At 40.0% G+C, this 71,558-nt stretch overlaps 4 protein-coding genes across 16 annotated transcripts; 2 read left to right on the top strand and 2 right to left on the bottom strand.

The window, feature by feature from the left end:
• Nucleotides 1-12,538: 12,538 nt before the first annotated feature.
• verm (LDLa and CE4_CDA_like_1 domain-containing protein vermiform) lies at nt 12,539-19,946 on the top strand. 2 transcript variants are annotated; one of them, XM_089594225.1, is made up of 7 exons: nt 12,539-12,590; nt 14,395-14,518; nt 15,751-15,881; nt 18,300-18,449; nt 18,528-19,149; nt 19,319-19,619; nt 19,713-19,946. In XM_089594225.1, the coding sequence occupies exons 1-7, from the start codon at nt 12,539-12,541 to the stop codon at nt 19,944-19,946; spliced, it is 1,614 nt and encodes a 537-aa protein (XP_089450351.1). The 2 variants fall into 2 exon arrangements, with proteins under 2 accessions (XP_089450351.1, XP_014212846.2); XM_014357360.2 differs by having other exon boundaries at nt 14,392-14,518.
• Nucleotides 19,947-24,290: 4,344 nt separating this feature from the next.
• east (enhanced adult sensory threshold) lies at nt 24,291-63,127 on the bottom strand. Of its 10 annotated transcripts, XM_089594533.1 has the most exons (16): nt 63,024-63,127; nt 62,865-62,946; nt 62,610-62,741; nt 36,362-36,521; nt 34,183-34,723; nt 33,546-33,989; nt 32,693-33,415; nt 31,112-31,629; nt 30,272-31,020; nt 29,429-30,179; nt 29,275-29,350; nt 28,750-29,018; nt 28,447-28,665; nt 27,296-28,362; nt 26,661-27,211; nt 24,291-26,585 (listed from the first exon to the last, which is right to left on the bottom strand). In XM_089594533.1, the coding sequence occupies exons 4-16, from the start codon at nt 36,383-36,385 to the stop codon at nt 26,206-26,208; spliced, it is 6,312 nt and encodes a 2,103-aa protein (XP_089450659.1). In that variant the 5' UTR covers nt 36,386-36,521; nt 62,610-62,741; nt 62,865-62,946; nt 63,024-63,127; the 3' UTR covers nt 24,291-26,205. The 10 variants fall into 10 exon arrangements, with proteins under 10 accessions (XP_089450659.1, XP_089450664.1, XP_089450658.1 ...); XM_089594538.1 differs by having other exon boundaries at nt 36,355-36,521; nt 62,865-63,127; XM_089594532.1 differs by having other exon boundaries at nt 62,865-63,127.
• A 3,833-nt stretch (nt 63,128-66,960) lies between these two features.
• Nucleotides 66,961-68,173, top strand: mRpL49 (mitochondrial ribosomal protein L49). Its single transcript, XM_014357401.2, has 3 exons — nt 66,961-67,174; nt 67,398-67,593; nt 67,667-68,173. Exons 1-3 carry the CDS (start codon nt 67,079-67,081, stop codon nt 67,951-67,953), a joined length of 579 nt encoding a protein of 192 aa, XP_014212887.2. The 5' UTR covers nt 66,961-67,078; the 3' UTR covers nt 67,954-68,173.
• Nucleotides 68,174-68,214: 41 nt separating this feature from the next.
• eEF1gamma (elongation factor 1-gamma) lies at nt 68,215-71,247 on the bottom strand. 3 transcript variants are annotated; one of them, XM_089594163.1, is made up of 8 exons: nt 71,027-71,247; nt 70,715-70,864; nt 69,933-69,996; nt 69,717-69,859; nt 69,145-69,458; nt 68,778-69,078; nt 68,509-68,661; nt 68,215-68,428 (listed from the first exon to the last, which is right to left on the bottom strand). In XM_089594163.1, the coding sequence occupies exons 1-8, from the start codon at nt 71,036-71,038 to the stop codon at nt 68,273-68,275; spliced, it is 1,293 nt and encodes a 430-aa protein (XP_089450289.1). In that variant the 5' UTR covers nt 71,039-71,247; the 3' UTR covers nt 68,215-68,272. The 3 variants fall into 3 exon arrangements, with proteins under 3 accessions (XP_089450289.1, XP_089450290.1, XP_014212858.2); XM_089594164.1 differs by having other exon boundaries at nt 68,778-69,071; nt 69,156-69,458; XM_014357372.2 differs by having other exon boundaries at nt 68,778-69,080; nt 69,156-69,458; nt 71,027-71,242.
• Between the last annotated feature and the right edge of the window lie 311 nt (nt 71,248-71,558).

Raw genomic sequence — 71,558 nt, 5'->3', positions numbered from 1 at the left:
TCTTTCTTTCTTTCTCGGGTGTAATAAAATCAACACCTGCGTTAAATGTATGCATGGGTATCATATGTGTTTTCAGGAATGGCGCTCTCGTTATCCTTTCAGCAGTGAAACAGAGTAAAAGTAAATCCATTCCGCTAAGATAACAGATAACAGCTCGTATATTAGTACTATTTATGACTAACTTTTACGATGTTAATTAAAAATGATACTTATTGTTACTTAAGATCTCGTATGAATAACGTAAAAGTGCTACTTAATATTGAATAATATTCAATAAGACGAGCGAATGAAAACAATGGTTGAACCTCATGTAGCTCAAGTTACTGCAGCATAATAATAACCTGCGCGGTGCATATTACATGTGGATCAATAATAATGCCTATATAGGCGTGGCCTTGTAATATTACAATTGGAGCATGTCGTCCGATTTCACCGTTATAAGTATGGGCATATAACAAAAAAATGCAAATTTTCAATAAAAGTATCAGTGATTTTGCTTACTGATAAAAATTTCTTTACTTACATTACATTTGTACATTTTACTTCCAAAATATCATTTGGAACTGTCAGTTTAGATTTTCATTAAGTTTCCGGGCCAGAAATCTCTCAATTTGAGGGTATGTTTTTTTTATTTTTAAAGAAAAGGAAAAAATTGTTAAGTTCTTCATTAAAATTTGAGAGGGACTCACTCGATAAACGTGCAATCCCCTTGTTGGCGAAAATTCGTTTGCAAACGATCTTTTCCAACAATAAAGGTGACCATGCTGACAAATGGTGGACCTTACATCACGCCACTCGATCATCCTTCTTTGCGCGCACAATACAGCGTGGAGGTGCGGGTACAAGCATTCCACCAACGTCACGTGCGCACACGTGCCGTGAAAAGACGTCGGCGATAGCTCTTGCGTAATAAAAGCCCAGGGTGTAACGGGATAGCCCCGGGATCTAGCGAGTAGGTGTACACCAATCCATCTCAACAGGTCAATGAAAAATCCAACTCAACAGGTTGTTGTCTCCGTCGTTTCCCGTCCCTACAACAAGAAACAACCTTGCTTTCCTTCACGCGCGTATCAATAAATAACGTATTCCCAACAAATTTCGTACATTACAATACATCGGGATAATTTCGTCAACCTGGATCTACACGCGTGTCGAGCTTTTAAACATAAACCTGTCACTGAATTCGATAGCTGAGCCGTGAAAATCCCTCCGAGCTCGATCAAAAAGCCGGAATCCAATACCAGTATCCCGATGAATAATTCCAGCTCGAAAAGTAGTGATCCGTACCTACGACACGAGTTATGCACGCATTATGCGCATACTATTTTCCTACCAATTAAAACAACTTGAAATAGAAAAAAGAAAATCAAAAGAAACGCCATAGCTCGGCTAGAATCCAGTTTGTAATGAAATTCGTTGTTTTAGCGACTATAATTATGCTCGCTCGAGAACAAACGTTTCGATCCCCACCTGTCCCTGTCTGCCTTCAACTTTGGAGGGCGAACGAACACTTTCTCACACCGACGTGGGCGATAATCCGAATCTTTCGTTGTAATAAAAATTGAAGCAACGCTTACGAAAAAGAAAAAAAAAAAAAAAGAGGATAGAAGAAGCGACCGCCGCCAACGTTTTTCCAGGCGAGGCATGCCCCACTACGCCAGCCATGGTAACACACGTTATACACACGCGAGATTAGAGCTTTGATCGTGCACCGGGGGGTCGTATGTATATAGACGTATCAAGCATCAGCTTCTGAGAAAGGGAGCGTTTTGTTAAGTACGATCGAGCCCGTAGGTGCAGCGGTCTCGGTACGAAATGACAGTGAAAGTCCATATGGTAGACGTAGGTACACCGAGATGGCTCGTGTGGGCACGAAAATACAGGCGCTGTTATTGCCAAGCGAGATCGAACGAATTGATAAGGATCTGTTGGAGGTAACGTTATGTTGAAAAAAAAAAAAGAATCCATGGTATTGTTGAAAAGCTGCATGGATTTTACGATGCCTCGCTCTCTGGGTAGCTCTCGAGCTCGATCGAACTGCTTAAATTCCAAGTGTCACGTTTGACCAGCTACACGTGCAGGTAACAGGCCATAAAAAAATTTGTTACTGGTAAAAAAAGTAGCTCCGATTCTCCCCTGGACTTATATTTTCTCCAGTAACACATTTTTTTAACCACAAGAATCAAAAACCCTCGACTCATCGAGCAACGCCAGAAAAAATCTATACACAATGAAACAACAAAAGCAACAAACATGGCTGCAAGAGTGCACGAATGGTTGCGCAACTCGGCACTTCGAACCATGTAAATTACTTGCTCCCCTCTATCATGGGTATAGGTACCACCGCTCGGAGCTCCAGCGTAGCGAGTATAAAAATGCCTCAGGTCCCGCGGCACTCTTGCAATTTACGACGCCGCGCGATTCCCAAGCCAACGCTGCACAATCTTTTTTTTTTGCGCGTCCCCGTATACATATTATGCAAATGCTTGCTCATCGGCATTGTTTGAAACGCCAATTACCCTCCGTACTCGCGAATTTCCCCGCAATACGTGTAGGATCCTGTACACGCAGAGCGAAAAAGAGCACCATACGAGTGGCCGTGACCTTGCAGTAATTCGCTCTCAGCGCTCCGGCTGACCCGGACCGTATAGACACTCACTCGAGTTGTATCTACATGTATACGTTCCCACTTCACCTGCACCACATGTACCTATACATGACACATGGGCTGGTGAAAGAGAGAAGCTGGTTGGCTATCACCTGCTCGCTTCTTTTTACTTTCGTTCGCGTACGTATAAGTACAATACTTACTTGTTTACGAGACGGAGCCAAAGAGACCTCCAGGAGGTGCCAAAGAGATACGTGATCCCCTGAGGCCACCCCCTCTCTCTCTCTCTCTCTCTCTGATGAGTCGAAGGCTCGATTTGTTGCTTCGACGAGAATGCATATTATGTCGAGTACGAGAGTTTCCGAAGGAGAGGATGGCTTTCGTGCCCCTCGTCGTTTCAATTGACACTTTTTGCTATTACGATCCCCCTGATGGAACGTTACTTCAAATTTATTTTTTTTTAAAGTTTTTTTTCCTCGATTCCCTCAAGGATTTTCACACTCTGCATTAATCACCATGGAGGACTTTCATTGCCCAACTCTCAACAAACGATCATTTGTATTCACGCTTAAACAAGACTTTTCCACTTTTGTGTGGAAACCGTGAGCCCGGCAAACAGGTCGTTTATTGAAATACTCGTGTACCCAAATTAACCGATCGTGGAAGTGTTTCTCCAGAAGAAAAAAAAAAAAAAAAAAAAAAAGTAAATAACGATTACCAAGGGTATTTATTGACGCGACATCTCAACTTTATTGAAACTCTCTAGGGTTTATTTCCTCGAAATAATAATTATAAACATTACCGAACCACACGATAAATATTTACATAACCAGCTCAAAGTTAAGCTGATGATTGTGTTGTGCGTCGACTCTTGGCGATGAAATTTTTTTTTCAGCCGAGATGACACTCTTACGGCTAAAAATTCACTAAAGCGTACACGAAAATATTGAAATGATTTTGAAAGGCAGTGATGTCCGATTGGTAATTCTCTTTGATATACTAGCAATGAAAAAAAAAAAAAAAAAAAAAAAATGTTATCTCATGATAATCCAGTATCCAGAATAGCGCTTTCTCTCCTGTCGTAATGTGCACAAATGTGAGTATCTTTCAATAACACGAGTGCACGGCCCATCACCGCTCCAACGTGGGTATGCAAGTATTGAGCTACGATCGATTCATACTCACCGTGCCATCGTAATTATTATCAAACGAGCACCTACACTATACATGTATGAGCTTATCAACCCATCTATATGTCTGTACACATCCCGTTCCCATCGCAAACCCACTTTTACACTTCTATTCAAAAGGATGACGGACTTTTTTTTCATACAGCCTTTCCTCGTCATTCCCACACCTCTAACGGTGTGCATCTACCTAAATTTTATTCAGAGTCTATTTCGAAACCTCACGCGTGTCTGGACACATGTATGTACATTCGCCCGATGCAACATCGATGTACCTGTAATTATTTCGCCTGGTACATTGTGTACTCATAGCTCATTAAAAACGTATTTTTAGCTGAGTAACGAAAAAGTTTTGGCATTTCTTTTTCTTCTGTGTTTTTTTATGACAGGTATATTTTTGGATTATCGACGGTCTAAAAAAACGAAAAAAAAAAAGAAAAGAAATACCGGTTTATACGAGTGTAGGTATACACACAGGTGCTGAAAATCCTCTCGTTTTCGAGTAATATGTACAAATCTCGTTCTTCTCGCGTGTGAATGTATGTATAACTTGCAGGATGATCACGATGGCGTGTCAAAAGAGAACGGGTGAAAGCCAAACGACTTGGCACACTGGCAAGGTCGTGGCCCGAACGTGTGCCCGTGGCTGTGCAGTGATGGAGAGTACAAATTAAAACTGTTGTAAAATAACCACGATCGTTAAAAATCCGCCTATTCCTAGCGCATCTGTGGCTACAACGGCATGTACACTCACCGTACCTTGATTCGCAAACCGCGAAGTTTGAATTCTTGAAGTAATTTATCGTATTCAAACACGAGGAACAACCATATCCATAAAATAAAAATATAACAATAAACAACTATCATATTAACAACTATTGAACAATGTTAAAATCATATTTCATGTTTATTTGTCATAAAAAAAATTTTAAACTTTAAATTTCGCGGTTTGTGAATCAAGGTACGGTGAGCGTACTCCAGCCGAAGCATTTCCCATATTATATGTTCATTATTATAATCTAGTTGCTTTTTACTATACTCAAAGCCGCCATATATTATATAGTCTAGCAAAAATGTACAAAAGGTAGTCACAAAGTCATTTTTCTATCATATAAAATGCTTAGGATAAGGTGGGTATGATAAAAACTAAGTTCTAATGACTATAAATACATTAAAATCGCTGGAAGGTGCGAACAAAAGCAAATTACGCATATCTATCTAGTACTTGATAAGCGTAGGAGATCTACTTGATGTGATTAAACACAAAACGAATTTGTCTAAAAACTATTATCTATCACATAAACTTCAAATAATCTCAATCACTCTCAATAAATATGCTTATTAATGAAATATCTTGACTATATCATGATGCCTATAAGGTGGATGTCTCAGTACTTGCTTACTTGAGCAGACGAAATGTCCCAATAGTCGGTGACTTTTTTCTTTTATGGGCTTTTGTTGTATTTTCAATTAGGTATACACGTTAACTTGTACTGAAAAAGCAATTGCTTAGTGTCTGAGTAGCTACCCAATTTATCTATGGTTTAAAAATTTATGGTAAAAAATCAGCCAGATGACCGACTCTTGGTACATGATCGAGTACTGGGACATTGACTTTACATGCTAAAGAATATCAGAACACAAATCTGACTACACACATACTAAAACTTTGGATTGTCATAAAAAATAATCGACAATACCTTTTATAGATAAATATTTTATAGAATTTTATGTAAATTTATTTAACTGTATAGTTCATAGAACAAACACTGTAAATACATACATATCATTCGGACACGATGTTTGGTTAGTTAGAGAGAAAACTTATAAATCTTTCAAAAAAAAAAAATTTATCCATGTTAGGAAAAAATAAGACATGAGCCGAAAGATTATGCTGGGTTAAAAAAATATATGAGTCTGCCGAAGGCAAAATTTTACAATGACTGATAATGCCACTTTTCTGAATACGTCAACAATATTTTTTGACGAATGAAAAGAAATTTGAGACAATACATTTTGTAAGGATAACTCGACCGAGATGCATTGTTTTAAAATACTTTTTATACTTTTGGCAGTCCAAGGTAAGTGACAGTTTTTTTCAACACAATGATCAACTTTAATGGATTTTCTATTTCACTTATATTATAGATATTATTTGTTAACTTTGCTGTCTAATTAAAGTGTACATTGAGCGGTAGTATAAGTTTCAAATCTCATCTGCTTACTGATAATATAACGTAATAAATAATACAAGTAAGAAATAATAAAATTGTGTACACAATTAGTTGCTGACATGCATGAGGCTCAACGAGGACAATTTCCATACTATGTTGGTGTTTATGTAAAAGAACATAATTTAAAGCAGATACGTTGCGGTGCTGTACTTATTACAAGAAATTTTGCTTTGACAAGTGACGCCTGTCAATTGGACGACATTACAAAATACTTTGTTGCATTTAGTTTGACGGATAGTGCAAAACCAAAAACTGCATACTTTCTGGACATTCAGAAAGTCATTGAACCAAAGTAAGACACTTCATTTAAATAAGAAAGTGTGTTATTACATACTTCGGAAACTAACATTCAGTGGCGAACTTTTTTACAGAATACAGACTGAAAATAGTGTAATAATATTACAATTGGACAGAAACTTATCGTTTGATGGTTATTTATCTTTACCTGAACCCGATGACAAGATTAATGAAGAGAAAGAATACAGGATTCTATTGTGGGATAACTATGACACTTATAATTACTATGAATTAAATTGGTTTAGCGTTGAAAATTACCAAAAAGTTAATTACTACACAATTAACTTCTCGAATAAAGTAGCGTACCTGAAAACATCACCTCTACTTTGGATCAAGAATTTAGAAATAAGTCATCTACCGGTAAAAATTAAAAACACATTTTTTTGCATGAGTTAAGTTTAAAGAGATCATACAGATTTTTTTTTATATTCAATAGAATATCCCTGGCGGAATTTTGGTCCAAAATGATAACAACAAGCTAATTGGAGTCACTGGTTTTAACGGGCAAATTTTTACCAAGGTTTCGCTGCACGTTGCATGGATAAAAAATGAAATCATCAAGGCAGAGCAAAATACTCTAAATCAATTCGTACATTAGACGAATGTAGAAAGAAACACTATCAGACTTTGCTATTTGACATTGTAATTAAAATAATTTTTTGCGCATTATAATTGTTAATATCACATCAATGGAGACTCAGTAACAATATTGATTGTACAATGAAAGTGTTGCATTTGTATAGCTCCTTAACCACATTAATCTTTCTACTTAACAAATGTTTATATTAACATCTATAAACGTATTAACATATATAAAATAACTAATCAACAATCTCCATTACTCACCAGTTAAAAATTATAGAGAAATGAAATTGTGAAAAAAAAAATTAAGCAAACAATTTTTATAAAGACTACTTGTTTGTCTACAGAAAAAATAGATATTTTTAGAGATAAAATTGTAGCTGACTCCAAAGAGATGTGAAAATGTTGTTTGATAAAAAAATTAAAATAACTCTGGACTTTTTTTACAACAAAATTACAAATGTTTCTAAGAGAATTACAAAATGAATTTTCAAAAATATCCGTTGCTATTTTAGAAACTATGGATATTTTAATTGAGTCAGAATTTATTTATTTTTTTTACTATTATTTTTTAATAACCGATTGACATTTGAGTATCAAATTACTTTTCTATGATAAAATTCAAACGTAGTATAATCTTATTCTTCGTGCCAATTGCATTCCAAAATCCAAAGTAGAAGCGAAATCTCCGAAAAAATTTCTACTCAAGCCTCTCATGCTGGTTGGTATAATAAAAACAAGAAAAAATTCAACTTCTAGCAAGGCAATGTAGTGCAAGAATAAAAAATCTTCATAGCGTTTTTACCACTCATTTTGTCCATCTCTTTCTTTTTACTCTACGCTCGACGTGCCGTAGTACCTAGTACATATTCTATGCCCATAGTGACCCAGTCGAGCGATTTCGCGAAAGCGTGACATTGCACACACGGAGGCCCGCGCGTGCAATACTTTTATTTGCAGATGCAGTTGATGGATTAAAAAAAAAAAAGATTCAAGGTTTTCTTTCGTTCTGGGGTAGAGGAGGGAGAGAAAAGTATAACGGAAGGGAGGGTTCGTACGCGTGTTTTTCACAAGGTGAACTTCCTTTCCCGGCGCGCCGAAAACGACATACCGGCTTGCTCTTTGTGCGATTGTGGTGCACGATCGGCAACAAAGTATGGGGGAAAAAAAAAAAAAAAAATTCAATCGATTTAAATACACGAGATACTTATGTACCATGTAAACACTCATGTTTGTGTGTGTGTGTATGTGTGTATCTGTTGTGGAAAAAGGCACATTGTTCCATGTAATGAGCGATTTTCCAATCGTTGCATCGCAGAAATCCCAACGCAGTGCAGTTGAGGTGTATTTTTATTTGCATATTTACTGATGGTTGCGAATTTTTTATATGTCCTTATGTCCTCTTTTTTAAAGAATCGTAACAGAAAGGATAAGCTGAATTAAAATGGTAAATTAAAATATTTATCCTGCGTTCAAAGTTCTGGTGTCAATGAAAGGCCCCACGGACAGTGATATCAAAGGCTCTTTTCTTTCCGGTACCTACACCCAGCCTTCGTCTCTTTTTACGTTTTGAAAAAAAAAAAAAAAAAAAAGTGAAAGGCAACTCTTTTTGGGTGCGCTTTTGTGTTTAAGTACAAGAAAGCATATGGGTACGCACGCATGCGTTGTTGATCGAAGCAGCGAAACGATTTCCATTTCTAATTTTTGTGTTGGTACAACGCAAAAATCGTACGGGAGTATTCACCTAGAAGCCATTACATTTTTCATTCTCTAGCGAGACAATACGAGATTTTTGCACCACGAAGTGGCCCCATTGAAATGATATTACCCTTGACATCTAAATGGTATCATTGGCAGATGCGCAAGAGCAAGAGCCTCGGGGCAACATACGCCAATCATACCTCGCCAATAGAGAGATAAGAGATGAAAATAGCACGTATGCGGATCAGTGCCAAAATTATTCGTGGACTCTGAAACGACCTCGGTTCAACGCTATGAGCAACGAAACCACCAACACACGAAACTGGAAACGGATTTTTGAATTTGTAAGTACCTCAAAGTCGTTTTAGCGAAAGTACATACCTAATGGGTCCGCTTTGAAATTTTCACCGAGAGACGAGCTTTGGGGTTGCAAGGTACTGTTTTATAAACCAACGAAGCTGTACCGCAGCGATGAAATTTTAAAGAAGCGTGAAAATTTTACATGGATCTTTTACGAGATTGGGCGGACGAGGCCAAATGAATCATGCATCGATCCTCTTTATTTTCTTTTTATTGTTGTATTTTCTACTTGTAGGATCGACTAAGCTTTACATGCTCTCGTTCGGGCCTCTTTTTCTGCGAACACTTGGTTTTATAAAATGTACATCGTGAACCGATGACACGGAACTTTGGAAAACCATCCGAGAAAGCAAGTGCACGAGCGCAAGGACATCGATATTCCACTCGCGAAAACTGCCCCGGCGAACTCAACCCAATTCCTTGTGGAGAAAGTTACGTAAAAGACAAATATATTTGCCTCACGGGAGCTCATCGTGGATCCACCTTGACGCAATGAAATTAAGCGTGTCAATCGAGCCGCAGGGACCATATATTGATCTTCCAGCTAAGGGCAAAATCTATGGTATGCCACCCGAGGAAGTAAGTAACGAGTTGGAGCGTCAGAATTTTGCACTTGATCCGCATCGACTTGTCGGGTCACACTCAAATGAGTACCATCGATGCGTGTTTCATTCCACATGAGTATAATTCTGGAACGCGGAGTGCTCTATATGTGCGCGTGACACGCATTTTGGATGTACACGAGACGGATGACCCGTATTCGAGAGATGCGCCACGCGAATGCTAATGCACAGACAACCGAAAGCCGTGCAACTCGTGTTTTGCCAAAAGAAAAAATCGTCATCATCTGTGCCGAATGGTCCTTTAATTCCAAAGGCATCGCCAAGTACCCATAACAATGAGAAACATCTAAAAATTAATGAAACAAAAAAAAATATATAGCTACAACCACGAAGAGGAGGAGGGAAGAAAAAAAACACAAGCCAGGTACAAAAATACAGCTGGCAGCTGGACAATGACCCGTCCGACGGTCAAGGTGAAAAGCACACGTGCAACTATAGCTTTCGGGCTAGGCTCGCGCTCGTTTCTCCTTTTCACCCCACCCCCATCACAGACTGTTGTCGCGATGTTTATCAGTTTGTATGGCTTTTGCAGTCGGTTGGTGCTGCAACTCATATTTCTTTTTATTTTTTATTTTTTGTACGCGCTGCAAGTCCCACGCGGCGTTTCGATTGACGCGAACGAGTGGGTGCCACGTGACAAAAGGATGCAGAGGCGCGCGAGAGAAAAGATAGCGCGTGGGCCTGAAAAATGTATCGGTCACGATCGACGATACGGTGGAGTATTGTTTTTTTTTTTTTTTTTTTTTGTTTTTTGTTTTTTACTCCTTTTAGCTGTGTCGCTGTACCTCCTCAACTTTAGCCTCTCAAAGGAGATTATGTGATTACAATGTAAGGCGAAGATCGGTAATACACCACACGTATACAATTGGCTCGTTCATCGTGTGCTCCGACAAGAGATCGGATCTCTGCGAGTGAGCTTCTTACTCGATCGATGCGCCATGACCATACTCATCGTGGTTCTTTTTATGAAGACTATGGTATATTTTTTAAACATCCAAAATTTGATTTACAACCCCGAAGATTCGGATAAGATAATCGCCGTCGATGCAAATTGAAACAAACTGCCTGCATATGATGGATGTGAAACAATGAGCGCGGGGATGAATAATATTTCATCGAACGTCGTATTGGTCTTTAATAAACCTCATGATCGTTATCTCGAAACAAACATCAGATTATCAAGCCATTATGAGTCGCTTCGAGTGATTTTTTTTTTTTACCCAACGTGTATACCTTCGAAAAAAATACACCTACTCGCGTTACGTGTGCGCACAAAAGGATAGCTAGAAAGTCCGTTCGTATAGCCTGGGCTTTAAAACTTTGGACAAAAATCGCCATCTCGATGTGTTCCCGCAGCGAATCGACGACAGAGCTATTTTTACGGCTGTACTCCACCCAACAGCATACACGTACGAGAGCAATAATTAAACATTCCGATCGCGTCGGCATCCTTCTTTCCGGTAGCGCTGGCGAAAAAACTGCACTCGGCGTGTATAGGTACATATCTATAAGTACTCACTAACGCGTATACGTGCATATATATATATATATCTTCAACTCTCCCAAGTGCCCGCGTAACCGTGGTAAAAAAAACTGGTTTTCGCATGGCCCGTGCCGAGTTTGCAGGCTCTGAAGCGATGATCAAGGATTCAGGCTCGGCTCGGATAATGAATAAAGCACACGCAAGCTCACTCGGAGAGGATGAAATTTTCGGGATTACCCTCCACCCCCGGGGGGTTACGGCAAGTTCTTTACTGTCTTTCTTCCGAAAGACTCGGAAGCTATAAATTGATTATTGCACGATGGATTGTCTGAAAATTACAACTACTACGCATTTTTGACGGCAATTTCCAATGCATGAAAAAGGAATATTATAGGTTGGTACTTTGTGGATGAAATTTAACGAGTGGGTATTATACGTGTGTACAAATTCATAGCTGAAATCCGTGATATTTTCAAATACAAGCGATTAGCATCTCATGAATAAGTACATGTAAGGCTTCGACCCAATTAAATGATAAAAAAATCTACGGATGATGGACCATACTTGATTCTTTTATACATGTATACATTTTTTTTTTTTTTTTTTTTTCATACATGTATAAAAAGGCCGGCACAATTGAGCTTTGGTCGAGACGCAATCTCCAACGCTTTCCAACAGCGTATGGGTTTTTCCAGATTGACGCGCCAACAACAGCAACTTCAGCGCGCGGTATGCGCCTGTCCTACACGAGTATTGCGCAAAATCTGCATCTTTCTCTCATGTATAAAACTATACCTACATTACTGGCTCTTTCGGTCGTTTTACTTTGGCCACACAGACGACGACGATTTGAGAAGAGGTTTATTTTTAGACAAAGCTTCGGGCTTCGTTGAACGCTAGAAAAACATTTTCATTGTGATATTTATCGAGGCTTTGGTCATCATACTCTTACGATATGACTTGCCTCTCGTTTCGGGGGAGCAACAAAAAAAAAAAAAAAAAAAAAAAAAAAAAAAAAAAAAAAAAAAAAAAAAAAAAAAAAACGAAGAAAAGCTCATGATGTACGTGTACATGTTGTTTTCTTTGCAAAACACATCGGGGCCGTACGACGTTTCCACGCGTTACCGGTCGGTGGAGAAAAATCCTGAAAAATCAGGAAATAAAATGTACCAGCCACCGAGAAGATGACCAGATGTCGTAGAGGGCAGCAGCGGACGGAAAGCGCGTGGCAGTGAAAGTGCCGGGGCCTGTATCCCAAGAGGGAGGAGGGGGGCCTTATGCCCAAGGAGGCACGCATGAGACGCGGTGCTCGAGACTCGGGGGGCCCCCACGAGTCTGGGAGACAGACTGGGGAGATTTTGCAGAACAGAAGGCGGGAGGAGGAGAGCACCGGTGCGCATATAGAGGGGTCGAGAGGGTGCGGCTTGTTTCAGACGCTCACGCGACGGTGAACGACGACGATCATGTCGCCGAGGTTGCTCTGTCTAGGGACCGTTTGCCTGCTCCTCCTGACCGGTGAGTTGGTTACTTTTATTATTTTTTTTTTCTTCTACATCATGATTGATTATGTTGTAGTTATTGTTGTTATTGTTGTTGTTGGTGATGGGTTCGTGAGAGTGCGTTCGTTGATGGGGATACCGATTTTTGCCGGTCGCGCGATGTTGAACTTTGGTTTTGCTGGATGACGCGTTGCGTTATTTTACACTTTTGAGGAGAAAACCCACTGCTAGTGATTTCGATCAAAAGCTCCCCTGGCGTCGCCTTAATTTATACGTTAAATTCAATTGTTCACATTACAGCCGTGAGAGATTAATAAAAAAAATAAATTAATTTAAAAAAATGGTCTACCATTACATCCAAACCTCACGTAACTTTTAAGTCGGGCAGCATTAATTTCATTGAGCTTGGACAAGTTTTCCAAAGCTTACTCATGCCATTATCGAATTTGTTGCGACGAAAACGAAAAAGCCAAAGGAGGAAGAAAAAAAAGAGGTGAAAACCGGTATTACAAGCCGGGAGGTGCCGAACATTCGACGCGCCCGTGTATTCCCCGTCCAGCGCGTTTCAAGGCCCATCAAAAGATATAAAAAGGATACAGACGCTCATACGTGGACAAGAATCGTTGAAATTCATGCATCCGTGGGAGAGTTTCGTTTGCATCACTAAAACTCATTGTGTTTTAAAAGCAAAGCAAAAAAAAAAAAAAATCCGATCGGTATAGGCTTGGAAAACCAGACAGCCCGTTTGTAGTGTATAGCTTTCCCTCGGCGACCCATAGGCTTGCCCTGACGTTTCTCGGCGCGCGCGACTTTCTACTTCGGCCCGGTGGGTTCGCTGACCCCCTCCTTTTGTCCTCTCGGGTGGAAAAATCTCTCCGCCTCCTGTTTTTGGTCACAAACGTCGTTCCAGCTGCACGTACGCGCACACGCGTGCATGCACCTACGCGCTTTCGCGGCGTCGAGGTTGTTCCTTTCTTTTGAAAATCCAGACCGGAATACATACGATACCCGATCGGCATTGAGAACAAACTGGTTGTTTTCGTACTCGCGAACGCAAGATCGATGGCGCTGTTTGCGCTTATCTGTACAACAGTTTGACTCCCCCCTTTTAGATTTCCAAGCTCCAATATTTCCCCGGAAATACAAATTGTTGTCATTTTTCTGTATAAAAATCATGACGAAACAACCCCACGAGCTCCGCTCGGTAATGAGATGCCAAAATCTCGAAGTTGTATTTTTATGAAGCCCCACCCTTCCTCCCCCTCCTACCCAAGAGAGAGAGAGAGATACGTATCTCTAACCTGTTCTCTAAACCTGACAATTACAGCTCCGAACCACACTCGCAACGAAGCACAATAGATCCCTCGCTCGGATAAACGCTGCTTTCTAGGAACTCAATTTTTAACAGATGAACAATAGCTGCTGGAATATTTATTATTGTATAACCCAGGCGCCTGACACCTTCGGTAATAAACGCGTAACACCTCCCCCTCCCTCGGCCCTCCTTTTGCGATCTGATAGCCAAATGGTGTCGAAATCTCTGAATCGTCTGAAAAGTCCGGACTACATTACAATGTACACCTTGGAGCCGATGATTGCAGTGGTGGCACTGCATACCGCGGGGTCCCTATCGGCTGCATAATCGGGTGACGCAACCGATCTCTCGGTAACAGAGCGAAACCAGAGTGAAAACTGAAAGAGAGTGAAACAGCAACAAAATAAAATAAATAAAAATAAAATAAAAGGATCATACATCGGCGATGGATCGAAATTCGGGGACGATTTGTGTGGTTGAATCTGTTTGGATTTTGTTGCAGGAGCGGTGCGAGCACAAGACGAGGAAGGCGATGGTATCGACGCCAATGCCGACGAGCTATGCCAAGATAGGCCGGGAGACGAGTACTTTCGGCTGACCACCGATGGTGACTGCCGCGACGTCGTCAGGTAAGCTTTGCCCTTGACGATCCGTATATCCTTGGGGCTCTTTTTGACTTTACGACACCATGTACTACCGATCCTGGGGTGCGTACAATCAGTAGATTGGGATCGAAGAGCGTTGTTTTGCTCATTGAAACTGTACAAACGAGAGCATCCGATCTTTCTCTCTCTCTCTCGTTGGATTTCACTTTCCGATCGGCTCTACGTGCAATTTCACCTCGCGGCCTGTAACTCGCTTCAAACGAAAAAGAAAGTATTTCGCCCCAAGGGGGGAATCGGGTTGGGGTATAATAAATCGACCATGGGCTCTCATTTGCGCCTCGGCGCCGCGATATGGGTCAATTTTGTGCATGTATACACACATGTGTTACGTGTGTGCAGAAGAGTCCTCGGCGATCGGATGAAATCGGAGACTCGGGCGAAAGAAAGTTCACCGCGATCTTTAAAAAAATCAACACATTTCACTCCGCAGTGGCTCGTTAACGGAGCGCATCCGATGGGGAATCGTGTACGGTGCTAATTATTATTTTATTACTTCGAAAACGAGTCATCGGTGACACGTATCTTTTTTTTTCTTTTTCTTTTTTTTTTCCTAAAGAAACTTTCAGAGAGAAAAACATACATGGGATCTATAAATGACGGGGGGCCTTCGATCCTACGCCGCTCAAACAGGTTTTTGGTTTCTCTGGCGAGACGGAGAAAGGAGTCGCCTCGGTATACACGACACAATCGTTACGTAGTGCCGATTTTTTTTTTTTTTTTTTTCGTGCATGGTAAAAGGTATGCTCGAGGCTCCATTGTTTTGAGCGATATGCCACCTTTTTCTCGGAGCTCATGTGTGAGTACCCGTACACCCTCTTGTATGTATTTATCGGCAAAGTCGATTACACGTAGGCTCGTTGAAACCTATGACGTTGTGGGTTCGGTAACCGATGAGAAAAAAAATAAAAAATAAAAAAAAAAAGGTAGGGAGCGGATGCGAGGCGTTTTGTTGTGACTGACGCGTCCGATGATATATATACTTAGTCTATACGATCGAGGAACGGAAATCAATAACGAATAGGACGCGTCTCGCATAATTTTTTTGACGCTTGCATCCTATCACACTACTGGGGGTATGGATGTTTGAGTATTGTGGTGTGGGGAAAAAAAAAAAAAAAAAAAAGAAGAAGAAGAAAGAAAGGTAAGGTATAAGGGAAGATTAACAAACAAAGCGAAATGTGTTGACGGAAATATAGGTGCGACAAAGCCACCGAGATAGGTGTGACGAGGCTTGCCACGGTGAGGTGTCCCACGGGCTTGGCCTTTGACATCGAACGCCAGACCTGCGACTGGAAGACCAACGTCAGGAACTGCGACCAACTCGAGAGTAAGCAATAGTCTCATCCCGACAGAGCAATAATACTTACCCTCTCCCCCCCCCCTCTCTTTTGAAAGTATACCTATACGCGTCGAGAGGCAGAGCACGAGAGAGACACGGCGATGGTGTATAGACAAGTCACACGAGCAAAAATTACCAAAGCCTGATTAAAAAGCAAAAAAAAAAAAATTTTTGTTTCCAACTAAGAGAGAAAGTAAAGTTGTAGCCCTTTTGCCTATTGTTCTGCCCCTCAGGTGCACAAGGTCCGGACTGAAGCAAATCACGTGTCCCATCGGATTGGCCTTTGATTTGGAGAAACAAACCTGCGACTGGAAGGGCAAGGTCACCAACTGTGACAAGCTCGAGAGTAAGTGGCGCACGGGGAAATTTTTGCAATGTAGTCATGCATTTTTTAACGCGGACGAGATTTTTTTCTTTCTTTTTTTTTTGTCTCCTTCGACACCGAGTCCTCGAGGCCCTGGTGAACGATCTTGAGCTTTTTGATTTTTCAGAGTTTTTTCAGCCCACAAGAGAAAAACGAAAGAACAAAAAGCAAAAACGATCGCGAAGGGAACTCGAGCACCTGGTCTTTTTACATGTATGTATACCGTAGACTCGCGCCGTAGCACGCAAATCGACAACTAACCTTCACCAATTCATCCTTGCGGTCTGCGGATGTAAGGAAAAAAAAAATCAAAGATAAAAAAAAATACGAAATTGCAATTTCTCATTCTTCCGAGTCCTTGGATGAATCAACGAAAAAAAAAAAGAAAAGAAAAATTAACGAGAAACTGCAATTTCGTGTTGCTTTCGAGTTACGTCTTTCACTTCACTCACGCCAACTCGCTTCTTCCACACTTTTCATGCTTCAAATTCGCACGTAATCTAACACGCTTTTATCTGCCTCTCTTTGGTGGTCATGATGGAGGAAAAAAGAAAACGCAGCCTGATATGGACGCATATACTAACAGCCGAGCTCTTGACTGCTCCAACTTAAGTTTCACTTTTATTTTCGTTAACAGCTTTTTTTTTTATTTCCCTTCACTTTGTTATCTGTAACAATTAGTTACCACATTATAACATTGAAAAAAAAAAAAAAAAAAAAAAACAACAATGTTTCGTTGGATTCAAAAGGCAGATTTCTAATAGTTAACGTATAAATAAAAAAATTTGGTTTTCCAATTTCTGAATGTCTCGTGTGTTTATTTGTATTGCTTCAAGGTTTAATTTTCTCTCAACTCTGTGCGATTGATTTTACTTCTACAATCAATACATAACTTTGTTACACGCGTATTGTCTTTCATTTCTTTTCTCATCTTAAAACAACTGCCTAATATTTTATTCTATTCACTGCCCATTCCATTTTAATAGTCTGTGATTGTCTTTATTTCTGTCGCATCAATTCGAACGCAATAAAAATGTGCAAACAAGTATTGCGTGCGCCGACGACGAGAAACATGTAAATGTTTATTATTAAAAAATTCCTTGGAGCGTCCCAAAACGTTTTTATAATTTAAATTTTAAAAAAGTTTTTTTAACGCTAAATGACCTGACTAGTTTTTGCTGGACGAAAGATACGAACGCCATACTGATTACACAGAAATCTTAACTTTAAATGGACTTGGACAAAAAAAGACCGACGATCAAGGCTACGAATATTATTATTATATGACTTTTGTGCACACTGGGGAGGAGCTATATTTATGAAATGTGATTTTGACGTTTAAGTCAAAGTAAGGTGCAATATAATGTAAATATACATCAACCTGCCATCATTCAAAAGGAGTAAGGATACAAACCACTATTATACTGAGAGAATCAGAGAATAAAAATCTCTATTCGGAAACCATGTATTGGTGGTGGTGGTAGTACCACTAGTTAAAAATAGTATTAAAACAATAAAATTTATTATTTATTTTCCTCAGAGTGGATCGTGCAGAGGAAAAGCTTGTAAATTTATTAATACGAAACAGTAGAGCAATTGTAAAAAGGCTATGTATAATATAATTGGTACTTACATGATACACCTTCAGCTCGACCGAGTGATTTTGTTTGAACGAAGAACGCCCGAGTCCAGAGCAAGACTCTGCAAGTATGTGCATGGAAAAAAAAAGAAAAAAAAGATCTAGTTCAACCAATTTGAGACTTGGATGGAGTTTAGATCTTTTCTCTTACAGAGAACAAAGAATCGAGTGAAAACAGGCCATTATTTTCTAGAAAAGCGATAGCAATGGTGTAAAACTCATCAGTGTCCTTGTTTCCACTCGATTGAATGTCAAGATCATGCATGCACTTATACAGTCTTGCCCCGTGACAAAAGTGTGTCTCTCGTCTCTCGCTTGTCCCACATCGCATATTACACTTGGATTGTTATACGTACGATAATAATCGAGCCGCGTGCTCTCCCGACTCGTCGTGTTATTCCAGAGCCGCGCAAAGTCTTGCCGATCCTCAAGACCGACGAGCCCGTCTGTGCGGAGGGCAAACTGTCCTGCGGCAATGGCGAGTGCGTCGAGAAGGAGCTCTTCTGCAACGGCAAGCCCGACTGCAAAGACGAGTCCGACGAGAACGCATGCAGTGAGTACCGATTGTGTATTTTACTGAAGTGTGTATTGTTCAGACGGAAAAAGCCTCACGGTCTAAAAATAATTCCAGCCGTGGAGACGGACCCGAACCGCGCACCCGACTGCGACCCGACCCAGTGCGTGCTACCCGATTGCCATTGCTCGGCCGACGGTACGCGCGTCCCGGGTGGCCTTGAGCCAAGCCAGGTGCCCCAGATGATAACGATCACGTTCAACGGTGCCGTGAACATCGACAACATCGACCTCTACGAGGAGATATTCAACGGCCACCGCATGAATCCCAACGGGTGCCAGATCAAGGGCACCTTCTTCGTCTCGCACAAGTACACCAACTACTCGGCCGTCCAGGATTTGCATCGAAAGGGCCACGAGATAGCCGTGTTCTCGCTTACGCACAAGGACGATCCGCAGTACTGGACCCAAGGCTCATACGACGACTGGCTGGCCGAGATGGCCGGGGCAAGGCTTATCATAGAGAGGTTCGCCAACATAACCGACAGCTCGATCATCGGGGTGAGGGCGCCTTATCTCAGAGTTGGCGGTAACAAGCAGTTCGAGATGATGGCCGATCAGTTCTTCAACTACGACGCCTCCATCACCGCGTCGCTCGGCCGAGTGCCCATCTGGCCGTACACCCTCTACTTCCGCATGCCCCACAAGTGCAACGGCAACAGCGGCAACTGTCCCTCCAGGTGAGCGATGCGCGCAAGTACTTTAATTATACTGAGTACAAATCTACGACACTTGCAAAAAAATTGTCAAAAATGTTCCAACTGTGGACTCAAAATGCAAAGTCACGATGACCCGTGTATATTTTATAAAAAAAAAAAAAAAAAAAAAAAAAAAAAAAATTTCTTACAGGTCACATCCAGTCTGGGAGCTAGTGATGAACGAGCTGGACCGTAGGGACGACCCAACCTTCGACGAGTCACTCCCGGGTTGTCACATGGTCGACTCGTGCTCCAACATCCAGACGGGCGAGCAGTTTGCTCGCCTGCTACGTCACAACTTCAACCGACACGTCAGCACGAACCGCGCGCCCCTTGGCCTCCACTTCCACGCATCGTGGCTCAAGAGCAAAAAGGAGTTCAAGGACGAGCTCATCAAGTTCATCGACGAGACCGTGCAGCGCTCCGACACCTACTTCGTGACGATGGTGCAGGTGAGTGACAAAGAAGATTAAACAAACTGTCGTTGTACTTGCACAAGTGCACGAGTGTTAATTATTCGTGTGTACCTGTGCTTGGGTGTGTAGGTGCTGAAATGGATGCAAGAGCCAACCGAGTTGGCGGGTCTCCGTGACTTTGACGCCTGGAAGGAAAAGTGCGACGAGAAGGGCCAGCCCTACTGTTCCCTGCCAAACGCTTGCCCGCTGACCACTCGGGAGCTCCCCGGCGAGACTCTGCGTCTCTTCACCTGCATGGAGTGTCCCAACAACTACCCTTGGCTCCTCGACCCCACCGGTGACGGTTTCGCAACCAAGAAATGAGCTGTTGTAGTGTCGCTATTACATGCACTGCGCCACCCGAAAATACCAGTATAAGTACTTGATAAATAAAAAAAAAAATATTACAACAGGGTCGTCCGATGTTTTGCTCTCTCACCGTTTTGTATTGTGTCTCTTTGTCGTTGATACTTGGAAAAATTTTTCCCAAATGCGCGACGACCTATTCCCCTTTTTCTTTTGGACAAAAAGTGCGGCTCGCTTATACACTACTTGGCCCAAAAGCTTCGATGCAACGATGACTGTTGTAAGCGTATATTGTTATTCGGACTGAAAGCCCTGGAAGGAGCTGTCAAACGAGCAATATCCGCGTTTTTTTGGGTTGTGCTTGTCGATATTGAACTTTATAAGTCTTTGCGGTTGCGTTTTTTTATTTTCATTTTTTTTTTTTTTTTTTTTGTAAAGTGCTCATGGTTCGTTCGTTTTGGTTCTTGTTGAAGCCAATGTCACAAAAAAAAAAAAAACACGAATCGTTAGGTTCAATTGGCGCTTCTGAAACGTAACGAACCGATTTTAACAGTGGACTACAAAAAAAGAAAATCGCAACCGATATCTCATTGTATCTACTATTGTATAAATTTCTGGCGTTTATACATGACTTTTTTTCTACCGATGCATAAACATGAAAATTCTCTCATTTACGATTTACGCGCTTAGATCTGTAAGATATAAGATTTATTACTTTTAATTACAGTGTGTGAATATAAAAAAGGAATGAATGAACAAATGTCATTGTGATTTTTATTAAGTGTCGCATGTGACGTGCGGCTCTTCAAATTATTGAAAACCAAGTTGAAATAAAGAAATAAATAAAAAAAAGATATTTATTTTAAAACCCTTGGATTTTACTTCATTTATTTACCCTTGAAGTCATAATTTTAGGGTAGGAAAATTGTTTGGGAAACGTATTATGATGGATGTGCACGTTAATATTGTAATTAAAAGTTAATGATTGCCTTAGTTTTTTTTGCGCTTTTATTCAAGTCTTGCGAATATATTTATATATATATACAAAGGATTAAAGAATTAAACTAAAGTACATCGTATGATTAAAATTAAACAGAGCCTGCCTATATGCTTAATGATAAAGACAAGTAACGTGTTATTAATCATTAAATTGTATAACTCAACGATAAATCGTAACTTGCACTTGAGGCGTCATTCATTAATTTTATGCTCATACACACCAGCACTAAAGATATTGTCGCCCAAAACCAACCCCAAGAGAGACAATCTGAAAGTGCAATAGTTTGAACAAATTTTTTAATAAACAATGTTATTTTTTGTACGTCTCAGTTTTCCTTTGATTACTTACTTATTTTTTATTTTATACTATTAGCACTTTTAAAAAACAAATACACACGAAACGAATTTAATTGTCTTTTTCTCGTGTGATTCATAAGATTTCCGAGCCTCTTGGAAAAGTCAACAAAGCGTGTATATTATAACGAAAGGCTAAATTTCGTCGAGGGTAGCAATACGATTAGTGTCATAAAATTTTTAATTGGCAACGAGGGTCAGTTTTTTATTTTTTATTTATTTTTTTTCTTTCAAGCACTTTGATATACTTAATTAACCTAAATAATGACTACGCTCTTTCTTAGGTTTTTACTATTGGTCCTTAGAAACTTTTTTGGAACACGATATTCTCGACATGCGATTCTACAAATTGTACAACTCTCTGGCTTCAAAAGCAGAAATAGGTTTTTATTATAAAATATGCAATCGTTATGTACTTTTTTTCACGAGTTAAGATTAAATGTTAAATCTTACAGTTATTATATCGTTTACTAGATAAAATTATACGTTCTTTGTAAAAAATAAAAAAATTGGTGTAATTTTAATATCTCTTTTATTATAAGACTATAGTTTCACGTTCATATAAGTAGAGAGCAAATATTGAACGGTAACATTCATTAAAAGAAAGGCACTAATCTCACATATTTTTTCGACACGCTACTTCAAATAAAAAAAAGTTCCATAGTGCAACCATCGACGACCAAAGAAAAACGATCGATAACGATTGATTCAATCGGCTCTGAAATTTGCCATAAATCAATATGATTAATCACTCTGTAAAAAAATAATTTCTGATGCGTACTAAAACAATTTTTCTTATCGACTTTTCCAAGACAGAATTTTTTAAGTTCATTATGCCCGCTTTACGTGCAGAGAATGAATAAGTTACTTTCCATCTCGTTGTACCATACATACAACCACGCGTACCTCATTTATTGCTTTTTAAAATTCTTTAATTCCCATTTGTTTTACAGTCGTTTCTCTACTTTCAACAGTTTTAGCGTTGAAAGGTAGATATTATTTATTTTGTATGCTAGATATAAAGATGAATCATTGCTAAAAGATAAAAATTGTCTTTAGATTTATTGTACGTAATAACTAACTTAAAGAGTTTAAAAGCATTTTTTTTCTCGTGTGTTCGCTTTAACAGTACACAAACGTTAATTATAAACAAGTGTTTGGTATCTAGTTTTATAAGAAAAAAATTTTCAACTTATAATTAAAGTAGGTATCGATGAATCATATATTTACAGTCGCACAATAAGCTTTTTCGCTAAAAAAAATTATATTTTTCATTCAAAAATAATCGCATACATCCTATAATCGCCGATTTAAATAATAATACCCATATTTATAAATATCTTTGAATTTGTCTTTCTCCACTTGATACACGCTTTCTTCTTCTTTCACATTTCTGGTATTTACAGCTTATATATATATTTATAAGTTCTTTTCGTGCAACTCTAATAAGATCACATTGGCTTACATTGTTCCAATCAACCCTTTATAATAATGTGCTATTTAATTTTTTCTTGTTAAATTTTTCAATCGATTATCTAAACGCTCTTTTCACCAGAAAAATAGAATTCTATAAACTTAAAAAACAGTTTTTCTTCCTCTGTTGTAGAATTTTCATTCTTTTTCTGCATCGAGAAAAAAATCATGAGATAACGATTTTTATTTATTACAAGTTGTAGTAATGTTAATTATAAGAAAAAAATTTAAACAATAGATAGTTGAATTTTCAATAAATTTAATAATAGTAAATTTAGTTGAAAACTAAATATAAGAAATCTCATCAGGCAAATGATATTTCTCTCGAGCATCGAATGGGCACGTCACAAGCAGGAGCGAAAAAAAGAGTCACACCGAGCTAGTAAGTCAAAGGTAGTAGTAACAGGCCAAAATTGGTCTGGCGATGAGCTAAGCAGTGAACTATCGCTTCTCCCTCATGTCCGATCGTATCTTTTTTTCTCCGCAAACTTTTACTTTTACTTTCGAGCAGAGACAATTTGCGAGATCGCGTGGGAGAATTGCTAAAGAGACTTTTAAAGTCATTATTTACCTTTGTAAAAAAATCCCACGTTTTCTACTTCAATTTTTTTTTTTTATTTCTACATTGTTTCGTGTGAAAAGTAATTTTCTAATGCAGCAATTATTGCATTTGTGCATGCATGATGCATAAAATTCTTATTTTTATCCATATTTTTTTTCTTATTCATATATTTTTTTATTAATACGCATTTCAAGGTCTTTTAATTAACTATTTGTACCAGAAAACAAAATTAATTTAAAAAAAATAAAAATAAAAAAAGGAAAGTTTTGATAACTCCGATTAGATTGTAATACAGAATTATTTATTCTTCCATCCCTCTCCTTCTATAAACATACAAAAATAGTAAACTCATTTGGCGACTCTTCTTTTGCTCTTCTCGGCGAAAAATGCATCGTCAACAATTATTACTTTTCATTCATTAAAATACTATCGCTTCGTTTACTATGCTTTTAGTTCACAATATCATTATCCAATCTTTATCCGTTTTTATTTATATATATATACTCTTTTCTTTTGGATATACGTATATATTTATATATAGATATATCAAAAATATCCCTAATCAAATAGAGCATTTATATATGGAGTACCTGCAGGTACGACTTTGTTTTCAATTTATTTCTCCGTAGCTATTCATGTCTATAACAATTTTTCGACATTCTTACATTCTCTTTTTTCTCTTTGCTTCAATCTCGTTACACATTTTCAAAATCATCATCGTGCAAGCTATTTGGCTTTTCGATTCAAAACAATAAACATAATGGGAAAAAAAGAAAAAGAAACGGAGGAATGTTGCAAAAGGAAGCAGCTTTCGTACTTTACAAGATACTTAAGCAATTTTTACAAGTTTTTGTTGATATTTTAATCACCACAAAACAAATTTTAATGTTAGAACTTTATCAGACGCTCGTCAATTCTTCAAATTTAAAGCTCTCTCTTAAGTTTTTCTCTACTCCAACAAATAACAATCAATAGAAAATTAAACGCTTTATTCAAAAAACATTATCACAAGGCAATTTCATTCGATAATATAAAAATATTAATGCAATATTAGGGAATAAATTTTCAACACTTATTTCTTCAAATCTTCGATGTTTTTTTATTCCCCCAATTTCGTGCGGCATAAAATTTTCGCAGAAAAAACCATGGCCGCTCGCTAAGCTGTCCTTTTGCTTTTTGTTTCTTGATATGTTCTTTACATCCACTCCGTTCTTTGAATGTTAAATTTTTGATAAGGATAATTTGAAATATATTTCGCACTTACAAAAAGAAAGTATATACAGTGCAAAATAATAGTAAAGGAAAAAAATTTTTTTACATCTGAATTCACCATAAACTAAAATTCTACGTTTGTTTCTTGAAATATGTACAATGCAGATATATATGTATATCTATTCATGTATATATACAGTATTATGATGTATAACGTAATAAATAAGCTCAACGCATTACAATTAATCTTTCTTTAATAGTTTAACGATTAATAAAATGACGCGCAAGCCTTACGCTTTTCTTCTAAAACAACTACGTCAATGATTTAGGGCAGGGGAAAAGGGATAATAATTACAAAAAATGGTAGTCATATAGTCTCATAATTGTCCCGACGATCGTTATTGTTTTTCCTAACGAGGTGCAATGATTATTGTTCTCCTAAGTAATTCGATCGTTTCTCTAGCAAATTTGCATTGAACGGGAAAAAAAACGTATTTCAAAGTAAAAGATATTATAGTATTAGTCCTAAAAAATAATTCATTATTATATAAATCGCCGACTCGATCCGAGGAACGTTCTCACGGCAAAATTTTTCGGATGTGCCGACGAGGAAAATTCTTTCTTTAAAGGCGCGTGTCTCCACGTTTGTTTGCGCTTCGTTTCTTGCAAAACTGAAAGTTTCTCGCTTTAAATTACATATCACATCAAAGAGAATCGGGCGTCTCTTCGTTTTTCAATATATTGGCTTCTCATCCTTTATCACTTATTGTTTCTAACAACAGCACGTTTGTAATAACAAAACGAAGGTATGTGTGCTTGTGTGTACACTATCGTCGCAAAGGTCAATGTCATTGAGCAGCTGAACGAAGAATTTGCAATTCTTTTTACACAGAGTTGAAAAATGTGCGAGTCACCGTGCACCGAGTTAAATTTTTTCAATCGTATACATGGTCGAATATTCCCCAGCTGAACGATTCGTTGATTATACAAAATATTTTTTTAAATGTTCTATATATCTTTTAAGAAAGGCAGTTTTAAAGCTTTCTCTTTTTTTCCTTTTTCAATATAAAGCTTTCTAATGTGTGATTGAACATAACTTATTGAGTTGTCATTATTTGACGAACCTCTAAAATTCTTCGTTCACACTATTCTATTATAAATTAATTCGTTTCTTCGAATCAACTTGTTTTTTTTCTTTCAATTTCAACAATATGAAATTAGCGAAAATAAAAAAAAAAAAAAAAAAAAAAAAAAAAACGACGAGAGATGAACTTTTTTTTTAGAAAAGTCTTTCCAGCTTCAGCATCGCGTGCGTGTCACTTTATTATTTAGGCACTTTTTATTCATTTTGTCATTTGTTTTAATTTCATTCGTTCAAGTCCCTATCAATTGGGTTGAAATAAAAAATACAGTTTTTAGTTAATTTTGAGCGAGCTCTTTCACTTACTTCCACCATCCTATGCACAGAAAGAAAATAAGGACACCAAGGGTGAAGCGTGGAGAAAACACACAGAAAGGAACGGTTGCTCTCAATAGTAACATCAGCGTTCCTCTGGCTAATGCGAATTACCATTAGCGTTGAGGAACAAGCAACAATCGATTCGTGCGTCGATGAAGTGCCATTGTGAGTCTCGAACAGCGGCGCTTTTTTTTACGCCGTCGTGCTATGGTTTGGTATCACTTATCATGTCCTTGCTGTATCCGCGACACCGTCTGCGGTATAACGGTTAAACTTTTGGGGATCTTCGGCAAAATTGGTATGGGCGTGCTCGTAGCCGCCAGCGCTGATCCACTCGTGCTTGTCGTCTTGGTCGTCACTTGAATCGATTTGGGCAGGTTCAGCGTATGGATATAATTTTGCGTAGGAGTATTTTCATTTGCCAATCTATCGCAAACTAAAGGCTCAAAGTCACTACGACTGCGCTGGGCGTACATCTCTTGCTGCATACGCAGGTGCTTCTGAAACTGCGACTGCTGATGCTGCTGGGCGAGCAGCTGTTGAGCTTTCTGAATATACACAGAGCTAGGTTTACCGTACGAGCCTTGACCTGTGCTACCTGTAAGTTAAAATATATATTTAGTATTGATAGTTACACAACTTCAATAAGACCTGTTTATACGCAAACACCCACCTGAGCTAGAAGAAAGATTCGACCTGCTCTGCTTGACATTCATTATCTGCTTCTGTCTTTTGAGGTTTTGGTACTTCCTGAAGTCAGGCTCCGAGAGCTGAATCATTTTACCGCTCAACGACACTGTATTACTTCCACCGTGTACTTTCTGAATGGGTATCGTTTCTTTTCTCTTGGCACTTCCATTCACACCACTCCCACTTGCGTTTGGTCGCTGCAAGTTTGATGGTGGCTTTTTGGTGATCGAAACCATAGGTGTGAGCTTCACTACTTTCGATGATGAATGCTCAAGTTTAGATAATTGCGCTGGTATGTTGGCAATACTCGAACTCGAAGAACTTGTGCTCAAGTGATGTGGAACGTAAGAACGATTCTCGAGTATGTAACCACCACTCAGGCGCCGTGAGTTGTTGAGATCAACAGTCGGATCAACCGACATCGGTTCGTCCATTTTCTCTGGGCCTTCATAGGAGATGAGACGATTCTGAACCGAAGTGGAATAATTTATCGCGTTTCTTGAAGCATTTGGGGCAAGAATCAAATCGCCAGACCTGTATTAATTAAATAATTTAACATTCGAGTAAGTGAACAAAACTGGCATGGTAGAAATTTAAAATGGACAAAACGAAACTTACCTGTAGTATTTTTCCAAAAGAACAAGATGCCGTAAAAAGCTACTCATGTTGCCGTAAGGTCTCTGTAGTTCTTGCCACAGCAGCTTTGTATCCCTGTCGTACTGAACAATTGTCATGCACTTCTCCCAACCTTGCGGTGTGACCTCTCTGACGTTATTGAATTCAACGCCAGCTTGCAAATTCATTTCTTCTTCACCGGGGAACAAGGTGCGCACACTTATAGAAGGGTTGTTGCCGAGTCGTTGGACAACAGGGGTAATATCGTTGCTTGGGACGTCTAAGCATGATTTCTTTGGCAGAACAGTTAGCGTGACCTCCTTATCCCTCGTGAGGATTTGCATGACGTCGCTTGGGTTTTGATGTATCAGAGTCGGGCCTAGAGTATCAAGGTTCTTGCGTTTCTTCAACTTTTCGATAGCTCCCTCGATACTCATGCACCGCGACTCTGTATTGACTATGGACGAGATCACAACAGAGCCTTCCTCCTTTATCGTCACTTCAGGTTCAATGACATCATGATGAGGCGGCTCTGGCGTTGATTTGTCGGAAGCTGAGGTTGACAAAGTCTCGATGCGATCAATCGGTGACTTTGAGAGCTTACGGTTTGGCTTGAATTTTTTATTAGTAATGGTGATCGATAGCCTGTCTGGTCCGTCCTTTCTCTTCCTGTCCGATTGATTCACAGACAATTCCTGCTCGCCCTCTTCCTCGCTCACGCATCCACCTGTATAACGATTTCCAATCCTCTCACCGTAATTTTCTAGGAAATGCCTGTTATTCTCGTTTAGAGAGTCCGACGGTTGGAGTAACAGCTTCGTGAAAAACTTGCACAGTTTGCAGTAAAACGAATCTGGATAGATGAACGTTGGAATTCCCATTTCCCAGATGCGTGGATGCAGCTCTTTGATCGTTGACTCGGTTAATGGTAAAAAGAAATAACTGTTTCGCGGAAGACGGCGCTTGCACAATACGCACTTGAGAAAACACGCAATTTCATTGTAATGAGACTCACAAAAAGGTACCAAATTGTGCTGTGCAGCCTTCCAATCTATGTTGACCTTCCATTTCTAATGAGAAAAAAAAGGGTTAAAATTTCAGGCTTTGCATGCTTATGAAATACGATTATCCAATGATTCATAAGTGTAACTTACAATGTCTTCATCTCTCCTGTCAACTTCATCTTCTTTTTTGTCTTTAACTTTGTCAAGGTAAGACTTTTCCATTAAATGTCTTTTAATTTTAACGAGCCAACGGCGCTTTACATGACTTTTTACTGGTGCGTTGCATTCCTGAACTATACACTTTGTTTCTTGGAAGTGAGTATTTCTGCGTGGCAGCTTCATCAGCTGAGTCGTCGGGCTTGCATTTGCCTTGAAAGTACCAAGTTTTTCCTCTTATAAGATACTTGTATATTTTCAAAAGCTCATAATGAAATATGTCAGTGGTTAAATTACCTTCCGGTCGATGTGTCGATAGCAAGCATCGCAAAGACATGAGTCCGGAGTGATGTGAGTCTCAATGACGAGAATTTTGTTCCTACGTTCGTCAGACTTCATCTGAGCCAGGTGCATAGGCGTATCCAAAGAGCCAAATTTCCCATAACAATAACAACAATTGTCAGAGCACAACCGTTCTGGATGAATAGAAAAGGACGAGGACTTTTCAGGGATAACCAATGACTGGCGATCTTTTAATGGTGCTTCCTCGTTTTCATCAGCATTGTCTGAAAAAAAAAAGAAAATTTCTTGATCAAGAAAAATAAAAATTGTCTACAGACTGCATTAGCTGTTTGCAAAAAGCATGTAAAGCTTTTGAATTTTGTTAATGTTTGAATTAAAAAAAAATTACTGTTTACTTTGTTAATCGAGGATTAGTGTGTATGCTTTGGCAAAAATTAAATGAACAGTGTGAATGGGAAGCTTCAAGAGTTAGAGATAGGTTTAGATAATAAATGTGGTTATGCCCGCAACCAAGATTACCGCTAGAGTGTCTGGGATTAGTAGGTAACTTTCGATTCGCACCAGAACTGCTCTCTCCCAAACCAGTGGATTCCGTCTGTAAAAAGGACAACAAATGTAACAAAGTCACTTAAATATTCTCATCGCATCAATCAATTGAAATTAAAATACCCACCTCCTTCTGGATGGTATATTGGTAGAACTCGGAGGACTCCTCGCCGTCCACGCGTCCTTGCTTATTAAAAACCATCTTGATGGGCGACCTCGGTCTCTTTTTGCTCTCTTTCTCCTTCTGCAATCGTATGACAGTTTTGAGCGATCCAGACGACTGCTGTTTCGGAGACTCGCTCTTGACATCCACGCTCTTTTTAGCTTCTCTCTCCTTCACCCTCTCCCACGATTCTAGACCCAACTGTCTTAAAACAGCCTCTTTCTTTGCACGATCTTCTGGAGACTCTTGAATTGGTTCAGCACTACTCGACGAATCACCGTCCGTTGATCCTTCGTCTGTATTTAAAGCCGCTGCACAAGCGGTAGCCACATCTTCAGCAGTTATCACAGATGACGAGGCTAAGTCGTTTTCGGATTTGCTTCGATTCTTGGCATCCGCGTGCTTTTGCTCCCCAGAGTCGGCGTTCGCTGATACCACTCGCAGACTGTCGTTACATTGAAGGTAAGAGGGAGGCCTTCGATTGTTCTCATTAATTTTGGCTACCTCGTTATCGAGCAATGAGTCCTCCTTGTTTTGATGTGAGTCAGTTTTCTTAGGTTCTGGCTTTTTCAAACTGCGTTTGGATTTTGTGACGACTGGCGTTCGTTTAACTTCGCGGTTACGGCGCGTACGAATTATTGGCTCCTGAGGTTGATCTTTGGGCTCTTCTTTAATAACGACATCGCTTGGCAAGCTATCGTTTTCTACCTTTTGGCTGGGGATAAAAATAAGAGACGCGTAAGTGTTGACGGTTGCTTATCTGAAAAGCATAAGTATGATACTGTGGAAAAGATTTTTAATTGTTACCTATTTTTGACGGAATCAACGTTGCTTTGTGTATCGTTAGAAGGCACTTCGGCAGAGGTGGCAGCATCTTCGGACTTTTTATCAGACTTATCGTGAGCAGTAGGAACTGGTTTCGTGATCTCGACCTTTTTCTGCTTGTCGCCTCTCGTTCTGAGCGACCGCCGAGTTGTCTCCCTTTGCTCCTCGACTTTTCCAGTTTCCACCGACTTTGAAGCCTTGGTCGCCTTACTTTCGGACTTTGCATCCGAATCGGCATCAGTTTTCCCCGATCCTGGAGTCTCTCGAACACCAACATTTGTTGACTCAACCGCAACGCCGTCGACCTTTTGTACGTCACTCGAGCGTTCAGTTGTGCTCCCTTGATCACAGCCTTCTTTGTTAGCGCTAGTTTGTGGTTGACAGCTTGTCGGCTCTTTTTTCGCGGCTTCACTCACGGATTCGAAAACGGAATCATCGATCACCAGTCGCATCTCGTCGGACGACATCTCGTTCTCATCGATTTCAATCAGCTTCACCTTAACTTTCTGGTTTTCACCGTCATCTGCTTCGACAAGACGCTCGACTTCTCGAGATAAACTTTCAAGTGTTTCTTCGCACTTATCCTTGTTCTCGTTAAGATCGACGATCATTTTTTCCGATGAAGCATTAGATTTTGTTTTGACGAGCGGCTCTGTGCTATTGGCTGCTTCCGTTGGTTCTTTCATCGCGGGAACAGCAGTATTATCCTCTATGTTGTGACCCTCGTTAGTCTGAAAATAAGAAATCAAAGTTTAATGTTTAGAAATACATGAATGACATAACAGAGCGTGTCAGATATCATACGTAAACCCAAACACTCACTATTTCGCTATCAAGGGTATTATTTGACGCCTCAATTATCGTGGTTTCGGCCACTTCCTCCTTCTCCTTCTCAGCCTCGGTCGCTTCCTCCTTGGGCTCTTTGCACAAGCGTTGTTTCTTGATATCCGACGAGCCGCTTTTACCCGATCTCGGCGATTTTCGCTTTATGCAGATCGTTGCCTTTTTCGCGCTCTCGGGCTGCTGTTGTTGCTTGTTTTTTTCCAAATTGTCACAGCTCTCGGCACTGGAGTCCTTATCGGTCTGCTTCTTTTCGACTTCAGCCGGCTCGGCGACAGCTACGATTACAGCGGCAGCTACGGTAACAGCAGCTACAGTCGACGTTGTCGCATCGACGAGTGGCTTGTCGTTGTCCTCCGAAGGCTTAGAGTCGACCGACTCAATGTCCCCCATGACTAGTTTCTCGATTTCTTTGGCAGTGTCGGCCACTCTCGGCACCGAATTTTCCGTGTCCTCGGAGTTCAACTCTTTGTTCGTCAAACTCGGTCCGATACCCAAATCTTATATGAAAAGAAAAAAATGCATTTATCAATATCGATATTCATACATATGGGAAGTAAGAACAAAAGTGGAACTCCACTGCTTCGTGTACATTTTTTATCCATGCGCGTACTCTCTCGTGTGTCACGTAAGTATATGAAAGTTACACAGCGCTTTCGATTAATTACACATGCCCTGAGGACTTCCGACCGATGTGTATTTAATCAAATAAATAATGGACTTGCGAGACAAACTTTCCGATGATTAAATCAAGACTCTTTGAATGACGATGAAAAAGGACAAGGACTGGAACTAACGTGTTTCCTGTATGGTTTCGATAACTCAACTGGATTTAGACTGCACATGGATACACCTTTTTGACGCCGTTCTTACTATACTGGCCGACACTGGGACTGACGATGCTTTAGTCATTAAAATTGTTTTCACAATCTACAGCCGAACATACTACTTTAATGTTTTTTTCAAAGTATTTCTTCATTCGTTTATCTATTTAAAACTTTTACTAATTAATTCCTAGAAAATTCTTTAGCACGAAACTGGCTCATTCTATGGCTCAATGTAAAATTTGGTGAGATAAGGTGCCTACGTTTTTTTAAACTACCTTCACGTAAATTAACTATTGTACTTTACGAAGCTTGCACTAATTTGGTAGGGTTCTAATTATAATATAGAAGCCTCTCACTGCTACGACAACAATATCGTGAAAGTAAATTTTTGCTTCACGTGATATTTTAATCAAGACCTTAGGTTCGACATTTTCTGAAAAAAATGACTTAAGTTATTCAAGGGTCTTACAAACCAAAGAAATGCCGTTACGTTAAACTGAAAAGTTTTGTGTTTATCCAAGTAGAAAAGTACGGCTACAATAGATTTAACGTTAAAGTATGAGACATCCGTGTCACACCAGGATTTAGATTGGTTTGCAAGAGAAAATAACAAATATTTATTGGGATGTACATGCGTTTCGTGGCGATTAATTTAGAAATACGAGAACTCGAGTCGAGGTAAAACTACTGAAAATGAATCACCCCCAATTTGAATATCAATAAACGAGTCACTAACCTCTGTTATTAGCGGCGTTATCCTCGGTATCCTCGTCCAATCTCGATTGGGTTGAATCATTGCTTAGGGACGCGACTACCTCCTCAACTTTCACGTCAAAGTTCTTGGCAAGGAGAACCGGAGTTTTGTTCTCGGGTTTGAAGATCACCTTACTCTCAATGGCCTTGCTGATGTTGAACTTGATCTGACTGACCATGTCATCTAGATCCTTGCCACTCAACTTTTCGTTGCAGAGCGGGTTACGCCGCACGTCGATGTTCAGGCTGCTCCTGCGACCCTTGAGTGTGGCGTTGTTTTGGGCTACAGAACTGCTCCTCACTTCGGTCAACTTGGTGTGAGTTCGCTCTTTTTTCACCAAGTCCATATCGACTATCTTGTTACTGGCGATGATCGTGGGTTTTATGTCCTCACCCGTTTCGCTGCTGCTATCTGAGTTTCGAGCTTTCGTCTTGGAACGTAACGTCGGACCCATCTCGGCGTTAGTCGTAGCCAAGCTGTTCTCGTCGCAACCATTATTGTTCGTTTCGTGCTCGGAGCTCTCGCTGCCACAGTGATTGTTCGTCGCCAAAAAGTTTTCGTCCTCGCTCGCTTGAGCTTCGACCTTGACGAACACCCCCTCGACATCGAGATTTACCGGCTTCGATTCCAGGCCACTTTCTACACCTGCTTCCGACATATTGATTCTCTTGTGGGCTGAGTCTGTTGGCGAAAAAGGACAAAACACTGTTGTGCAATCGTTTGAAATTGAAAATTTTTATCGTTTTAAAATTAAAAAAAAAAAAAAAGAAAGAAAAAAATCGACGAAAATTTCAAATAAAACTGAGTTGAAAAATAAAAGTTTAGATTATGGTACCTGTTTCAACTTTAACCGTAGTCTGGAGGAGCTTGCCGTTTCTCAGACTCCGTTTGGCAATAGTAGCGTTCCTCGCGTTTTTCTTCCCCTCAGACTCTTCGACCTTGATATGTGCGACGTTGGGTTCAACCAGCATCGAGGAAGCTATGACCTCCTCAATCGTATCGTTGATAGAAAAGACGTTGTCGTCCCACACTTGCTCCTCGCGTCTCACCTCGTCTTCACTGTCCGACTTGATCTCCTGCTTAATATGTATGATTTCCGACTCCTTCTTAATCTGTTCCAAAATATTTTTCTGCTTGCGCGGTGTCACTGCCTTTACGCTTTTTTTCCCCTTCTGCGAGATATTCAAGACTCTCCTGCTTAATTTCGGACTGGTCTGATCCTCGCTTCGGTGCACCTCGGCCTTAACCAGCGTCTTATTCTTCTTGGTAGTTTTGCAGTCTTAAAAAGGTTTTCAACTTTAAAGCTCAGTTTTTTTTTATGGCAATGAACGTGTAAAAGTGATTTTTTTAATCTCAATTGTAGAGAAAAAAAAAAAATCAAAACTCAAACGAAAAAGAGAAAATGTATGAAAAAATTCAGAATACAGTTTTTTGAGAAGAAAAAAAAAGTTGACAAATCCAACACAACTCACTGTAGTTGGTCTCCTCGACGGCGTCAACGAGCGCGTTATTATTCCTCCTCCTGCCTTTGAGGCCACCGATTTTAGCTTCGATGGCAGCAATGCGCTTAAGTCCAGCCTTGGTGATGACCTGCTGTTGCTTCTGCTTGACCTTGATAAGCGTCTTCCTGGCCCTTTGCTTCCTCTTGAGGGCCGTCTGCAGAGCCGAGCGTTTTCGCGGCAAACTGGCCGCTTCGATTTTCACAGGCAACTGGCTGCCCGTGGCCACCACCTCAAAGATACTATCGCGGGGGGCTGCTACCTGGTGGCTGTTACCGCTACCACCACGTAAGCTTTGATTCGTGACGACGAGCTGCTGTGACGACAATCTGAGCTGGGCCGCTGTTAGCTTTCTGACGCGATTGTTGCCCGTGGGAGTGGCGCTTTCCGTTGCTGCTGTTGGCGAGACGCTGTTACCGATGCTACTATCATTATTAGCCTTCTGTCTTAATTTCGAAGGCGCTAGGGCTCGCTTCTCCCTTGATGCCATCTCACTTCCACCCACATTGGGCTCCTGCAACAGATGGGAGAAAAAAAGGGCGATTTTATTTTTTAGTTCCGAGATGAGTTTTATCTACAGTATTTTGGTGCTTTTAATCAGTTCAGTATGGTCGTATAAAACAACACTTGCGGGGGTACAAAGCTCACGTGATTGCTGCAGGGGAGTAAGCTGCGGACGTAGTGAACAAGCGGTAAAAACTATAATGCAACACACCTTGGTCGACAAACTCGACGATTGGCTACTATTGAAAAAAAAGAAAAAAGAAAAAAAAATGGTTTTCCTTCGAAGAATAACTTAATGCAACTACTGATAGTGTGACAAAACAAAAAACATTTAAAAAATGGTTTTCCTTCGAAGAATAACTTAATGCAACTACTGATAGTGTGACAAAACAAAAAACATTTAAAAATGGTTTTCCTTTGAAGAATAACTTAATGCAACTACTGATAGTGTGACAAAACAAAAAACATTTAAAAAATGGTTATACATTGAAAACGTTGTGGTGAAATATGTATTCCTATACAAAAATAAATCGATACGAACAACATGTTACAAAAAATGGAAAAAGCTTTGTATAAGCTGTACGAAAACTAATATGTAAAATTTCATAATCTATGTGATCTGTATTTTTTAGGTCCTACTATACAATTTTTCATGCATTCGCGTGACACAAGACAATTTCCGATTGGCTAAGATATTAGAGACAAAATCGATTAAAACAGACGTAAAAAAATGCATGGTCATAGCAAGTTTTTAGTTATGCAAATTATCAACTCACGGCAATTAATCGTTACGTTTGAAAAATTGAATAGAAATTGCAAATATCTGCCTGCACGCGCTGAAGAAGTTCGATCTATTATGTTTGTTTATGAAACAATTTAAGGAAATTTTTATGGTCTCTACAAAGATTTAATGTATCAGCGATGTAACGCTTCGATGTAGTAACGTACTCATAGCTCTTGGATTGCCTTTAAATAACTGAAAAAATTTTATTTTATTCTTGTTCAATTATAGCATTTGTGCATGAAAAATTCAGCACAGAAAAATCGATGAAAGTAGAGAACTTGTGAGTATAAGTTAGCACAAGTGCTTACACCCTTGATGTATTGATCTTTTTTCAACTTATAAAAAAAAAAAAAAAAAAAAAAAAAAAAATTAGCTCCATACAATATTTTAGATAAATTATACAATTTTCCAAAATGATCAATAAAAGCTTTTGAACATTATATGCATCATTTTTGGACATTAGAACATTAGATACATGCAAAATCTTACTGTAATTTTAAAAATACTTTGACATTTTACTCAAAAACACTATTTGTTGTGGTAGGATGATAAAATCCAAGTGATTGGATGATAAAAACAAAAGAAAAAAGCAATTGAAATCATGACGTACTGTCATTTCGTTTTGACGAAAAGGGCATGCACAATGGTGTAAATTTATTCTATTAGCGAAAATGTACGAGTTACAGTGGAAATTAAAAGTGTGGTCATAATTATAAAAATTAAATGAAAATACAAATTTTTAATATAAAATAAAATGAATAATGATAGTAAACATAAAATAATGCAAATTTAACAAACAAACAAAAAGTACACATTTTACTTCACATGCATGTAGCCTAAGACTAATAAACATTTACTTTGTACGTTAATGGGAATTAATTGCTCCATTTTGTGTATTGTCTCGACAAGGCAAAATGCACAGCAGACACCTTCCCATCATTCCTCAACAACCTGATGTAAAGAATTCATCTCTCATCTGCTGCATAATGTTTCTCCGTTGTCCAATATTTCTACTATATCTGACCTAAAAACAGTTCTGGTTTTTCATTTTCATAATCATCATGATTCTTGGGTAGTAGTTTGTTGACTTTTTTAAAAAAAGTGGGTAACTTGTTTCAAATTCCTAATTTTGTTATTCAACTTTGCTAATAGTAGGTAAAAAACTTGTAATAATCGATTTTTAGTAACAAAAGCTAACTGAGTTAACTCTAATTTTTATCAAGTGCATACTTATGACTTAAAAATTAAGTAAAACTATATATAACTTATTTTAATGAATCTACTAGATATTGAGAGTCAACATAGATACTTTTGCTACAACTTCCAATCCCTGATAAAGCAACATCCTTTATCTCATAAAATTGTATAATTTAATTTAAAAACGTTCAAGTTGAATGAAAACAACGTAAAAATAAAGTTATTGAAAAAAATGGATTTAGTACACGATTTTTACGAGATCTTATATGATTTCAATGAAACTAAATCAACATTATTTATGGTACTCGAATATAGGGCAGTAATATTGAATTTAGTTTTCAAGGATCTCCATTTCATGCCTGAGTCACCTACTCCTATGGTTGAACAGGACAATATGCTTAATTTTTATGTATCAAAACTTAAAACCACATTTTTATATAATTGAATTGCACATAATTGTCACAAGTAAAAAAATATATGTTGTCAATATTTCTCTATGAATTAAGTAGGTAAAAATTCTGGTTTTTCAGAAAATTTTAAGTGAGCTCCAATTCAAGAATTAGTACTGTGGTAACACAAGTACTGAACAATCACACCAATACTCAAAACCAGCTCCTAATAAGGCTCGAGTTACAACTGTCAACAGAAAGCTTTTTTCACCAACTTAACCATGAGTAAAAGAAACAAAGATAAACTGAAGATCAATTGGAAAAAGTCAAAGCTATGCGTACAGTGTCACGAGAAAGCTGGAGAAAAAAAAAACAGCAGTTACGACTCTCTCGACTCCAAAATCCCAAGAAAACGCCACTGCCAGTGCATCATGTGTGGTATGCACTTGAGGGGTGGAGTTTGAAGTAGCTGCATGCAAAAAAAGGGGTTGCTGAAGGGTGAGATCAATTGGTTATCCCACATGAAAAGTCAAACCACTCGAGTTATTTACTCAAGCCCAAAGTACTTATAAAGTATAGAGTACAAGCAAGTACAACAACTCACACAGAATATGAGGAGGAGGCGGATACTCGTACACGCGCGCACACTACATACACTTATTGTATTTTATTGTATTCTTTTTTCCCCGAGATAGGTACTTATGCTCGCGTTCACTTCCTCCGAGAAGGAAAAAAAAAAAGTCACACGACAACGACGACTTACGCCTCTCCCTCCGCCACAACAGAACTTGGCAGTAGATCCGTGTATAAGTATTTCCGGCGAGTGCCAAGCCGGCCCAGCTCGGATCTCCGTTAAAGTCGTTCTGTCGGCTAGCCCTTTGTCAAAACTCACTGCACAAACTGGAAATTCAGCCGTAAGGACGCCAACGAGGACGTTTTAGTACGAGGATAAACAAAAGGTCGGGAGTAACGCTCAGTCTCTGCACAATTTCGCGGTCGAGTGCCGCCACTCGCCCGCGCCCGTGAGCAATAAGGAGAGAAAGAGAGAACACCAGCAGCAGAGAGCAGTTAGCGTCGTCGTCGTCTCGTTAAGTATGTACACCAAGTAGCAGAGTTAGTTAGCCAGTGCTCTAGCTCTTTTCCCAACGGTGTATCTCCATCTCTGTCTCCCTCGACATCACTATCACTCTATACCTGTATACAGTAGCGCAGCGCAATATCATACCTTATACACATAAGCTACATAGACATTCCTGACCCAGCTTCTGAGGGTTCTGTGGTTTTATATGTACAGTTTTGCAAGTATACGCCAGATGTAGTGTATCCCTTTCTCTCTCTCGTATGTAACAACATGTTATAAGTACGGTAAAGTACCCCAAGAAAGTGCGAAATTTCATAAGTACTGACCCATCGTCAAACCCCCTCCCCCCCCCCCCAAGAAAACCCCATCGGCACTGATCGCGTCATGGTCCGACTGGACCGCTATATATACACTACAATGTACGCCATACACGCTCCTACAACGCGAACCCTTTACTTCATGGGGTGTCTCAAAACATTGAGGGCCAGACAAGGGAAAGAAAGAGAGAGAGAGAGAGAGAGAGAGGCACAGCAGCAGACAGGGGCGTTACATACATTATACGTCACGCGTACCATGGACAGACACATTAACGCGCTTAAAAAGGAGAGGCACACGATTATAACTAAAAGTAATATAACTAATGAATGGAAAAGAAAAAGGACAAAAAGAGTAGTAAAAAAAAAAACAACTCACGGCTGTGTGGCTAAAATCCGGTGTGACACGAGCGAGAGAGGAGCAAGTATATCGAAGCTCATAGGTGCGTGATTGTATATATATATATATATATGTATTAAGCGTGTGTGGGCCGTGCGAGCGCGCGCACAGGAGAGAGACGGAGCAGAAGAAGAAGAGAGCGTCGGCGACGACGTTCCACCGAGAGTTCCTCTTTCAACGTTTGTACTCTCTCTCCCTTGATGTATCCAGTAGTAGGTCGGTTGGCTTCCGTTTGAATACGCACACACGATCGGCAAAGAGAGAGCGCGGCTTTCTCCTCTCCTCCACCTCTTTTGCTGGGCTCAGCTGTAGCGTATAATACGTAAAGAGCCGCAGCCAACTCTCGGCCCCGCTAGCCTAGAGCACACGGAGTTGCGTTGCGAACAAGCCAGCCTCGCTCGTCCGCTTCTCTCCACCACCTCCCTCCTCCTCCTTCTCCTCCTCGTTTGTGGGTATATCTGTACACACACGCGCACACACACACACGCACACTACGAAGCTCAAAGGGGGGGCCCGCAATATATATAAAGCAAAGCAAAAAGGAGAGAAGAGAAAAAGAGGGGCCCTCTTCTCTCTTCTTTTCTATCTCTCTACTGCGGCTACTACACAGTACACACTGGCCTCACTCTCTCTCTCTCTCTCTCTCTCTCTGTTTTCTGTTCTGTTCTCAGAAATGGATAAAGAGTACAATAATGTGTGCTGCGCGCGCACACGATTATTCTATACGGACGGACGGACGGACGGGACAAGGGCGCCGTTCTCCGCATGCACGCACGCATAGGGTGGTTTTTCGCGCTGCACCCGCAGCAGGGGCGAGAAAACGATGTCTACAGCTTACCTACTTGCTCACACATACACACACACACACACACAAACACACACCCCACAAGCAAACGTGGCGCAACAACGTGCGACTATCTATCTACCTTATCTTATACACCTACCGTGTACGCGGTGTCGCTGACGAGAGAGATAGAGAATAAGTGTATGTGTAAACGTACAGTCAGCCCTTGCTATTGCGTGTTATACTTACAGCACTGATGTGTATAGACGAGTGGAGATGTACAGAGAAGGGCCCAGCCAAGAAGAACAACGAATAACGATAGGTATGGACGGTAAGTATGTACTGTTGCACGAGAGAACGCAATATAAGAACAACACTCCCGAGGAACAGCCAGCCTGCACACTACGTACTGTGTTACTGTGTTCCCGTGCACTCTCCGTGTCTACAGCAAAGCAAAGTCGAGAGAGAGAGAGAGAGAACATGCGCCAAAAAGAGAAGGGGGAGTGGGGGAGGGAGGATGGTCGAGGCGGCCGAACTGTATATTATACCCAATAAGTTGCGCGTCGTGCAGCAGGCGTGGAAAATCTCGAGTGATTTAACGGGCTTCCCGGCCGATTTTCCCGGATTTTTTGCATCGGCGACCGAGTCAGGTAGCCCAGCTAGCTATTCGCACCTCTTTTTCCGGGCCCAGCTTTATCCAAAGAGCCCCCACGGAGCTTGATTTTCCATCGCCACGCAGTACAGTGTGCTGGTATGGGCGCCTCTAATTGCAAAAGAGCAAGAGAGAGGAAGAGTGGCTCCGCCTGGCGGATTACACCTCGGGCTTTCCGAGGCGAGTCTCTCTCTCTCTCTCTCCCGCTCCTCCTTATTTTTTGCTCTACACAAACTTACTCGACTTACGCTCCGGCTCTGTCCGTCTGTCTCTTTCCCAGCCACGGGTTTTCGCCTCGTCGCGTTACACCACATTACGTTATACCCATCACTGGTGACGACTACGACGATGCTTTTGGCTCGAGAGCACCTAACTTACGCACAAACACGACAATAACAGCCTCGTCGTGGTGTGTCTGTATACATGTATTGTCATTTTTACGCGTATGCGTGGAATAAAACAATAAAAAAGTTCAGTTGGCAAATATGCCCCGGCGTTCCGTAATACGTCAACCGAGACGCTCTCGCGCCCTCAACTGACCCTTTGGCCGCCCCCGCGTCCCCTTATCACTCGGAGGGAAACTCTGCACGTCTATTCTACCTCCGACTGTATCAGTTTACAAGGATTGGCCTCTTTTCCGCGCAACAAGAGGACTTGAACGCGCGCGACTATCCTCCGATTCACCTATTTCGGAACTCCGTACTTGTGCGCATATTGCATACATGGGGGGTAGGTTTTATTCACTTTCCGGAGTAAATGTCCCATCCTTCACCTATAAACGAGTGAGTACGTGTATCTTGCGGGTTCCTTATCCAACCGTGTCCTTGCAGGAAGAAAAGATACACGTTGTATATGTATAGGCTTGCGCATTGTTGCGAGATATGATGCAAGGGGAGCGAGGGAGAAAAAAAAGGAAGCCCCCTTTTCGTGACGCCTCTCCCCGGTCCTTTGTTCTTCTTTGTTAGCTCGGGACGCGTACCGTTATGAATCGACGAGGCTTTCCCTTGATTTAGGCAGGGGGTATGTATTTATATATATATATATATATATATATATTGTTTTTCCACGGTTACTCTTGTTTTTCTTCGAGCGCGACCGGTGATTCGTTCGATCAACCCCCAAAGGTGATCCCGGGCTCGTTGGCTTCGAGGAAACGTCGCTTCTACCTACACCGATCATCCTCCGAGGGGAGGAAAAGCGCCCTCGCTACACATGGGTGGGTAATAGTAGTGCAGGGTGCCCCTTTTAACCCCCGTTTGAGCTTACACCCCCAGTCATCGCGACACAACTGCCCACGCGTCCTCGAGCGTTGCTCATAATATGCGCTCTCCTCGAAGGTTGCAACATCCCCCGCTTCGTTTGCGAAAGGGGGTTGGTCATCGTTGGAATCTTTCCGGACAACCTTATAGTCTTGCGGTTACTTTAGGGGGGGTGGGTGGGGGCCGATTCTCTCATCGCTTACTCAATCGACGAAAATACAACTTATCGCTCACCTCGTCATTAAGCGCCTCTGTATTTTATATATACCTACATCAGCGATAAAAGTGTCATTAGCGCGCAGTATGTGTTTGTTAAATGCTTTTTTTCATTACTTTTTCAAGAGCTTTACTTGGTTTTTTTTTTTTTTTTTTTTTTTCAGTGAAAACGTAAGAAAAGTATATAGATCCAGTGAGTTTACGCAAGGTTGCGTAACTTTCGTGCGGTGCACTGCAATCGAGAGACTGTCCGGCCATGCTTTTTGCACACAAAAATTCATCATCGCTCGGATGACGTGCAAATTCGTAAAAACAACCACAACAATTATACTCGTTTTCTTCCTAATTGGCGTGTGTCCTTGGGTCAAAGGTATAACTGAAGCAATGATCAATAAAACGTGTATCGTACTTGGCGTGAAATAAAAAAACGCATCAACCCCCTCCCTGCATGAACCATAGGTATGCCGTGAAAAACAAGCGGGTCCGTATACACATACGCGTATTAAAAACCGTAATTTTACATTTTGTAACGAAACCTCGACTCGAGTATACGATGAATATAAAACACTCATCACCTTATCATATCTACACGGCCTCGGCGATAGTCGTCATCGTCTTTAGATCTACGAAGGTTCGCGATTCCTCGAGCAGCCCGAGGCATTTCGAAATTTTATCGACAACGACGCCTCGAGTTGTTTCAATGGGCGAGGGGAAAATTCGATGTACATCGCATCGTCATCGGAATTATCAGGTTGCGCCCTCCTTTTTTTTTACACGCGCGTTTCGAATGGCCGATTCTCGATCTCGCTTAACTTTATTGATTGGCAATGGGGAAAGAACAACACAATACGTATACCTAAATATTTTTCACTAGTTGTCATGATTCTACCCTCATGATGTCGTTTAACCCACAGGAAAATCAATAACATCGATGACGCGTGTACAGGTGAGTTGTTTTTTTGTCCCTCATCGGTGGGGTTGTACAATTACAGGGAAGGTGTTTTCATGATTTGTCGCAATAATTGTGATGCAGAGCATCGAAAGCGAGTACATCTCCTTCCGCGTATCCGCTGTGCGATCTAACGTGTATACGACTCGTTCCGATTCCATACGCGTGCGGCCAATGAATGGAGTACACACGCTCACTTCGATAAAAAAAAAAAAAGAACAATTTGCCCCAATGTAAAATTATACTTCTGTTTGTGTTTATGTATGTAAATTGAAGTATACATCGAAAGAAAAGGCAAAAAAGCATGATAAACCGTAGATAGAAGACGGTAGGAAAAATCACCGGCGGATATGTTTGTATTCTCCTTCGGAGCTCGATACCGTTACTCCGCGTAAACTGCTTTTGCCACGGAAGAGTGAGCGAAGGGGTGATCAACCGGGCCTCTAACGTCTCTCGGCTTACAGACTTGGCGTTTACTTTGTCCTCCAGCCTTTGCTCGTACACCTTTTGCTTCGCCGGGATTTTTCTTTCCCGTTGTACTGTACGGCAATATCGTGCAATTTAAGGACTCGACGGTCTTTCGAAATTTCGTATGATTTGCAAAAGCCGCTCTCCATAATGTTCAAGTGTAGGTTTACTCGACGATAAGTTTTAAAAATGAGTTAATACCTCACTCGAATTATAATCGATTACAGTGTTCGTTTGATTACCATTAATACGGTAGATTGAGGTATTTAAATTGAATGTCTTTACACGAGGACCTTGTGTCTCGTAATTGGAAGGATTTCACGAAGGAGAAGAAAAAAAGGCTCCGAGAGTTTTTAAAACACTTTGATATTAAAGTACTAAGTACAAAAAAGTTGCTTTTCTTTGCGGTAACTGTGCAACCATTGATTGTCCCGAGACAAGCACTTGCAAGAACAATGAAAAACTCGGGTACAGAAAAATACAGAGCTTTCACGCATGAAATGTTTTCTCTGCCAGCCCAAATGAAAGTCAATGGTACCAGAACAATGGTTTTCATTGAATTTTATGAAATATTCTGTCAATTCAAAGAACTTGGGCTAAAAAAGGATAACGAACCTCATAGTTATTGGGACTGTTGATAAACGTATAATATCTTTTGCTTTATATACAAATGTGGTTGTTGTATAGACAAACTCCGTCATTAGAGCGAGATTTTCACTCTGATTTGAGTTCTACTGTATTATTGGTGCAAAAGTAATGATAAAAGAGCAACCTGAGCGAAGAGAGTCGACTGATTGGCGCATGTGTGGGACGCAGCAGCGACTATTCAAAGACGAATTTTAATGGGTAGGGCAGATACGTCGATAGCCACGGCCGATATTGGCCAGTGCACGGCTCGTATCGAGTGCAACGGTACATGTATAAATCTTCATTAAGGATTACTCGCCAGCCGAAAGGGGGAGACAGATAAACGTATAACCATGTACCGGCCGCAGAGGTGGTGCCGAAACTATTCCGAGAACACCTATTTTTAAATAAGTGAACCGGAGATGTACGTGTGTGCTTTTGTCTCCTTGTTTTGGGCTCTTTCTGCGGACGTTTTCGCGCACACGCGGCCCGCGCAGCGTTTGCAAGCTTCGAAGGGCTCGAGCGAAGAAGTAGGTACGCGTCAATCGATGGGTTTTGGATGATAAAAACTCATGAGTTGCGTAATCCTCGTGTGGACATTGGAGAAAAAAAGAAAAAAATTCAAATCAGCGCGTTTGTATGCCGTGACTCGTAGACCTTCTTTCGAGACTCCGCGCGGTAGTAGTGCTTACGTAATGAGTAAATTAGAAGAATTGACTTTCATATGAGTCGTTGAATGGATACTCGTGGTTTTATTGTGCATCATATTCATCGTCGATCACCTGAAAATTGTCAATGATACACTACGCTAAAATACATTTGAGGCGCAACTCCTCCGCCAAAGTGTCTTTTATATTCACCGCAAAAGTAAAAAGGTCTTACTGTTTAACCTTATTACGCCTAACTCGAGTAATTTTATTTAACTGAGCGTAAGTTTGGTAAATAACTTTGTTATAGAAAAAAAAAAAAAAAAATTGTAACTCGTTAACTGTAAAGTGACGGAAAAAAAATTTGCTCTTTCACCCTTACTACTTGTAATAAATTACATTAAAGAGATCCAATCTTATAGGATAATATGTTTATGAGGTCAGGTTGTGCAACTATAAAAAATTTGAGGTAGAGCTTATCTGCAAAATCACGAGAATATAAACTCGTTTGAGGATAAAGCTTTTGATACAGCCTCTTTTGGAAATGTATTGGTTCACAACAAATTGAGGATTGTATCGTACAAAAATTTCACCATTTACATTTTCCTCACAGATTTTTGTCAATAGAAAATATGATTTCGCACACATATATACATTAAAGGTTATTTATTTATTTCAAATGAATAAACAAACACATGAGCTATCAACAACATATTATGAAAAACTAGATGTCGAGTGTATTAGAGTAAGTACCAGCAAGTTAAATATCATCCCTAATTATACATGTGATTTCGACTTTGAGGTAAAATCTCAACTACTTGAGAAGTTTGTAAAAAAAGTTAGTTAGTTTTATTTCTGCTCACAATGTATTCACGTTTTGTAAGAATTAGAAATACCAGCAGTTTGTGAAAAAGAAAGTCACTCCAAGTTGGTCACCTTCACGGAACATACATTTACAAACGTAACTTTAACAGTTGAATTAAAGATTCATTAAAAAATTCATGCATTGTTCTAGACCATAAGAAAAATGATTTATTATTATTCGAGAAGGCCTAGCTGTACTGTTTCCAAGATATGTCAATTACAAAGGTTCCAACTGCAGTGCAATTAACGTATCGCGAATTAGAACAAAAGCTAGGGCGGATGTTTATAAGCATAGATTCTTCGTCTTTTAATTGCACTATAAACATTTACAGTACATCCCATGAAATCAATGAAAATAATGGGATATTTTCTGTTTAATTACAATTAATGGATCAAATGTTGAGATGCATCCTGTTTTGTAAGAATACCGACGAAAACAACAAGAGTTTTAGTAATACATTCAACTCCTTGATATAATTAAGATGCTGTATAATACTAATTTTCAAAATATTATCTTTTCAGACTACAAACAAACAATTTCGGGGTGAAAACCGAAAAAACAAAATGTGAAAAATAATGAATGCGATAGAGCATTAAAACTATATCTGTATCAGACAACAAGCGGTAGCAACGCTTATTAGTTAGTTTTTCGATTATAACGTCACAATCGAGCTTGCAAGCACGAAACAACTGTTTTCGATTGAAACATTAGAATGACATGTCAGTCGAGAAAAAATATAAATCCTTAAAGCCAATTAACTTTTGTTTAGTTTAATGTACATTACTTTTGTAATTTATGATGTAAATTTTGTAATTAAGAATCATTGAAGCATACTGCATGATTCGATCGTTTTTTTATATTATATGTTACAAATGTAAGATGTAAGACTTAATCAATTATTTTTAATTATAAAAAAATTTAGTGGATAATTTAATGTTTTTGTAATAAACTACTTGCAATCCCGTGGTTAATTTTTTATTGCTAATGAGATTTTTTATTTAAAACCGTAAGACGTTTGTCACACAACAGCGCAAAGATTTGAAGTATACCTAGGGATGCACATTTTAGACAAAACAAAGATGTTTCTTTCGAAATATTTATTTTACACTCTTCGATTAAACTAAATATGATGGTTTTTTTTCATATACATTCACGAAAAGTATTGATTAATGTACATATAGAGGACAAGTCCCTGAACTAATAGCTCATAAAATAGATTTTTCTTTTTGCAATACGTTCTCGAGTATACAATAAATAAATTTTGTAAGCAGTTGTATTAGCACACATTATTTTATCTTTGTTCAGACCTTAAAGCTTTCGAATGATTTTCATACAGGATTTGAAAAGCATACAAAAAATATCCTTTGAGCCTCCACTCGAGCTTTCTTTGCGTAAGTACAAAGTATAAATCAATACCAAAGCACTGAATGATTAATTAAATAGGTCACCAATAAAAAAGCTGATGCTTTCGTGCGAGGATTTCGAAGATAAAATAAACGTGTTTAATCATTGAAATTGTAAGTACAAGTAGTCGAGGTATATCTTCGAGTCTTTAATTTTTGGTCACAAAATGAGTAGGAAATAAACGTAATGAGTCGACACAACGATTATATAAATGGAAAGTATTTATAGTTAATTACTATTGACTAAGATCGAGAGAGTGGGTTTGTGGTTCGTATGAGTAAATGATACTTGTGTGTGCACGTTCCTTAATTGGATATGAATTTTTAAATTGTAGTGCAATCTCTTGATTACTAGAAAAAAAAAAAAAAAAAAAAAAAAAAAAAAAAAAGTTTCAACAAAAATCAAGGCAACTCTTTTATACCCATTGTGTTTAACTTTGATATCTCTGCAAGAGGATACCTCAACTCCCACTCGATCGCTGCAGTCACGAATATTTTCCATAACAACCGAAAGCTTTACTCCCATAAACCTCAATACCTCCGAAGAATACCGTGGAGAAATGAAAAGAAATGAAATCCCGTCCATAGGTAGTTCAAAAGCCCTGTGCTTTCTCTTTAACTGCTCCCCGCACGCGGTCGCGTGTGCGCTCGAGTGACCGTGCCCGTGTCCCGGATCCTATTTCGGAACGCTGCTTTACGACACACCACGGGCGTAGTGTTCCAAAACGTATCATGATGTTTCAAGCCCAACTTTTCCCCACCTCAACAGAGGATCCTTAGAATCGAAAGCACCGGCCTGTCCGATGCAATATATATATATATATATATATATATATATATATATATTATCCTTCGAGGGTACAAAATGAACCTCAGTTTTGGAACACCTGCAAAAAAAACACGGGTAGGTATAGGTAACCCCTCGATTTTGATGGTAGCGCAAGGCAAAAAAGAAGTGCACGCGCGCGTAGAAGAAACCCACGCAGCGATTCATTATCATGCGCGTAAGCACGCCTTGCATTGTGTGTGCCACTTATTGGTAGGTATACACAAAGCCGCGCAAGTGTATACAACATATCATGTACAGGCATATCGCACGTTATACACACTTGCCTACCTACCTACCTACTTTCTAATATGCTCAAAGACAACGCATCGGTCGATCGTCGTGGGGGATCAAAGTGAATAACTAGACGGGGAAAGGATGAAAAAACGACAGCTCGAAAGGGTTTATTGGTGGGTCCAGCGGACAAATCAACCCCCTTGGAAAATCAACCCTTAGAGTCTACATACCTACAAAACCCCCCCAAATGGCCCAGAGAGAAAGAAAAAGCGTCGACGGCGCGCGACAATCCGCATCGTCATCGACGGATACACACACCGAGAGAGGCGTCGTGCGCCGCCATTACGTGGCCAACGAAAATCGGGAAGGCTGATTAATGCCACCTCGTGCGCAGAGTATAGAAAAGCATCGAAAAGGCCTGCAGCAGGTTATACACGTATGCCCCCCCCCCCCGAGACTGAGAAAATCCCCCGTTTTCCCACATGTCCACTCCCTTCTCACCTCTACATACATACCTATATCTACTGTTTTCTGCATTGCGCTGCACTTGCGCAAAGAATTTCGTCCCTCTCTCGTGTACGTGTCCGCGGTGCCATTGGGAGTGATCGAGGACAAGAGCTTCCGGGAAAGTTGAGTCTCGCTTGGGCCTCGATTTCATTAATTTTCCATTTCCCAGCAACGCACCCTCTCACCCGATAGCGAATACACCCTTATGGGTTCACCCCTATACGTACAACTCGATCGAAGCCTTCATCGAAGATCATGTTGGTTTGCAGTACTTGAGACCATCAAAGTGTACAAAGTCAACGCTGCAGCCGTGGCAACTTATAAAAGTCCTTACCGGAGATTATTTCGAAAGAACCGAGCGAGCATTTTCTCCATGTATAAAACATACATATATACATCATGTACAGCAGGCTACACGACAGTCAAGCTCCCCTTCCCTTTTCGCTGTACTATCTGCGCTCTCCTCTGGACGTATATGTACGCGCGCGTGTGTAGGTATATACGTCGTAAGCCAAGCCGGCATGGCAGCCGTCGTTTCGTTTCCCAACCAACTATATATCCGTTCTCTCGCCTCTTTCGTTCGTTCGTTCGTGCAACGTGTGCCTATGTAGACATCAGGCGGCTATATAACGCCCTCTCTCTCTCTCTCTCTCTTGGCCTTACAGACTTGCCTTGCGGAGTCACTTCTTGGCTGGGCTTCGCTATAAAACGTGCCCGTGCCCGTGTGGAAGTACTTCTAGTCGTAGTTTTGCTATAAGGCCACTGTATAATCCACCACCACCATCATCGCCATTCTCTTCCGGCTCTTTCTCTTTTCTTGCTGCTGGCCCACGCCGCCTCTGCAAGCTATGCAAATTTGATTTTCGAAAGGGCTTTTTTCTTTCTTTTTTTTTTTTCCTTTTCCCTCTTCATGGTTAGTAGTCGGCGAGGGTTGCGCTTCGGGGTGGATTGTGTTTTTTTTTACTTGTGGGACCCTCGTGCCCTTTTCTTGCTTATAGGTTTTCGACCGATGGTGCACGGTAACGATGGAAACGAGGGTAGACACGCGCTCCGTTGTTCGGTTTTTCAACGGTGAAAGGGTACATATATACATACCATCGCGTGGAACGACTGTACCACGAGCGATGAAGTACGATATATATACGATCTTCTTCTATGCTCTCCTTCGGGCAAATGGTGTATTCGCGAGGTTTGGACGCGAGTATTGGGTTCAGTTGAATCTTGTTTCACGGGGGGATGGGACGAATGAAAAAGGTCGAATACTTGCGAATGACGCATCTCTTCAGTCCTTGAGGTTTTACCAAGAACAATGCATTTTAGAGAGCACGTTTGGGTGCATAAGGAAACTGTTAATTGATGCTCGAACGAATTTATTGAGGATTGGGCAAAACTGCCTACATGAATTTCATGAGTAATTATACAATAACAACAATGTTTATACTTTCTAACTAAAGCCCCAATTTGGTCTTTTCAAGTGTACCGTGTGTTTTGTCACGTTTAACCATAGACATTTATTCCGATGGTTCATTCGTGGTGTGAATATTTGAAATTCAAGCGATGAATCCACGATCCTTTCAACGCTCGAATGACGAGTAACAGCTCCTCGCGTCGGAGCCCCACTTCACCGCCCCTTGTCCTTACGGGTTGGACTTTTTTTTATCTATAGCGGCTAATTGAGACGTGATTATTTCCCGTTGGATGTGATACCATCGGAGTACGGCCCATACGCAGCGAGGTTCATTAACAACCCCCCCAGGGTGTATACTGAATTTCGTAGTCGATTATCGAGCTTTCCGAGCTTTTATTTGTCCTCAGGGTTTTTACAAAACACATAAACTCGATGAAAGCTAAACTGCGTATTTCCTTTTGTTTTTCAGTTGTTGTTGTTGTTGTTGTTGTTTTTTTTTTTTTTTTTTTCTTTCTTTTTTCGTTAATAGGAAAACGTGTAACGTAAAAAAATGCAGTCAACCACCATTTGACGAAAACAGTATAATAAGAATCAATGTGCTAGATGTACTCTTTGCTGTAGCGGGAAAAAAAGCTTGCGACTGCAAATTCCATTGTTGTACCAGAACTCCGTGAATTTTCTCTTACTTTTCTATCTTTTTTTGAAAAATACATTTATTTAGGTAGGACATAGTTTTCCCTTTTTTTTTCATTTTGATAAGTTAAATTTATGAGTTGATTACTATTATTATTATTATTTTTTTTTTTTTTCATAAACGTGGATGAATTTTGTTCACCATCGTAGGATTAGTTTGAAGAGTCCTTACGTCAACTAGAGCATATTTAAATATTTCCAATACTTCTAAACACGTCATATTTTTATCAAATCGGACGCTAAAATTCATTCAATCGTTGCTTAAATTACGATTTTTTATACACAGCAAAAATACAAATTAATAACTACCGAGTAAAAAACTCATAACACTGTTGTACGTACTTTTTTTTGTTAATGCAAATTCAGCTAAAAAACGTTTACATTAGACTAAACCATCAAATCGTAACAATCGTACTCTATACAAAACTAAGTAACCCTTTGCATGGTCGAATTGCTGGTATGGGTAGGTATCAGTAACAACCCCCCACACATCTGAACAAGGTTAATTAAATGAATAACCACCTATTTGGGTATTTATAATGTTGACACGATAATTTTTGTATATATGTTTGAGCTTTCCTCCTCGTACATAAATTCATTTTGTAGGCACCCCCTGTCTAGGTATAGGGTGGTGGTTACAATATCCTTTTTCTTTTCCTTGAGCCCCACCCCTCAATGTCTTTCTCGTATACAATGTACTCAGACTGGCTCCATAAGTGATCGATTCAACGAGTTATCTTGTAGTGCGTAATATCCTTAACGAGGACCAGCAGCAAGGCAATCAAATGTTTTTTACTATACACTCGCTATCAAAAGTTTTCAGGGTGTAAAAAAAACAAATAGCATTTTTCAACATATTTTCCACCTTCAGCTTAATTTATTCATTAAAGGTAAAAGGTACACCAAAAACATAAGATTCCACCCTTGAGGGAGCCCAACCCCAAAAAAAATATTAATCACAGATGCCTGGAAATTACACATCTATAGGTCCACGATGCACAGCATAGAAGTTAAAGTGAAGTTAAGTATTTCTTTCTTAAATTACGATGCATGGAAACAAAAAAAAACTCAACTTGTCCCAAAACAAATACACATGAGGAGCAAACCAGACATCTCCATCCAGTTGAACAAATTCAAGTATCTCGAATCTACGCGTTACCTCACATACATATATACTCTCTCGATAATGATAACACGCGACGTATATTATATATTATCTCGTGCTTTGGATTACCAAAGCTTCGATCGCACAATGAAAATTTTCACTGACGCGCAAACAATACTTCCAGCACAGGTATATAGGTGCAATACCTTCCTCGTGGACACGCGCCTCCCCCAAAAGCTCTATAAAGTCATCGAGCAACTCTGAAGACAAGGATCTCCGTGACCCGGTGGATAACATATTTGTAACGCATTTGTGAAATCAGCCACCAAGTCGTTGGCGTTGGTATCATCGTTTGAGTGGCTCAAGAGTGTAGAGCCGAGAAAAAGAAAAGAGGGGGAGGTAGACGACGAAGATACTGCTGATGTTGTAGTAAAGTTGCCAGAAAAACACACTCGTGCGAGCGATACCGTTACACGACTCTCGTGTGACGAAACTTGGGGAAACGGATTCTCGTTTAATTGGGACGCGCCTACACAGCCCTACCGCCACCGTGGGTTATCATGGTTACTGCATTTGGTCGTCCGTGCGAGGCAAATTTTGCATTTGTGCAACGGTCACCCTTCGCCCATCAGCACATATGCACCGATTTTTCGAAAAACATCGGTCGAGCGCGTACTCGTTATCTACACGAGCATTTTCTTGATACCCACTCGGTAGGTTTTAATGGACGAAGAGCGAGTTTTGTCACACAGCGTTTTTGACCGCCCGACGTTGGCTCGTAATTTTCGTTTAATTTGTTTTTAATCTGGCACTTTCTCATACAGGAGAGCTCTACGGCTTATACGCTTTTGAGGAATTTTCGGGGGAAAAAAAGATACCACCAAGTACGTTGGATACTGATCAACGCGGTGAGGTTTTTCGCACGCGGTTTGCAAATGTTTGTCAAGATTACACGCGCAACGCGATCTCCCGAAAATATGTGTAATCGACTTCAAAAATTACGGAATTGACAAAAAAAAAAGAGAGAGTAATGTGCTTACTCGTGCATACTGGGGAAAAAAAGGGAATTTTGTAATCGGTTCGACAAACATATTGAGCGCACTCTTATCTCTTTGACATTGAGCAGAGGATCCTCGGAGCCGACTGGGCTGGGTAGTAGACTTAAAAGCGTGGACACTTCGTTAAGTTTTGTCTCCAACTCACGAATTTTTGGAAATAAAAAAGTTTTTGTTTCGATAGCTTATAAACCATCAAATAAATAATAGTCTCGAAAGGAAGCAAGGCAGAATTGCAAGCACGTAGGTATATTTACGATTTGAAAACTCGAAAAGATTAGTCAAATTTATGTGCAGTATTTCGTGGTTATTAATATCGCATCCCTCCCTCTATTCACCCCACCTTCTCTTCCGGATTTATCCCAGCAAAAGCAGCAGCGATCTTTGCCACGCATACTCTGATAAACTCAACTTTGCTGCATTGTACTGCTCGAGTTGTTTATCATTCGCGTGGATATCCCAAGTTTTTTTGTTGTTGTTGTTCACTACCATTTCTATAAATGTCTGAATACAGCGTTTATTTAATTTGTCGTTGCTGAACAGTTTAGGAAAATCATAAAAATTACCATTGTACATTTTTTTATTCTAGGTTAATCAAACAAAATCGAATCAGGGATGCGTGAGCTCGAGTTGCACAGTATGCGGTCGAGTACATTGGCAGCGCATTGGAAAGGCAGGCGTGACGTAATCAGCTCCTAAGTGACAGTCGTCGTTGCTTCGATGTCGCGTATAACTGTACTGTATAGGTACTTGTGCAGCTGTACGCTCAACTACCTTCAAATTTGACCAAGAAGGTGCGATTGTTGCCTTATCCACATCGAAGTGCTCCGACGACATTTTTCGGTGAAAATAAGATTACGAACGAGAAAAACTTTGGATTCCGATTGCACCTTTGATTCGCATGCCTGCATGACTTACTTCGGATGCAAGAGGCACCGTTGTGTACCGTCATAAGCCTAAAACGCGAAGGGGATGTCGCAGTGCAGCCAGAATGATACGTTTCGTCCCTTTCTCAAAAATTTTTCATCCGTGGTTTTACGATTCGTGCGAAAATCGAATGGATGGCAATTTTTCCGAGACTTGGCGATACCGCGTACGTACGCACACTCCAAGGTAAAGACGCAAACGGAAAACAGGTTTTAGCAAGCTGTACACGTATTCGTTTTATCGTCCACTTTGATGAACCTCATTTGAAATATTTATTAAAACTCGTAGTGTTTGAAGCTTCTGTCGGGGAAAAAAAAAGATATCGTCCGTTGCTTAATCGGAATAACTAAGAAAGTAATTTGTAATGAAGAATCGAAAGAAAAATATATCTAGAACGTCTCAAATAAGAGCAGTCGATCGCAATGTAGAATTTTTAATTTTTCCAAGTGAAAAAGATCCTTCAAAGTGAAAGTTGAGTATACTTGAGCATCCAAACCACACGACAGAAGCTTATACTAATTGTGCAAACATCAACCGTCCAAACCGCGTAAAAAGTCGAGAGCATTTTGGCCTCGATGAGTCCCTCAAATTTCTGAAGAAAAAGTAAAAAGGGGTTCACCGTGATGTGGCAAAATACTATGTGAACCTAATTTCTTGGCTACTAGCTCCGTGCGTGTCGTTGGAGGGTTGAGTCTTGCTAGAAAAATTTCGCTTTGAGCGCGATTTTAAATCATAAAAGGAAAATTAAGTAAGGGCAGCGCCACTGTTGGGTGACGATTACCAAAAGGATCGGTCTTAACGAAAGATGATCAACTTCACGAGTGTGTACGGTACATAGGAATTGCACTTTTCTTTTTCCGGGGGGTGACAAACGTATCAGTCGTACATTCACGAAATTGTTTGCTCTGAAGCAAAAATTATTATCTACTCTCCAACATTGTTCCAAAAGCAAAGGCAACCCCAACGGTAGTGGATCCTTTGTAGGATCTTAGGATTGTAGGAAAGTTTACAAAAGACACACGTATTCCGTAGATATTTGTGAAAAACTTTGAACGCGCATACGTGTGTAATATACTGATAACGTGCGCCACGCACATAAAACGGGTAATCATTATTTTACGTTTAACAGAATTTTTCGAAAGTAACGCTGTCACGACTAAAAATAGAGACACACGACGTGCGTTCATCGTACATCATGTGCCCGTTTTCACCGACTCCACATATAGGTATAACCTATTATCTACACGAGATAGTATTTTAAAAATTTTCAAAAACGTTGTTCATCATCCTACGTCAATAACGAGAATCATTGTTGGCTGGATCGGTATGCAAATTCGCGCCCGCATACGTGGTCAAGGACAAAAATCACGGCAAAGAAAAAAATAACCCAACCACCCCCTACAATGTACTCCAACAACCCCCAATTTTTTTTTTTTCCCTCGTACGAATCAGCAGAGAGTATCGACATTCACAATACACAAATAATGGAACGAGCTAAAATGGATGATGTAGTGACGATCGACGAAAAAATGTTCTTACCAGCTGAAAGACGACGGAAGAAGAAGCGCACGCGTCCGGAAGGGCCTCATGGCTACGGAGAGAAAGATCTAAAGGGAGAGGCTCATAGCCACGGCCACGTGGTCACACCCAAGCGCTACCAGCGTGTACGTACAATACATCAATATACGTCACATAGACGATAGATCGCAGCCCCCCTACGGCGACTTCCAATCTTCTCACCCCTTCACCAATCCATGTTTTTCCGACTCGAAAGTGTTAACTACCTGAGGATAAATCGTCCATGCCGTTGATACGAGGGTAGATTGGGCCTTTGGATCGAATTATATTTGTCGAATCACACTCTTGGAGTGTTTACCTCGTTGGGTATACCAAAACGGTCATATGTGCTCGGAAGGTGTATCTGATGTATATGCCTATAAGTGGGAAGAGGTCGGGGGTGAACTTGCAAAATAAGCTCACCAATGGGGTGGTTTTCCCACACCCCTGCCCCTGCCTAAATAAAAAAGGGGGGGAAAGGAAAATTAATTACAACTTCCTCGACTGTCCCCGAGTCGTCCTGAAAACGCTTAAAAACCCCTAATCGACTCGTCATGTCCTACCCCCCTTGATGTCGGAGCCAACTCCCCCCCTCTCACCCCTCGAGCATCCCTTCGACTCCCATAGCAAAAAGCCGTTTGCCTGGCCTCCCGAGCACTCTCGGGTAATGTACATAATTATAGAGGCCAGCGGACAACGACAGAGAGAGAGAGAGAGAGAGAGCTTCCACGCGACGAGCACGAGAAGGAGAAGAGTCACTGTCCGTGCATTTCACGTACACACACACTGCTATCGCAGAGACAGAGGCACACGGCATTCCTCTTTTTGTTCCCTCTCTCTCTCTCTCTCTCTCTGCTCCTCCGTTCTCTCTATCTCTGTTGTTTTCCACCCGATAGCGCGCACCAGCTCCACACACTCTCTTCTATATGGTTGTGTGGGGCCGTAGTGTACACTATACGGTATATACACGTTTATGCGTGTGTTGTACGTATACACCCGATGTACCTCTCTCTCTCTCGGTTTCGTGCTCCCATCCGTGGAATCGCTCGCTTCCAACAGCGAGTCTTGATGGGCGCGAGCCAACTCCTCGTCCTCTCCTTAAATTTTTTATTTTTTTTCTTTTTCATACATATACATCTTTACGAATAGGGTTTTCGTCGTAACCACCCAGCACTTTCGGAGGGTTTTCCGCGTATAGGTATACACGATGGGACCACGAAAGTGGCTGTCCCTCGTGGTTTCGGGCGGAAAAGGGCCGACACTGTTTTTCTCCGTATCCATGCAGGGCCAGATGGGTGTATCTGTATATGAATTTTCGGTCCCAACTGCTCTCGATAGTTACTACTGATGGGAACATGTAAGTATATACGTACTTACGTCTTTCGGGCCCATAATTGAACCGCGTAAACAGCATCCGTCGAGGGTTAAAATAGGGAGGGGGCAAAGTGTTGTAAGATCGCGGGTGAGCGCAGTCTCTCGGCGATAACCAGGAGAGAAGAGTGACAGTGGATGCACGCAATGCCTATTATCGCGAGCTCGAGAGCCGCGATCAAGGGAAGGGTAGGAGGGAAAAAAAAAAAAAAAAAAAAAAAATTTTCTCTCTCTCTCCGCTCCATCTTTCGATCACGTGCCTTCGCACGCGCTCCGATCTGTCTTCTCTGCTATGCTGTGCGCTATGTGGCGTGTATATTTATACGCGCACTCGTGTCTTGCATGTTATTACTTAAAGACTTGCAACTCGATGATAACCAGGCTTTGTTTGCATTTATATATATTATGTATGATACGTAGGTATTGTTGGGGAGGTTGAAAAAAGAATGGTTCGGACCATTTGTTTCCACGATTCGTGTAAAAATCCCTGCACGGGCGTGTAAGATAGTCGTGAGTTTCTCAAAGTCAAATGGATAAACGTGTCAACAGCATTATTCCAGGCTATACTTGCTTGTACCATGAAAATCCAGTGGAGCTAAAAACACATATAGGCCCACGTATACACGTGTATCGAATACAAGCTTCTAGCCACGTGTACGTACATACCTATAATTACTGTACACCACAAAACTGGCATTACGTAACGCGATAGTTGCGGAGCACCTATACGTTATCTATAATTGGTTACCAACATCATTAGCATCGGACATTGGGCTTGACGTTGGAGCCAAATTTTTCTCACCAACTCCTGTGTATACCCTGTACTACATGGTCGTCCGAAAAAAAAAAGCAAGCCAAGGTGCCGAGGGAGCTTATTGTCGGCTAATCGTGAAAGGAACCGAGATCAAAGAGAGAGGGAGGAAGAAAGGGAGGAGGAGGAGCCGGTGCAGCAGCACCCGATATCACGCGCAGCACAGGAGTAGAGTATAATATATACATAAACACATAACTTGTTGCACGTAAGTGTGTATATAGAGAGAGAGAGAGAGAGAGAGAGAGAGTTGTCGCTCCTGCATCGACTCTCAGGGCGACGCCAATTGTGCAAACGAGGGAGCGCCAATGCATAGAAGTCACGCGTAGGTATACCTATATGTATAAATTTATAAATCCATTATATAGTATGTAGTAAAAGCAAGAGAGACATTCAGACATATTATAGAGAGGGAGGGACACAGTAGACACGCACACGCGCAAACAGCACCGGAAAAAGAGAGAAGCGCGCTTGCGCTGCGCGTGTTTCCGCCTCCTCTCTTATTCTTACGCGGCGTGTGTTCAACTAACGCACACACCAGTGTTATATTATATATATATGAGTGGATTGCATATCCATGTATGTGAAAAAAACGAAAGGCTGCACGTATATACATGCGTACACCCTTAATACAACGTGTGCTCGCATATGATATGTATAGTCGGTAAAAAAATGAGGGGATGCATCAGAGCGAGCGCGAAAAGCCACCCTGGAGGGATGGAGAAGGCACGACGTGGATCATCCTTACGGGTATACAATCGCTGGACTGCGCGTGTATATAGATATCATGTGTGGGGGTCCCTCCCTGCACCCCCTGTAATACATGTATATGTGTAATACGCGCGACGTGCAGTACACAAATAAGGGATTCCAAATGAAGGGGGACGATCGAGCCGAGTGAAATTATCCCACCCCTTTCGCTTACGGTATAGCGCTGCACCAAACTTTTCCCTTTATCAACCATCATTCGCGTGATACGGACATGTATTTGTGTATACGGAGCAAGGGGTTGAGTCGTCCGAGTTGTACATGTAATGTAGGTATACATTATTATTATTATTATTATTATAGGGGGAGAGAAGTAATATTTATAATTATGAGATATTCGGTAACGTTTCAGCGGCCTCCCCCGGGTAACTCTGACCGTCGCGTCGATCGTCACTCCCATTCTTTTCTGTTGGGCATACATCACCTATACCTGCTCACCATCTCTCTTTTCGCCACATATACGGTAGCTCCTCCACTTTGTCTCTTCCATCTCATTCAACGCCCATAATATACATATTATACTCTCGTATCTTTCACGCGATACGCGTGTATACCCTTGGCGTATAGGAGCCTCTGTGCCGTTCATGTTATATTATACGTATTAGGTTGGGGTTGATGCTGGAGATGGTTAAATTGTACGTGTACAAGCACACTGTACGTAAGGTATACCCTGCGTTTAGAACAAATACGTTGCACGTTACACCTACACCCACATAATGAAAGTATAATATGTATTTAGAGTCGATTGGGTCGTATGTGTATAGTACGCACGCACGCGCAACTATATACCGTGGATGAATTAAAATTGCAAATTCGATGATATACGTATGTACCTACTGGTGTTTGCGAGCGATTCGCGACGTGGCGACGAACGATTGGCTCGACTGATGCGCGTACAGGTAAGTGTATATATATGTGTATACAAGTGTGGATATTACATACCTATACCTGCTACTTTGCGCGATTTCGATGACGAACGAGGCTATGAAAATTCACGGGGATCGTCGAGTAGGATGTGTGCTCGTGGCAAACTGCGGGACTGTAACGCAATAAACAATCGATTGGCGCGCTCGGGAAGCTGCTGTAGGATCCTATATTCTCAGGAAAATCGACCAAGATTTTTTTACTTCATACGCGCAGTTGCGGTAAAAAAAAAACAAAAATAAAAAATAAAAAATATAAAGTGTCCTTCCGCAGGAGAAAAAATCAGCACCCGGAGGGGAGGAATCTTCGTTTTCGAGTTACCTCGCGATATATTTACAAAACTATAGGACGAAACGTTGGACGCGCACAAAAGTCGCAACAAGAGATACCACACGTAGGTATTTATCTCTCTTCGTATCAACGTCGTTTCATATCTAATCTGTTGCATAAATGATTCTTCGCGTCGCGAGTCTATCTGGCCACAACAGCGAGACTTTATACCTATATTTACACGCACACGACTCGATTTCACATACAAAGAGTACAAAAATTGTTCTCACAAGGGGAGGAAAAAAAAAAGAAAACAATCCCACCCCCCGTTACATGATCCTTGGACTCCGGTAGTCCTTAAACTGTGGAAGGTATATGTATATATACGTATAAATAATACACGGGTACGGTATAGGTATGATGGGGGTACAACGTTACGATGTAAACGCGTTGAAGGTACTTATACATTACAGCGGGACTTTCATATTTAGCTGGATGAGCTCTGCAGCTAAACTCCTAGTGCCGAGAGGAAGGAATGCCCGCCGCGCTATGTAGCTCTGCTACTGTTTCGTGACCCACTTTGGGTGCGCTGGTATACATATGTATGTGTGTATATATATATATTATACACCACGTAACGCTGTACGGCACGAGTTGATTCACGAATCGGTCGAAAAGTCTGATGCGTGGGTTTCGGAAATGGATGCTCGTATCCTGGCCAAACGGAGCTTGGTATAGTCCTTTCCTTTCGGTAAAACTGCACCAACACCGATCTATTCGGCTTTACGTACGCGTTTTGGGGACTTTTTTTTTTTTCTTTTTTTTTTCCTTCCGACTTTATCCTTGAAAGCTCGCTTGTGCTCCGATAACGTTGGAATGTTGAGTAATGTGTATCAGTGGAGGAGAGAGAAAAGACGAAGCTGACAATGGCAGAGGAGGGAACAAAGAACCACCGGGTGGGAAGAAGAAGGAAAAAAAAAAAAAAAAAAACAATCGATCGGTGTTTTCCCCGGGGTGTAACCTGCCGAAGCAGTTGTACGTAAACACGCGGTCAATAAGCCATCGCCGATTTACGGGAGCAACAAAACAGACCGAGAGAGACTCGATGTACATGTTTTTCCAAAGCTGCAGAGGCGAAGAGGAGAAAGAGAGGGCACGTTGACTCGGTAATTAGGAGGAACTCCCGAGCCCGCCGTCAAGTGGCAGCACTCGGCAGCGCTCGTAACTTACACCGCACACCGGAGAAGATCGAGAAAGAGCTCTACTTTGTATACCCGGTGATGCTCCGGACACCCGTGATGCTATATATGTACGATCGTTGTATCTTTGTCCCTTGGCTCTCATTTGGGGGGGGTTCTTTTTTCTCTTTCTGTAAATTGTTGCAAGAGTTGTCGATTGCGGGTGGCGCGTTTAGTTTAAACAACCGCGCGATCGATGAGGTCCGAGGTTGCGACAACACTCCTCCTTTTCTTTCGCCGTTCGATGGTTGCTCTGACACCAGTACGTTCTAATACTCAATATACAACCAACTTTTTTTTTTTTTTTTTTTTTTTTTCGTTTATTTGACCATGGGGTAATTGATTTTTTTTATTTATTTATTTACAAATACACGTGAAAATGAGGACGAGAGCTTTTTAGCGCTTCGGCAATGTACGTTGTTTCTATCGAGCGAGGGGGTGTGTATTGTTTTCTTTTCTTTTCGAGGATAATGGAAATATTAGCTGAAATGAAAAATAAAAGCATATACTTACCAGAGAAGCTCGCTTAAGAGCTGAGAGTGCACCTGCCTGTATGGTGGCTTGAGGATACATTTTTTTATGGTTGTACAATGTATGATGTTGTATATTTGCTAGCTCAAACGTTTAACGCTTAAGACTATTTGAGATAAAAGTGTTGGAGGAAATAAAAAAAAATAAAAAAAGGTGGGGGACACGAGCGATGATGCTACGGGGGTGGCGTTAGGGATGGGCAAATTTAGTTAAATAAACCATTGTTGAACAATATTTTAATAAAATGACGAACATTTTTATCGAAAGGGAGTGAATTTGTTTAAACCGAGCAATGAAAATCCATTTAGAAACATAACCAAGAAACAATGCTGCAAGAGCTAGCCAGGCGAGCACGTGCGCGTCTGACTATATTTAATCCGTGACTACTTAAACAAGGTGTTTACACGAAAATTTCGTTCCGTCGAATTTTTTGGATGATCCGACAATTACGGAAGGTTAAAGAATTTATATTTGTATGTCAAGCCGAAGATGACGGATGGATTGAAAAATAATAACAACAATTTTGCGGGCAACATAGTGGTGTACATCATATCCCCCTCTAGCGCCTCTCGTAGCGAAGCCTTCGGATTATGCGTTTGTTTGCATCGCTAAAGACTCGAATATATGATACGTGTGCTAACTAGCAAAGTTTGGTGCTCCATTAGATACTATTCTGGTGGGAACATTATCTTACGTCTATTTATTAATTAAAATCGATTTTTTAAGGGCTTACATTCTTTTAGACTACACAGCCAATTAACTCGAGAATTTATTTCGAAGCTATACTCTTGCGACAGGAAATTTTTGTTTTTTTAAAAAAAATCATTAGTGCTTACAACTATTTTGTACACCTTAGAGCAAAACTCATTAAACTAACGTGTGGAATTTATTTCAATCGATTACGATAATTGTTTTTTCTTTGTCACATACTTTATACCGATGGACAAACCAGAAAACAAAAGAAATATATTATAATTAACAAGAAAATTCGGATAATAATGTAGAAGAAAAAAATAAGAAGTCAATTCGAAATTCCGTTTGACAAAAGACAATCAAGTGCAGGCACTAAAAATGTAACTCCTATGGAAAAAAAAAAAAAACCCTTAAAATTTTTAAAAATTGCGTTAAAAATGTAAACAAAAGACCAAGGGGTTTTCCCGAATGATTACTTCGAAATGCATCTCTTATTGTTTTGTAATGGAGTTTAAAAGTACACGTAAAAACACATAAAATCTCCCTTTACTGGGCGTATGATGGGTAAGTAGAAAAGTCACGTTACGCACGGACGTCGTAACGGGCCCCCCATGAGTTTCAGACTTTAGTGCCTATACTTTTGCGAGACGCTCACACACACACACACAGCATACGTACACGAGGAATCCCATAACCATTATTCGCCCATTGGGTCTACAAATAAATGATACAAGTAGGTGTGTGCACATAAAACAATACTCCCTCCCGCCACGCAACTCCAAGTAAATGCATGAATTATGAAGGTACCCATTGGACGAACAAACAAAAACAAATCCCCCTTCGTTGTCCAAACAAGTGAAAATATGGTGATTATAGGTACTTACCCGATAAATCATATACGCATAAACAAAGAAAACAGAGTTAAGTACTATTAACTCACCTTAATACTACAAGAGTTGGTGTAAGTGATGATCACTCGCAAATGTAAGTACAGCTGATGAAAAGGACCTCGTTACCTCTGACTGATGTCCAAGTACGTCCACACTCAGTCAATCGCTCGTGGCTCGTCTACCTACGTAAAATAATACTTATATGTCAAGTCAATCGGTGCCTTCTGCAAGTCCTCCTGCCCTTTGTCCATTATATATTTAGGTACATCACCGGACTGAATAGGCTTACACACAAGGATACATACCTATATTCGGTGTGATGAAGTATCCTTCACGTGGTGCTTATACTATATAAATGCAACAGCGCAACACGTTGACGACGATGATCTAAGTAAGTACAACCAACGGGAAAAGGCCATGCAATTTATTATTTGCTGATGCACAAGGTATATACCTATGTATACCTCTTTCTTTGCACGTTGTATGTTGTATACCCTCCAACTTTCCAAGCAAGTAAGAATAAAGTAAGTAGGTGTGTACGTGAATATCGTATGATGATGCACACATGGCACCCGACAACGAAAGAAGAAAACAAGCAATATGATCAAGCCTCTATATATATACACTTAAAAGCATAGAGCTTGGAGAGGGAGTAGAGCCAATCACAGCGATCGGCTAGAGAGAGACGGAGAGAGATTCTCGCATCTGTCTCTCTCGCACCGTCTGACGGGCTAACTTACTGGCAGCGTGGCAGCAGTATACCTATCTTGCGCACTCTATTCTAATAAAGTTACAGAGCTCTGATGAAATTGACGGTCAACTAAACGTCAGGCTGACTCAATTGATCGTCGTCAAACAGCACACGTGATTCACCGATTCACGGCTTCTGACGTTAATCGTGCGCGCGCAGCAATTTAAATATTCGTCGATTTGTCTGCTCGGACTGCTCGGAGCTCGGAGCATGCTCAGCAGACTGCATTCGGAGTTGTGTTTTGTTGAGCATCAAGAAGTGTATATATATATATATATTGGCCGTATTCCGCAAATATATTACCATTACCATTAGTTAAGTTACATAGGGTGTATTCCGCAAATGCTGCCAGCAGTTAAGTTACGTAGGTCGTGGTAACGCCGCATGGTCGGGCAGCGCTAGCGTCAACCTGTACTAACTGTCGGTGGGTTCCGCATGTCAACAAACTTTGATATTTTTTACTGTTTTCGCTCCCATGCCATCTGATATTTCGGAGTTTGTTGACATGCGGAACCCACCGACAGTTAGTACAGGTTGACGCTAGCGCTACCCGACCATGCGGCGTTACCACGACCTACGTAACTTAACTGCTGGCAGCATTTGCGGAATACACCCATAGTCCGCAGGCTAAGTATACGTCCTTAACCGCCTTTTTCACTAACGTTTAGAATAATGATTGAGACAATCAATGATTGTATCATGAGTTTTTGTATAAAGTTCAATTTATACAAATAAGTTGGTAAATATAGGCACACATGATTAATATTTAAACATTTTAAGCTGTATAAATAGATAACATAGATTCCAAATATGCATTATTACCGCTGGAATATGCTAACAAAACCAAATATCCGTCTTTCTCACCCAGCAAAATAATAGGTATCTGTATAATCCTGTATCAATTTATTGCACACATGCGAAATGTTCAATGACAGTAAACAATGACATAATTTCAAACTTTACTTTTAACTCTTCATTTCACACGTAATTTTACAATGCAATTGATAAATTATTATTCATACAAAAGTATTAATATTCTTATAGGAGGTCGATTTTCAGGCAAAAGATTATTTGTAAACTTGCCGTAAACAGCACAGCCAATGTCAACTTTTTATTTTCTATCTACACAACTAGTTGCGGCTGGTTTTAGCGTTTCAGATTTCTAAACTAAAAAGTGGCCCTAAAATTCTGAAGGAAAGCTTTAGATATTTTAGGCCCTAGAGCCATGTTGTCAATTATAAACCAGCCGCAACTTATTTGACAAATACAAAATAAAAATTCAACATTTTCTGTGCTGTTTGCGGCAAGTTTACAATTTATCTATTACTCGAAAGTATACATATATAGGAGGTTAATATTCGTATAAAACATACAATGCAAACTTGCCGCAAGTAGCACAAATATCGTTAATTATTTATTTTGTATCTATTTCAAGAGTTGCGGCTGGTTTATAAGTGACTAAATGGCTCTAGGGCTAAGCTGCCTAAAGCTCTCCTTCATAATTTCAGAAGCAATTTTTGGCCAAAAAAATCACGACCGCTAGATGGCGCTGATCCTAATGATTATAACTACTTATAGTAGAGCCATTTAATCAATTATAAACCAGCCGCAACTAATTTCGTAGATACAAAATAAATAGTTAAAGATAATTGTGCTACTTGCGGCAAGTTTGCAGTGTATGTTTTATACGAATATCAACCTCACATATATTTATACTTTTGGGTGATAGATGAATTGTAAACTTGACGCAAACAGTGCAAACAACGTTAACTTTTTATTTTATATTTATGAAATTAGTTGCGGCTGGTTTATAAGTAATTAAATGGCTCTAGGGCTAAGCTGCCTAAAGCTCTCTTTCAGAATTTCAGAAGCAATTTTTGGCCAAAAAAATCACTACCGCTAGATGGCGCTGATCCAAATGATTATTACTACTTGTAGTAGAGCCATTTGATCAATTACAAACCAGCCGCAACTAATTTAGTAAATACAAAATAAAAAAATAACATTGTTTGTGCTACTTGCGGCAAGTTTGCAGTGTATGTTTTACACCAATATCGACCTCCCTTATATTTACACTTTCGGGTAATAGATAGATTGTAAACTTGCCGCAAACAGCACAAGCATCGTTAATTATTTATTTTGTATCTATTTCAATAGTTGCGGCTGGTTTATAAGTAATTAAACGGCTCTAGGGCTAAGCTGCCTATAGCTCTCCATCAGAATTTCAGAAGCAATTTTTGGCCAAAAAAATCACTACCGCTAGATGGCGCTGATCCAAATGATTATTTTACTATACTTATACTAGAGCCATTTAATCATTTATAAACCAGCCGCAACTAATTTGATAAATACAATATAAAAATTGAACATTGTTCGCACTATTGGCGGCAAGTTTACAATTTATCTATTACCCGAAAGTGTAAATATAAGGGAGGTCGATATTGGTGTAAAACATACACTGCAAACTTGCCGCAAGTAGCACAAACAATGTTATTTTTTTATTTTGTATTTACTAAATTAGTTGCGGCTGGTTTGTAATTGATCAAATGGCTCTACTACAAGTAGTAATAATCATTTGGATCAGCGCCATCTAGCGGTAGTGATTTTTTTGGCCAAAAATTGCTTCTGAAATTCTGAAAGAGAGCTTTAGGCAGCTTAGCCCTAGAGCCATTTAATTACTTATAAACCAGCCGCAACTAATTTCATAAATATAAAATAAAAAGTTAACGTTGTTTGCACTGTTTGCGTCAAGTTTACAATTCATCTATCACCCAAAAGTATAAATATATGTGAGGTTGATATTCGTATAAAACATACACTGCAAACTTGCCGCAAGTAGCACAATTATCTTTAACTATTTATTTTGTATCTACGAAATTAGTTGCGGCTGGTTTATAATTGATTAAATGGCTCTACTATAAGTAGTTATAATCATTAGGATCAGCGCCATCTAGCGGTCGTGATTTTTTTGGCCAAAAATTGCTTCTGAAATTATGAAGGAGAGCTTTAGGCAGCTTAGCCCTAGAGCCATTTAGTCACTTATAAACCAGCCGCAACTCTTGAAATAGATACAAAATAAATAATTAACGATATTTGTGCTACTTGCGGCAAGTTTGCATTGTATGTTTTATACGAATATTAACCTCCTATATATGTATACTTTCGAGTAATAGATAAATTGTAAACTTGCCGCAAACAGCACAGAAAATGTTGAATTTTCATTTTGTATTTGTCAAATAAGTTGCGGCTGGTTTATAATTGACAACATGGCTCTAGGGCCTAAAATATCTAAAGCTTTCCTTCAGAATTTTAGGGCCACTTTTTAGTTTAGAAATCTGAAACGCCAAAACCAGCCGCAACTAATTTTGTAAATGTAAAATAAAAATTCGACATGGTCTGTGCTATTTGCGGCAAGCTTAAAAATTATCTTCTACCCGAAAATCGACCTCCAAAATTATAGATACTTACATAGTTTAATAAAATCGACCTTATGGCACTACTTAGTAGTGATTACTATAATTACTACATATAACACTCCACATAATATCTTACACCGTGTGCTCTATTTACCAGAATGATAAAATCAGAAGCTGTGTTGCGCAAATGCTATCAGCACCTGGGGTGGCATGGGAGTGAAAACTAGCGCCGCTCGATCATGCGGCATTACCACGACCTACGCAACTTAACTGCTGATAGCATTTGCGGAATACGGCCATTATCATTTAATGATCAAGTGTATTAGCGAGTTATATTGTTATTAAGGGACGGATGGCTACGGCTCTATATTTTCTGGGCCGTGCGGCGGTGAATACGCTAGTAAAGTCCAGCGAAGTCACCCTCGCACCTGCAGCTGTCCGTCTGCAGGTTGGTTTTTACATCTTTGTCTTTCGTGCCGTGGGAGGTTACGTTGACTTGAAGGGATTTGTTGTGTAAATTATTTTGTAGTACTTAGTTTGGATGTGAATATAATATATTTGTATTTCTTGTTTCGAACAGAAATTTCTTTTTATGCACACCCTTTCAACTCCACAAAAAAATTTTAGAATTTAATTATTAGTGATTTCGTTACTACTATTCGTGTTTACAGAATCAAACAAGAAGCAATCATATTGATTTTAAAAAAATTGATGTTGAAACATTAGATGAATCGCAACTGACCGACTTTGAAGTATCAACAGATCCTAAAGAATGGCAGTTTGTGGAGAGAATATTACCATTAAAAACTGTGCCATACCCTAAAAAATTTAATGGACCTGCTCCATCAGGATGGGTGCCACCCAAAGGTAAATTTTATTTCATATCACTAATGATGCAGTGAATTGTTTTTTTAAATACTTGAAGCATTTTTTTCTACAGAAGAAGCCCGTGAGCTACCTTACTTCATTCAAAGAAACAAAAACCACATGCAACCAGTGTATTTGGAGCTTTCCTACAGAAATTCGAGAAAAATTACGTGCATAAGATTAATTCAAGGAGACATTTGGCAATTAGAAAAAGACATCAAAATGTATCTCCAGAAGAAATCAAAAAATAAACATTTGAAAGAGGCGGGTAGCAGGGTTAGTGAAATTGCAGGCACTATAAAATTTCGCGGAGACTATGTTTCTCTTGTAAAAGCATGGATGGACATGAAAGGATTTTAAATTTTGTTTATTCTTTTGGTATTCCTTGAATATGTTTCCTAGTTTGTAAATAAACTGCTTTTGTTTTGATACATAATTGCGTTGATTCAAGATCCTTTACTTTCTATTTAGTCAAATTTAACCAAGCTAAATTGTTTTCATAGAAAAACACTCATCAGGCAAATTTATACTGATGTCCTTTAAAAATACAATTATTTAATCCAAGGAAATAGTTGAGGAAAAGAAGCAGTCCTTAATAGGAAAGAATTATTTTCATTGGTCGTGTTTTACTTAATTAATTTTTTTATTACGAATGCTTTTAAAAATGTAGAAGTTGGTTTTATTTGAAGATCTTGCCCTCTTTGAATTCACGACCATCCTTGTCTTTGCCTGTCCAGCTGAAGTACTGCTTTACAAGATCTTTTGTTTTTTCTGCTGTTGCGTCTAGTTTCGTCCAGGAGTAAGATTCGTAATCGATCTGCCAATCGGGACACAACTGTAAATTAAAATTAACAATTAATCAAAATAACCATGTATTATTAGACAATTGCTTTCTGAAAACAAATCACACTTTACCTCGAAAGCAAGATCCTGTCCGCGCCAGACCCAAATACCACTAATGGTACTGTCATTGTCCTTTCCAAAAAGACACACGCTAGCAAAAGCAGCCTTTCGCATCTTTTCCAAACGCTGGTACATTCCACCGATCAAGTTGCAAGACATGAAAGTCTGAAAGTAATCGACCGTTAGATTAACTCTACTTTGCATGCATGAGCAATTTACTTCCGTAAAATAATATACTATCGAGAACGAAAATGATGCAAATAAAAATAAAACAAAAATACCTTTGTCAGCTCATTTGGATATTTGTATTCTGCAAACCAGATGCTGTAATTCTGTGGATCAAACTTCTCCCAGAAGTAAGGGATGGAGTCTTTTTCATCTTGATTACTATAAAACCGTTTGAAATCTTCCATATCCCAAGTACCTTTTGGCATAGAATCGAAAGGATTGGACGACTTGGGCTCCTCTGCCAAAGCTGCGTCAGCAGCGTCGAGCTCCTCAGCTGGCTCCGCTTCTTTTTTTTCCTTCTTTTTTTCCTCTTTAGGAGCCTTAGGCTCCTTTTCCTTCTTGTCTTTCTTTCCACTCTAGAGAATATAAATTAGCAGTTATTTTTCTGTATGAGTCTAATGGAATTAATAATAATGAAACGTAATTTTTACCTTTGATTGAGTTTCTGCATACTTTTTGGGATCGAATTCTATAGGTTTGTCACACAAAACAAAATTTCCAATAACTTTTTGGACTTGGGGCTGACCAATTACTGTGTTGAACCACCTTTCAACATTTTCATATTTATCACGTATGCTCTTATCGAGAACATATTTAAATAAGTAGGAGAAGGTCATGGAGACACAGATGTCAGCTAATGTTAGCCTTTCACCGACCAGATAAGTTTTTCGCTGCAAGTATTCATTCAAGTATTTCAAGACTTTGTGAACATCTTCCTTAGCAGTCTCAACGTTCTGTAACATAAAAAACCATTTACCTCAATTTTTGCTCTTGCCATCAACAGTGATGCATGTTTGAAAAAAGAAAACTCTTGAAGAAAAATTTTTTACAATCAAACATGGATTGTAGGTATATTAGACAAAGCACTTGCAAAATGTGCAAATACTATTGACTTAAACCATTTGATTTTCCTCTTTTCGTTACGAAATTGAACAATTACATTAAATCTCGCCTTTTAAAGAGGTGATGCATAAAGATAAAAAAGACATTACATGTTTGTTGTAGGGCATGATACCCAGTAGAGGAAACACCCATGCACTGCTAGCTGGCAAAACTTCAGAGTCAGCAAAACTCATCCATTGAATAACTTGAGCCTGCTCCGACTCTGTTTTCCCTCTGAGCTGCTCATTAGCAACTGAAAATTAATATTTGACGTTTAGTTATTTCGTTTTTGTCGTTTGATATTTAAACGATGTAAAATGTATTACCATAATAAGCAATTGCATTGCTTTCAGAAATGTATTGATTATCGCTAGTTTCAAAGGCTGGAACCTGAAAAAAAGTTAAAAATTAAAATCGATTCACCAACAGTCAGGAAAGGACTCAGCTACATAAAAAATATAACAATCTAACAAATAAACTTGAAATCTATCATGATGCAATAATTTTATTAATTTGTTTTAGAGTTTCAAAGTTTCATCAATATTATTTGCCATGACTGAACTTGACATTATATCAAATTATAAAGTACTTTTGTAAATTACAAGCTGAGCAATATATGAATTAATACATGATCAATGTACAGTTATAAATATGGTCACGTTTGATGAATCTCGTCCCTTCAATAAGCGCTGCTATATATATTATAATCTCAACGAGTATAAAATCAGCCGAAAACGTACAAGCCAATGGCCGAAACAATCGCAAAAATGCAATCTCGGGAAAAACACAGCCAGGTCTTGGGTATTTTTAGAATCCAGCTGTAACATCTGGACTTTGTGCCAGAAGGTATGCTACTCAACTCGCGCGCACGCATGCTCTAACCTCTCATACAAAAACCCCGTTGTCGATGAGCCGAACTTGGAAGCCTTTCACCCTGAGCCCGGATCGACTCGAGCCCAATTCGCAGGTGCCAAAAATGAGGAGATGCACAAAAAACCGAGTCAATCTCGTTACAAACAAAAATTAAGCCGGCAATGAATGCGCGACCTACGAGACCGCGGGATAAGATTAAAAATGAAAAAACCACTTAGACACGCATGCAACTTACCCTGCCAAGCGGGAACTTCTTGAGGAACTCCTCGGTCTTGTTGGTCTCGCCAAAGACAAAGTCCCCGGCTACCTTGACGTGGGCCCCGGAGAACTCGGCGGCGATGAGCACCTTGTGGGCCCGGAAGTTGTCCGGATACGTGTAGAGTGTCTGCAAGCAGATTAACAGAAAAATGAGTCTCGGTCGAGCCAGCTGGCGATCCCGTGTACGGGAAGCTACGGCGCGGGTCCCGGATCAGCCGACCACGAGGTCGATGCGACCGGCTGCACGACCTTTGCCACCAGGAAACGGGGATGGACCGTAATAACTTACCCCAGACGCCATTGCACGCTTGTGTATTGCTTAATTTAAGTATGAGAGGCACAAGCCGCTAAAGCCAAGAGGAAGAGCAAGTTGGAGATGAAACCGGCACACGCGCGCACGTACTATACTTATTATTCATACACAGTTACACCAGACTTATTTATGTATAGCTTTGGTTACACACACTCTTTCGAGAGATTTTGTGTATATATATAGGTATATGTTTTTCGGTTTCTCTTGAAGCCTCCACACGACAATATATGCGACAATGATGCGGAAAGAGACAGAGAGAGACAGTGTAGACTATCGGTGTCGGTGTCTCTTTTTAGTACTTTTTACTGAGTTTTCGCATTCGTAAGCGTCTGCGCAGTAAGTACGAAACGAAATAATAATTTAAAACAATACAATTAAGTATGAAAAGATGTGCAGATAATAATGAAATAACAATTCAAGTTTATCGTCAACTCGTAATAGTCCTTTTGTTGAAATTTTTCTTAAACTTTTTGTTACAGATACAAGTTAAGTAAGAATCAGTTTTTTA

The sequence above is a fragment of the Copidosoma floridanum genome, unplaced genomic scaffold (assembly GCF_036245765.1).
Source record: "Copidosoma floridanum isolate Cflo_tuat_1 unplaced genomic scaffold, Cflo_Japanese_pri ptg000021l, whole genome shotgun sequence".
Taxonomy (NCBI): domain Eukaryota; kingdom Metazoa; phylum Arthropoda; class Insecta; order Hymenoptera; family Encyrtidae; genus Copidosoma; species Copidosoma floridanum.
The sequence above is the reverse complement of the archived record's forward strand: the minus strand, read 5'-3'. Positions and strand labels throughout refer to the sequence as shown.

Excerpts from the sequence above, each read along its gene's own strand:
- mRpL49 (XM_014357401.2), top strand. The coding sequence starts at position 67,079 with ATGGCTACGGCTCTATATTTTCTGGGCCGTGCGGCGGTGAATACGCTA. Across the intron at positions 67,175-67,397 it reads CTGCAGCTGTCCGTCTGCAG|AATCAAACAAGAAGCAATCA; the intron begins GTTGGTTTTTAC and ends TCGTGTTTACAG. Across the intron at positions 67,594-67,666 it reads AGGATGGGTGCCACCCAAAG|AAGAAGCCCGTGAGCTACCT; the intron begins GTAAATTTTATT and ends TTTTTTCTACAG.
- verm (XM_014357360.2), top strand. The coding sequence starts at position 12,539 with ATGTCGCCGAGGTTGCTCTGTCTAGGGACCGTTTGCCTGCTCCTCCTG. Across the intron at positions 18,450-18,527 it reads GTCCGACGAGAACGCATGCA|CCGTGGAGACGGACCCGAAC; the intron begins GTGAGTACCGAT and ends AAATAATTCCAG. Across the intron at positions 19,150-19,318 it reads AGCGGCAACTGTCCCTCCAG|GTCACATCCAGTCTGGGAGC; the intron begins GTGAGCGATGCG and ends AATTTCTTACAG.
- east (XM_089594532.1), bottom strand. The coding sequence starts at position 36,385 with ATGGAGCAATTAATTCCCATTAAC. Across the intron at positions 33,416-33,545 it reads TACGGTTAAAGTTGAAACAG|TGTTTTGTCCTTTTTCGCCA; the intron begins GTACCATAATCT and ends ATTGCACAACAG. Across the intron at positions 30,180-30,271 it reads GTTGATTCCGTCAAAAATAG|CCAAAAGGTAGAAAACGATA; the intron begins GTAACAATTAAA and ends TTTTATCCCCAG.
- eEF1gamma (XM_089594163.1), bottom strand. Across the intron at positions 69,459-69,716 it reads TCATGCCCTACAACAAACAT|AACGTTGAGACTGCTAAGGA; the intron begins GTAATGTCTTTT and ends TTTATGTTACAG. Across the intron at positions 69,079-69,144 it reads CAATCAAAGGTAAAAATTAC|TGGAAAGAAAGACAAGAAGG; the intron begins GTTTCATTATTA and ends TATTCTCTAGAG.